The 72,089-nt window shown below is 32.2% G+C and overlaps 3 protein-coding genes across 4 annotated transcripts; 2 read left to right on the top strand and 1 right to left on the bottom strand.

Annotated features, from left to right (window-relative positions):
• The first annotated feature begins 31,748 nt into the window (after positions 1–31,748).
• Positions 31,749–44,346, top strand: LOC148619456 (dnaJ homolog subfamily B member 12-like). 2 transcript variants are annotated; one of them, XM_088579343.1, is made up of 10 exons: positions 31,749–31,909; positions 32,818–32,995; positions 33,452–33,597; positions 36,085–36,198; positions 36,781–36,837; positions 37,471–37,491; positions 39,025–39,110; positions 39,433–39,542; positions 40,781–40,944; positions 41,398–44,346. In XM_088579343.1, exons 1-10 carry the CDS (start codon positions 31,777–31,779, stop codon positions 41,505–41,507), a joined length of 1,119 nt encoding a protein of 372 aa, XP_088435469.1. In that variant the 5' UTR covers positions 31,749–31,776; the 3' UTR covers positions 41,508–44,346. The 2 variants fall into 2 exon arrangements, with proteins under 2 accessions (XP_088435469.1, XP_088435470.1); XM_088579344.1 differs by lacking the exon at positions 37,471–37,491.
• A 922-nt stretch (positions 44,347–45,268) lies between these two features.
• LOC148619455 (WD repeat domain phosphoinositide-interacting protein 4-like) lies at positions 45,269–61,071 on the bottom strand. The gene is made up of 11 exons (XM_088579345.1): positions 60,987–61,071; positions 55,845–55,940; positions 55,215–55,289; positions 53,925–54,029; positions 52,593–52,692; positions 52,230–52,324; positions 51,605–51,678; positions 50,498–50,620; positions 49,632–49,717; positions 47,569–47,670; positions 45,269–46,927 (listed from the first exon to the last, which is right to left on the bottom strand). Exons 2-11 carry the CDS (start codon positions 55,888–55,890, stop codon positions 46,702–46,704), a joined length of 1,032 nt encoding a protein of 343 aa, XP_088435471.1. The 5' UTR covers positions 55,891–55,940; positions 60,987–61,071; the 3' UTR covers positions 45,269–46,701.
• An 81-nt stretch (positions 61,072–61,152) lies between these two features.
• Positions 61,153–71,762, top strand: LOC148619454 (pre-mRNA-splicing factor RBM22-like). Its single transcript, XM_088579342.1, has 9 exons — positions 61,153–61,275; positions 64,460–64,513; positions 65,334–65,496; positions 65,967–66,067; positions 67,060–67,229; positions 68,313–68,513; positions 69,490–69,740; positions 70,296–70,466; positions 71,478–71,762. Exons 1-9 carry the CDS (start codon positions 61,222–61,224, stop codon positions 71,618–71,620), a joined length of 1,308 nt encoding a protein of 435 aa, XP_088435468.1. The 5' UTR covers positions 61,153–61,221; the 3' UTR covers positions 71,621–71,762.
• The last annotated feature ends 327 nt before the right edge of the window (positions 71,763–72,089 follow it).

The following is a 72,089-nucleotide window of genomic DNA, read 5'->3' as shown; positions in this document are numbered from 1 at the left end:
AACAAAAGGCGTATCTTTAACGTTTACATCGAAGTGGAAATCGGCTTTACCTCTGCTTTGCGTTTCTTTGCGGTTGTCGTAAACAGTATTTGACTGGGTGAAGTCCAGATAGGATGACATTTCCCCAAAAGTTTTCTGAAGATAAATCAATATGTCTGGCAACAGTGACTGGGTTTCTAGCAAGCCACATTTGTTGTCCATTTGCTCATCTTTGTATTTCAAATCCTAATTTTCACCATACTGTTTGGTAACGATCTGAAAAAGCTCCGGCTAGTGAAAATCTTCAGCTTAATATGAAATGAAAAATGTATAGAGCCCATAGTTTCTAATTTTAGTAAGCATGTACTGTTGCATTTCCTATCAATATTGTAGAGTGCCACGTATGTGTTTGAATGTATCTTGTCATCCCTGAATATTCGTACCAAATTGGCAGGGTTTTGAAGTGCAAAAACCGATAGATCATCTTGCCTGGCCTTCTTCAAAGCAAATGTTATTCCATCACTTACAGAAACTGACTGAACCAAACGAAGACATTGAAATGTGTACTCTGCACTTTGTGCAGATCTGAAGTCCTTAGAGAGGAACCTTGCATTAACATATTTCTTTGGGGTAATTGTTGTTCCTCTCTTTTCATGGAAGATATTTAAGCCACCAGCAAAAAGTAATGGAAAGGCAAGTGTTTCCTAATTACAAGTATCCTGATGAAAAACTTATGTAGGTCTTTGCTCTTCAGTTGGGGCAAGGTTGAGAATCTTATTAGATATAATTAACGGACCTTTTTCATGGTACAAGCATATAGTATTGTTTATTGAGATCTTTTTTATCTGATCTTTTCAGCAACCGCCACAGAAATGTCTTTTTCTACTTGATCTTCAGGGTCTGTGATCTCGGGACTACCCATCGTGTACTTAACTATTATCAGTGCAATTTTTAATAATGATTTGTTCATCTCGTGTATCTCTTGGCAATGGATTTGCTGTGCTCTGAACATTTGATTCTATAGACAATCTTGCAGCTTTGTCTTTGTATTCATCAGTTTAACGTTTGACGGAGTTCCTGTAGAGTATTCTATACAAATACAGCTTGTATATGTAGGTCCACATTGAATAAACCTGAGAAAGTTTCGCACTACATGATCCACAGTTTCATGAGTTGAAAATAAATCTTGCTGATAAGATGCGTATAAATTACTTGGTTGTGTTTTATTCATTTGGCGCTTGTTTTGTTTATAAGCAGTGTTTTTGCTTCAAACTTCTCTTCCATCGTCATTTGAATGTTTTGTCCTGATGTTGCTTTTTATTACGTTCCCTTTTGTCATCCTTTTCATCCTCCGTCATTTGACCTCTTTTATCTTGATGATGTTTGTTTTTATTTTCCATTTTGTCGTTTTTTATTACGTTCCCGTTCGTCATTTTTTTTCTGCCGTCATTTGACTTCTTTTAACTTGAGGTTGTTTTTATTGCGTTCCCTTATATCATTCTGTTCTTCCTAAAATATTTTACGTCTTGCATCTTGATGCTTATCGTTATCCTTAATGTCTTAATTCCTTATTTTCCTCTGTCATTTTACTTCTTGACTTGTTGTTGCAGTTTATTTTGCTCATTGTTGCAACTTTTTTAATGTTTCTTTACGTTTCTGTACTTTTCTCTCTTGGTATTTTATTCTTCGGTGTTGAAATTCAATTTTTGCCTGATTTCTCCTTTTCTGACATCTCGATGCTTGCAGATTTATTTCTTTTTCCAACTGTTTAGACATTAACACTTCTTGATTATCTTCATCAATTACTTCAGTAATGTCCTGAAAAAATATAAATAAAGAAACATTTATTTTCACATGACCAACATGATGTACGGTAATTTTACAAATCTATAAATAATAAAATAAAATTCTCTGTTTACAATAGCTACCATAGGTCTGGTGGCACTGTCCTTAAGTCAACTTGTGGTAATATTTTGATATATTGTTGCATGCCATGTCATGCATTTTCAAATAAGATGTTTAATTTATGTTATGATGAACACGTGTACAAAGTTTCTTACGATATGATGTATTAAACTGTCCGACAAATCCAGTGAGGGGCTAATATTAATCTTAGTATGATGAACAACAGAAGGGCTAAAAAAAATACATACATACAATTTTGAAGAAATATAGCAAAACATTATACTAAATCAAATCTAGGTTATATTCTATATCAGTAACAATTTAAATGTTTCAATACATAATAAATTGTTGGCAAATGGAGATGTCTTACCTATTGCACATGGTTGTTAATTTAAAAAAAAACATCTATGGCCATTGAACTTGATTGTGGGTTTATATGCATAAAACGGTTTTAAAATTTAAAATGCACCGACTGTAATGTACTTGAATACCTATTAATACCCGCTAAATCATATGCAGTTGATGTTTTATTCGAAGGACCATGAATACGGGTCATATGCAACTGTTTGGATATATGCAGAGTACTAATGTTAATGCAACCACATACTAAATGTCATTGACTTATCATGCGTGGTTCATGTTTAATTGACTTAATCAAAAAAACTAACGTTAAATTTTAACATTAAATTTACACACTCAATGGACCATGACTCTCAAGGATATATTCATAATGTGGCTTCGAATTGTGATGTGGTGATGCTAAAGCAGTTGCACACCAAATATCATTAATATAGTATAAGGGGTTCATGTTTAAATGAATTTATCTAAAAAAAATAATAATAAATAAAATAAAATAAAATAACCATACCTTTTCCTTAGAGTGATTTCTTTTTTTGTTGTTATGTTGAAGTGGAAGTACTTGGCTTATCAATTTTAGAACCATCATCATCAGGCACTTCAAAGCTACAATTTTCTGCTGGAAGTTCATCTGATAAGGTTTCCTACAAACAACAAATCAAAACATTTATACAGGTCACTCCATACCAACTACTGTATGTACTAACAGAAGGCATTTTTAATCATATGAAAAGATATTTATTAAAAATACTGTAAACGTACCAATTTTCGCGGTGTTCAAACATTTGCTATTTTCACAATGGACAGAACACCACAAAAATAGTACCCATGAGATAGATTTTTAACACTTTTTAACACTAAGCATTTTTGAAACCGCGTAAAAAAATACCTGCGAATATGTTCAGTTTAAATAAACCACGGAAATTAGCAACCGCGAAAATTAATACGTTTACAGTATGAAAGGAAAATATTAATTCTGTAGATTGTTAAGCTGTAGTTAGAAAAGCTGTGGCATTTTAAACGTGGGTCAAGGCATGCTTTCACATCCCAAACGGCTAATATTTGCTTCACATTATGAATCCAACCTTTTCAATATGAACCATATCTATGGTGTAGAAAAAAATTAATTTCATATTTTACTATTATATAATGAAATATCATTCTCAGATTTATACTATTATCAAAATGAAATGTAAAAATACAAATGTAATTTTCACATGAAGTAAAAAATACAATAAATGCTCCCTGGCACATATCCCTCGGCTTGTGAAATAGTGTCTCCACCATTCAACAATAGGAGTAGACATAATAAACATGACACATAAGTACACATTAATGTATTTACATAATATATTAAAATCATATATTACACAGCACTATTCAAATCACTTCTATGTAAATGGCACAATACACCAGAGAAAGCTTGATATCAGTTACTTTAAACTCAGCACAGCATCACTTATATTAAACATTACTATTACACTACATCTAGCATCTAAATACACATGTCACATTAAAATGATTAAAAACAGAATAATATTAATCTACCTTCATTCACAATTTTCACTATATCAGCTCTGCCAATATCGTGTAGTTTAAAGCATTCCAAACATTGCTAATTCTTTTAAGTATTCGGGTTAACTCTACAATTAGATTGTTGGCCAATGCCGAATTCACCTGGTCTCGTCCCTCAGGGCTGTTTAACATGCCTTCTACATACAGACACTGTTAGTGGTGCTCCGATTTTCTTAATACTATCTTCACTTGCCACCTCGGGTTCAGTCTCATGTTTAACCTCAACTGCAGCATCAGCTTCGACAACATACTCAGGAAAAACATTTCTTACCGACACTTTCATTCTTGAAAAATACTGAATTGAGCTTTCTGGGAAGGTTTATACTTTCTTGGCCAAATGTTTTGCTTTTTTGTAAGTATACTTAAAATAAATGTATATATAGAAAACTACAGAACAATATATAAAATATCAAATATGATTAAAACAAATTATATACACTTATTATTTACAGAATCTACTTTTTCACAATTTATGGAAATCATCTTATGAATGGGAGAAACGTCAGATTAAGATTGAAAAAATAAAAAAAGATTGAGTCTAATATGGACAAAGATGTCCCCACATAATAATAATTGTAGATTCAAGGCCATTCTAGACAAAAGGTTAATGTCTGTCACTTCATCCATATGGAGTGACTATATGTGTACCTGACTAATTTTACTACACACAATGGCCATAAATAATTAACTAGAATCTGGTAGAGCTTTCTCCTTTACATGGATTCAAAAGTTTTTATCACAAAATAAATCTATAATAAAACATTAAGACAATGGGATTTCTATTATACACTGTTCAGTAAATTACAGCGGTACTGCCGTGATCGGTCCAAGTCGCTTGGATCCCTAGAAAATCATGAAAATTGAAAGTTAGTCATAAACAAAATGTTACACGGAATGGTCAAAATATGTATCATCAATACTGATATTTAATTTTTTTTCTTTTTACACAATAACTTGTAATTATATCCTGAAAATAGTAAAAAACAATGTATAAAATGTATCATTAGGTAAGACATATTATTCACATTCAATTTTTTATTAAAATGTTTTACCGAACATTTTCAAAAATGCATGTTAGTTTTTGATCTGAAAAGGAAAACTATTTTATAAAACTTTGTTTATTGTTCACAAATATCTCTGTTCAAAGTTGACGAATAATTTGTTAATTTGTAGAGGTAAAATAGGGTAAAGGGAATCAAGATTCTAGTGGAAATCAAACGAATGTAATCCAGCGACAAAGACCAGACATGGATAACAGACACACTCAACATCGAACATAAACTCGGATTCCACTAAAAACTAGGGGCACGGACTAGGTGCACCGGTAAGGTGAACGTCCTCTGCTTTCCTAGAAACACCCGCCGAGTTGCTCATAAAAAGTTATGTCCAGTGTAGACGAAAGAGGAAAGGAAAACTATGAGACATTGAACAAACTAGTTTTCATGGTTCAAATGGATACAATGTAACGATCTACGAGTTGATGACGACCATAAAAAGTATGTAGTGATAACTTCGATCTTGTAGCTATACAAAAAATCTGCGTAGTTACGGTAAGCTCTGGCATAACGTATGAGTTGCGATATGAAAACTCCATACGCAGTTGCTGAAGGGATGTTGCCACAGATGGAAGGAAAGTCGACAATACGGAATGAAAAGTTATTGCGTTTGTCGTATAGATTGTTCAATAGTTTTCATTTACAATCGATCTCTAAGTGTAGGTTATGCATACATTTATTACCTAATACATTACTTTACGAAATAAGTTACAGTTCAGGTTTGAAGTTTGCTCAGGTCCATCAATTTTTATGAGTTATATTACTTGGACTTAGAACGTTTTTTTCGTTAACAAATTATACATAATGTTTACATTGTATTATCTTCATCATGTGTCTTTACTGCAATGCAATACTATCTGTGGGCTAGTTTGAAAATCATAATTCCAAGTTTTAATCAAATTAAAAAGAATATTGTGACCAAAGTTTTTTCCAAGGAATCCACTGAAGAATATGTCTCAGCCACTTAAGTGGGGCGTCATATTGTTTTGCTCTGTCCGTCTGTATGCCAGGCCGTTACTCTTTCGTTAGCGCAACTCTTAAAAAAATCTACTATTTGAAATTTTGTCCTCCCACTTCCCCACTTGGGTGTTTACACATATGTTTTACTCTGTCTGTCCATCACACTTCTATAAGCGCAACCAAATTTACGATCCACTGAGTTTGAAATATGCCCCTTTGAACTTTGGACCGGGGAGAAACGTGCGTTTTGTAGATAAAAACTAACATCAATTTTGCTATAATTAATAAATGAATTTCGTTTTCTTGTGACCGAAAGCATTTCTAACAGGGATGAGAATCCTAGCAGTCCGAAAGAAAAATGTAAAGACTGTATATTAATTTGACTTTGATTTCAATGGTACCCCCTCCACCTGGTTGTAAAATTTCTAGCATGGTACAAAAAGTCGGCGTAGTTTGGCAAGCTCTGGCGTAGCATATGACTTTTAAAATGAAAACTCCATACACAAATGGTGAAAGAGTTGACGATAGGGAATCATCAAGGAGTGATCACGTATGTCGTTTACTAGTAGATTGTTCATAAGTTTTTTCTTTTCCATCGATTTCTGATATTACGTTAAGATATTAGGTTAATTTCATAGTGTATGTAGTGTCCTTTATCTCAAGTTCTTTGAGGTAGATACGATGTATATTTTGGAAATGTTTAAAGACAACAATTTATCTTTATAGTGGAAACTGATATCAAAGGATCTGGCTAAAGTAAGTTATTTTTGAACCCAATAGCTATAAAGTCAGTGTCATGGGAGTGTAGAAAAAGATCAGCGAGTTGTGAAGCACAATTCTTCCCGTTGGTATGTCATCCTTCTGTTGAAGACATGACAAATGTGGTGTCGAACAAACATTTCACCAATTTGAAAACTTTTTCTTCGGTATATTCAGGAGATTATTTGAAATATTTTTTTTTCTATAGCATGGACAATATTTACAAACGTAATTAACTTTTATGTTAAAGGTTTTCCATTTTTGTTAAATTTTAAATGAGTATTTGGAATAGATATATAAAGATTTTTTTTTTTAAATCATAAGTCTTGATGCTAATATATTCCGATAATAATCTAGCATTAAGTTGTCAGTATGATAGTTAATAGTCGAAAGAGGCCTGATAGTACATTTTGCAGATCAAGCTATGAAGCATTATTTGTATGGTGGAAGGATTTGATCTGCGTATTTTTCGTTGTGTTTAGGGGTAGATGGCTAACTTGAAGAAATTACATCTTTGTAGTTTGGCTTCTACTCGTTTCTTAAATATAACGTTACAATATTGACAACGTCACAGATACAATGTAGTAATGTCGATGGTACAAATGTCGACGTTATAAGTTCCCGCCATTCTCAACATTCTGGGGGCCACAGAAAAATGGAAAATGAAAAATAAAATTACAAATTCAATCCAAAATACTTGATATTCTTAAAGTCTTTGTGTCAGTGATTAAAATACTTAAATTTGACCTTAAAAATACAGTCTCTGACGTGGCCCACGCAATTATAGTTACTTGGTCATGGTTTGACTGTCACTCTCTGACACCGGAAGAGTAATCAAGGGAACCAAGGTTATAGTGGTAATCAAAAGAATGTAATCCAGGGACAGACATGACATGGAAAACAGACATACACAACAAAGAACATAAAGAAACTAAAATGATACATACAAAGTACCAAAAGCCAATGAGCAACTCGGACTCCACTAAAAACTGGGAGCATGGACCAGGTGCATCAGTAGGGTAAGCGTCCTCTGCTTTTCTAGAAACACCCGCCGACTCGCCCTCGTTCATTGGATCGTTCAGTTCCAACGGATACAACTTCACTATTGGGCGATTTGTGATTCCAGTGTCTGTTTTGATTGCACTAAGAGTTAATCCGTCATTACAGCGATTCATTTATTTTGCAAGTGCTAGTTTCCATGTTAATCGCTTCAAGAGTCATATTATACAATATTTCCTACACGAATTAACAGAATATTGTTTCCTGAAACTCTGTGATATTCCCTACAAGATGTAAGATACTCTTTACTCCAACTTGTACGAAAGTGGTCAATTAGTTGTTCTTCTTATATATTGAGTGAGTCAAGTTCTTTTGGTCTTTCCGGATAAATTGAGTTGGACTTGCTTGCTCTTTCAAACAACTTATCACCATTTGAGTTTCATGATCTCAAATGGAATCTTGCGATGGAAAGTGATTTGCGTGATTCAACATAAAAGTTCAAGAGTTCCGAGTCATCTTGAAAACTGGTTAAGGTTTTATCTACATACAAGTTTCTCTGTTAATTTCCAGATTTTTTCTCCAGATCATAGTTTGTTTGGTCAAATGAAATCAAAACGTTCATCACTGAAGCGGATTTCTTTTTGCTAGGTACTGGTATGGATCCTGGTAGTAGGTATCCCAACTTTGAACTTTTCAAAGAATAACGTGATCTTCGCGAAGTATGTTCCAATAAAAATCGGCTCCTATAAGTAGAGATTTCTCGAATTATTCTCTATCTGTATCTTTATCAAATAATGCACAGTTTGGACCAGTTTCGAACACTGATTTCAGAGCGGTGATTCGATGTTTGGTACAATTACGACATTGATAGGAAATCGAATCTCTAAGTTTTGCTATCGTCCATTTGTCGCTAGCATTTTCTTTAGTTATATATGTAATAAACTCTGGAGGTAATTTACCAAACATGACGGGGATCGACATTCTCCCGGAGTAGGAACCATAGGGCTCCGCCACAGGAGGCTAAATTGCCCGACCCTACCCACCTCTCCCTATTTCCAATGGCAATCAAAATTCCTCGACCGCATTATCCTTGTGTCCCATCCCATTTTTCATTTCATCATCATTTCATGTTCACTTTATCATCCACTTCATGTTCATCGCCTGAATATAGCCAAAATATTGCTGATCGGGCGTTAAACCCCAATAAACAAACAAACAAACAAAGAACCAAAAATTTCCAGACATTATTCTTGTTATTTTGTAAGTCCTTTGAATATTTTCTATACGCTCGTCGGGAGACCATATCTAATAGAGCTCTCATGTATGCATTTGTTATTTTGAAATTTCTACAGCTTTATTGTAATTGTAATTTGTCATGGTAAGTCCTGAAATTACACTAGCTGCCTCTCATTTTCATAATAATTTTGGATTAAAAAAAATTCCCAGAAATATTGCCTTTTTAATATATCTCCGTGAAACTCGGATAACGATAGCTATGGTAGTCTATGATTTCGTCTTTACTTTGAGCTTGATTGCAATATTTCTTGACTTGAATTTGAAAATGAATTTGAATTTGGTACTCGGATTCGGCGCTTCGTAATACTGATGAGATTGTTACAGTACTGATTTCAGATTTGAAAAATTTTGCGAATTTTGCAATCTATCTCATAATAATACTCATCTGTTTCGAATAAACCATCTGTCATTCCGTCTGTATCCACTTCCCTGAGTATCTGTTTATCTATTTCGGCAAGCATTGACGACTTCTTCTCCGCGGATTGAAGCGAGGAAATCAGAAACAGAAATCCTAATGCAATAAACTTGAATTTGCTTTCTTCACCCTTATCAACAGACAGCAATTTAAAAAAAAAATTATAAATTTTAAAAGTGTCAGCTTTAACAAATGAAAATATTATTTTGATTATCTCGTTTTTATTTTGTGCATACTAAGTGCCTTTCTCCCTCTATGATAGTACAGAAGAAATTTACAGTTTAAATAAAAGTAACAATAAAAAAGGTTAAAAGGGGGAAATGCACGATGAGAAAATGAACACAGCTAAGCGCAATATTCTGCGCAGGCCTAACAACCGTTTTTTGCTTTACTACCATATGTAAGCATGCAATAATAATTCCTTCAAAAGCAAGCAAATTAAATCTTTGTACAGAGGTTTGACATTTAAACAATCTCTAGTGTTAGTTAGTTGGTTTGTTGGGGTTGAACGTCCGAGCAGCAATATTTCAGCTATATTCAGACGATGAACATGAAATTGATGATAAAATGAACATGAAATGATGATGAAATGAAAAAGGGATGGGACACAAGGACAACGGGGTCGACAAATTTTAATTGCCACTGGAAATAGGGAGAGGTGGGTAGGGTCGGGGAATATAGCCTCCTGTGGCGGAGCCCTATGGTTCCTACTCCGGGAGAATACCACAGTAGGGTTCTTTAACGTGCGAGGAACGTGGCATCTTTCCCAACACGGTGCACCACTATGGTTTGCGGTCAGGTTTTCCGTATTATAGCCTGACAACCCCAGCATGTAACACGCCAGGGGTACCCCATTCCACCACCTGGGGCACACATCCCAGTTGCTCTGTGGGCAGAGCGCCCTAGCCCCCGGCTAGGGTTTTGAGCACTATTTAGTCGCCTTTTACGACAAGCCTAGCGCTGCTGCAGGCCTATTCGTTTGACACCCGGACCTGCACAGGGCATATGACAAAAACTATAATAACTGTAATTTTGTTTGTTTTAGCAATAAAGGGAGAATTTATTTAGATTTTGTTTTTCATTTTTTAATTTTGAAATGTAATTTTGACAATAAAATAGTCACATTGCTGATAATAACTTTGCATTATCAACTGAAAGTAATAATATGGCGTTTAGTTTGGTACTTTCATTAAATTTTCCTTAAAAAGAACATATTTTACTTGGAATCCGTTTCAGATACTCGTATATTCCCTTTTTTATTTATTTATTTTTTCAAATTTGTGTAGCGGGTATGGGGGTAGCGGAATTCATGTTGTGTTTATTTTTCCTGATATGGCTGCTTACCAAATTGTATTTCCAAGTCAAAGAGTTTCTTATCCGGTGTCCATTTTCTAGTTGTTTGAAAATTATTGTTCAAATATATCAGGGAAGTGAAAGTTCGCCAGTTCTTGGTTTCATCGAGATCAAATTTAAAAGTGTTGATAAGCTATTTATTATTTAACATGACATCTGCTCTCTTTCTTAAATATTTTATTAATTGTTGTGTTTTAGTTCTATAGAAGTTCTTTCATATCTAAAATTCTTCCAATGGCTAAAAAATATAAATATGTCGTTTTATTAAATGCTTTGAAAAAAGAAACAAAAAGTAATAAATCTCTTAATTCGGACCAGAATTACATTATAACATTATATAGACAGCATTAATTTCGTGTTAGTGATTGAAATAAATAGATTTACGTCTAGCATGAACTAAATATACATACATGTATACAGAAACCTGAAAAATGAATTAACATGTGTCTTGAATTAAGATGTTTATTTCAAAAGCCAGTAAACACTTTTTGGAATACATAAAAAAAACATCTGGTTTCATTTATTTATACTTGAAGTTCCCTTTGTACGGATTATTCCACATCCACAAAACTAGTATAGACACTCAAGTACATTGTTGTGTAGTTATATCTTCTAGAAGAACCACGATTGTTTGTTCCTGACTATAGTCAGGGTCATTTGTATCGGGGGTTTGATTTACACTGCGCATTCAAGTGTTTGTGGTTTATATCTGACCCGTTTCTGCCAGAAGCAATGCTATACCAGTTTTGCGTTTGAAGTCATCAGAATTTCAGTTATTGAAATAAAAAAAAAACTTAGTGAAAGTGTAAGTGATTACGAGGAGTGCTACTGTTTTCAACTATTTTGTAAAGTGCTATTTAAATAATGTTGGTCAAACGTAATCTTTTTTGTTTTCAGACATAGTTTCGTTAAGATATAATATATATAAAAATTGTTAACCATTGTTAACTGAAGAGAGTAGTTGATATAATTTAAATTCTAGTTAAGTTAATTTAAGTGAGAATATTTCAATGGTAATTTTAAAAGAATTCATTAAATAGAAGGGACCAACTTTGATGTATTCGGTTGAATTTAATTTCTTTTTAATACATTTTAAGCCAAGAATGCTCTAACGAGGTCAGTTGCCTATATATTTAAAGCGAATTAAAGCGTAATAAGAAAATGACAAATTCACACCGACGTTAAAGAAAAAATACTGCTAAATGTATTAATATTTATATTAAAAAGTATATTAGTCAATTTGTTATCTAAATTTAATCATAGAGTCATATGTGGCAGCATTTTGCATCTTCATCATCACAATTTTTTGAAAATTATAACTAGTGTTGAGGAACATACTTTATATTTCTTAGCCTTTCCTATGGTATTTTAGTTCACATAAGACATATGAACCTTCTCAAGTTCTCCTGGTATGCTTTACTCATCTCTTTAGAAAAAATGACTTTGCATTCAAAAGTAATTCAAGTCATCGTTATCTGAAGAATCACTTGGGGATTGTTGGGATAAATTGATGGCACTGATGAATGATATAACGACTCGGTCCACACCTGATACTTTTAACAGTTGCTAATAAGACACTTTTATCTCCAATATATGTTGCCCTTTTTATACTACATATTAGATGGCACTTAATACCTTTGCAATGATATAAAGAAAAGGCAACGAATAAATGATAGATTTAAAACTAGTCCAAAGGTTGTCAGAGACTTCATAGCTTAAAAATATATATTTAGTAAGATTATGATTAGAATTAACTATAGTTCACGATCAACCAGGACAGCCAGTCAGTGTAGAAAGACAAAATGACGATATTAATGTCATGACTTTTGTGGAGAGTCGATGAGAGTACAAAATAGTCAATGCGACCATAAATTGTACAATTTCTATAAAAGTCATTGGTAAAACACTTTAAGAAGCTTTATTTGGGAAATCAGCCAGCACACAGTTGATTCTTCAATATGATCTGAGAAGTTATATATAGCTATATAGCTGTAAGTTTGTACTTTATTACTAATAGTCTTTATGTTTTTCAAGGATAAGTATTATTTGTGGGTTACTACATGTCTTTTTAGTTGTTTTCGTGGTTCGATCAAGCACAAAAATTTAATTTTCTGCTGAAAACGTAGAAGCTATGTAAACACAAATCCACTAATTGAAAACTCAACCGCAAAAATTGATGTCAGCGAGTGTCAGTACCTTCATATTTTTAGTGTAAAAAAGGTGCGCAATTTTACGATTAATGCAAGAATCCGGGTTTTTTTTTAAGGCTGAAATTAATTGTTTAATTTTTTTGTCATTATGTCAATAAAGCTAACACTGATTAATAACGCTCCGTGCAGGTCCGGGTGTTAAAAGAATAGGCCTGCAGCAGCGCTAAGCTTGTCGTAAAAGGCGACTAAATAGTGCTCAGAAACCTAGCCGGGGGCTAGGCGCTCTGCCCACAGAGCAACTGGGATGTGTGCCCCAGGTGGTGGAATGGGGTACCCCTGGCATGTTACATGCTGGGGTTGTCAGGCTATAATACGGAAAAACTGACCACAAACCATAGTGGTGCACCGTGTTGGGAAAGATGCCACGTTCCTCGCACGTTAAAGAACCCTGCTGTGGTATTCGATAGGAGTAGGAACCTTTGCGCTCCGCAACAGGAGGCTAAATTGCCCTACCTTACCCATCCCCCTTGTTCTAGTGGCAATCAAAATTTGTCGACCCTATTATCCTTGTGACCCATCCTTTTTTTTGTCTTCATTTCATGTTCATTTTATCATCCATTTCATGTTCATTGTCTGAATATAGCTGAAATATTGCTGCTCGGACGTTAAACCCCAACAAACAAACAAACTGATTAATAACTGACTATTATATGCAGGGAAATATAGTTTCTTACATTGTACCGAATGGCTTATCAGTTTTCGCCGATCTCGATAGTCAAATAACGATATTAACAACAAGATATTGATTTGATGATTTCTCTAATCGAGGTAGTCAGTTGACAGTATTTTCATTACGAACTGTGACGAGTGCCTGAAATACCGTCATTTTAGTATCGACATTTGAGATTCTAATAATCCACGGGGTTATTATGTCAGACTCTCTTTCTCAGATTTTTAAACAAAGGAGTTTACAATTAAAGATTTAAATTCTCTTAACCGGTATGCGTAAGGTCGTCAGCAAAAACGGCTGGTAATGATGACGTTACATTGAAGTCAAACCATTGTGCTGAGAAAAAAAACATGTGAGTTTATCAGTATGTACATATGTCGTGTCGTTGGATAGTAGATAATTAATAGTAATGTCACTTCTTGTTATATTAAGTGCAAATGTTGGTAAGAATCAGGCAAAATGGTAAAAATCATCTCGTCAAAAAACCCAGTGATCAGACAATATAATTTCGTCACTTAAGGGTGCTTTCTCTATTTGAAAAAGATCATATTTAATGATTGAATAATTGGATTTGCTCATAAATTTTAATAGGATGTTAAAAAAGGAGTTATCTGCCCTTTTCAGTGTATTTAAATGAAATAATGACTCGATTTACGAAATCCACTTTTTTCTTGATTCTGATTGTGCAAATATTTATATTGAGCTTTCAAAATGGTGCTTTTTCATACTATGTTATACTATTCCTGGTTATTACAGAGATTAGCTTAACTGCAATGCATGATTTAAGCACTTGGGAATCAATTTAATACTATCTAAAATACGAAAATACAAATCAAATATATTTCAAATTTTGATATGCTGAACACATGTTTCAAGGACTAACCTCTCGTCAGCAGAATTAGAATCAAATATATAAAAAAGATCTTAATCCAGAAATTAATTGTATACAAGAAGTACTCAAAACCAAAACTATCGAACTAACAAGCCATATCAATCTCCGAGAGGTTCAAGCATGTTTAATACAAGCAATGAAGCCTCAGTGTTTTAGGTATTTTGAAATTTTAAACTAAACTGCAAATTTGGATAGATATAATAGATAAAATCTAATTTAATTCGGGGCAAGACAAGTCTGACTACTTGGCTGGTAAATAACATCGGGAACCATTGGTCCACCCGCAGTGGCATCGACTCAGTGGTTATCAACAACAAAAATACCAATCATACATATTGAAAATTTGGTATGCTTTACACGTGTTTCAAGGAGTAACCTCTTGTCAGCAGCAATAAAATCAAATTTATGGGGAGATCTAAATCCAAAAATTAATTGTATACAAGAAGTACTTAAAACCAAAACTATCAAAATAGGATGTCAAATCCATCACTGAGAGGTTCAAACATCTGCAATACAAGGAAGGAATGTAAGTATTTTAAAATTTGTTATACTGCAAGATTAAGGGACGTAACAAGTTTTGATTGGAAAGAAAGTTACAAGTTGGGATTTTTTTTCATTTTCTCACGATTTTTTTTCTGTTTTTCTGTAGATTTAATTTTAATCAGATTCTTCATGTTACTTACTCAGATTTATGAGTTATGACCAGGGGCTTTTTATATCAGAGTATTAGGAGGAAAATTTATTTTTCTAGTCGCGTTTCTGTACTCCTACAAAAGTTTTTTTTATTTTAATTTAAATCGAATTGATATATTGTACGCACTTTAGCATTTGTATGTTTACAAAGAGAATACAACTTCAAACTGAGTTGAACAAAAACCCTCAAGTTTGATTTTCTCCCTTTGATGTCCTCCAAAAGTACATGTCTACAACTGATGGCCAACCTTTCTCTAAATTCTCTTCAGCAGTTTAGTTACAAGATATTTAGACAGACAGGGTTATTCCTTTACACCCCCCAAATTTGTTTGGAGGGGTATAATGAATTTATTAGTGCTAGTATTAATATTTTCAGTAGAGTATTTTAGTAGGCTCTTGCCCATTTTAATTGACAGCGGTAGCTTTAATTACGACTCTAAATAACAAGGCTAGTTAAGTACTCCTTTCTCTCAAACTTTTCTGCAGTATGAATTCTTTGTTGAACTTAGATATAGAAAGTTAAAAGTCAAAATGTTTGCAAATATAACTGTTATAATACAGTTAAAGTTTGTTTAAGAACAAAGATACTCACGTGTAAAGAATTTGGTTGAAAAGGCAGGGTAAAATATGTGATCAAAGAGTGCATATATGTACATGTGCTATGCAGATAAAGTACAGAAAACGTAAATATAAGTATGTGCATATCGATGTATATGTGATATCGAGGAGTGAATCACATGATATGCAAATCAAATCAAAGTGAGAATTGTTTTCCTTCATTTTTTATACAAGTACCGTACCTCCTTTGAATTTCAAAATCAAGAACTTTTCACTTCAGTAATTTGAAAGTTATAATTAGTGGTAACTGGCTCAAGAATTATGCTTACAAACTACGATTCAAAGTGAAATTATTTTAAAGTTCACGGTTCTCTTCGTATGATAATGCATTCAAAATTCATAAAATGTGTGCACTTATGGATCTCTATTCGAAGTAGGGAATTTATCTGCAGTGTAACTTAAACTTTTGCCATTTTCATCAAGTGAAAAAGGCAGATAAGTAAAATAAGACACCGGATTTTATAGAATCTTTTAAAATCATGTTTAATCTTTTAAAAACATTAAATTTAAAGTCTGAGGGAAAACCATCATCATTTCCAAAAATTGTCGAACGTTCTGTTTTTATCCAGGATAATGGAGATGGACACAATGTTAAATCATACATTTATAGTGGAAGGATTGAGGTTAGATCAATCAACCCACTCCTTAGTGATCAATACAATGTTAAGTCGTACCTTTTAAGTAGCTCGACTGAGGTTTAATCCATTTCCCACTTTCTTGTAATGATAAAGAGGTGAAATAAGTTCAATTTGTCGTGTGCATCACTAGATATCCTATATAATGACAACGAAAAGAAAAGTAAGTTACATTAAGAAAGTATGTCAGGAATATACCTGTAAAGTCACTAGTTTTAAAATTCTTAAACATATAAATTGTGATAAAAACTATGATTTGATTTGCATAAAAATAAAAGTGATTTTAAACCTACTGTAATCAGCAGAGTACCGAACAATTAGAATTTTTCTTCTAGAATCAAGAACCCTGATAAACAACCATGCTTTGGAGGAGAGAAAGACAAGGTATACTCATCAGGATAATTGTTTAAAAACAATTCCTACAAAAATATCATTCATATGTATATATATGAAATTGTTAGGCTTCAAAATGAACCATATGTAAAACTAGCCCTGCTACTTACTGTACCATTTCAATGAAGTTCTCAGTGAGCCAGTTGCAGTTATATTCTCACTATTCTCACGAAAGTCCAGAATCAGTCAAAAAGATTCAATGAAGCAGGTAAGACTTTAATATGATAATTGAAATAGCTGTTTAATATTCATTTCTTTCTTTAGCTACTTTCTTACTGTAAAATAAAATGTATTATTATTTGACAGCCATAAATCCTATAATTAATGGTTTACAATGAAATATAAAAGCTACTCTGTCTACCGTTTTCAAAAATATGTTAAGGAAATGATAGGGTGCTTTTATTGCTGTTTTTAGTAATAACGGTCTTTTCAAATAAAGAAGGCATCCTTGAGTGATATTGTCCGATCGGTGAGGATTTGACATTCATGTTTCTGATTGTTTCTCAGTTTGCCTGATTCTTACAAAACTTACACTTAATCATTTATCTGCATGATGAAAACATATTCCCTGTGATTATTTTAACATATCTGAAACATAGGAAATTTCAATTGATAAATGATTCATTTGCAATATGCATATGATTTTTATGCATTTATGTTATTAAGTTATTAATATCTTGCGTACTGTGTTGCATTATTTTTGACAAATATTATGTCAGCATCTAGTTGTAGCCGTATTAGTATATAAATATATACTAATGGATCCATGAAATTGTAAAAAGGGTAAAAAACAAAGTCAAGGTTTGAAAAGTAATTTTGTATAGTCTAATTGCTTATGTTTTTGCATTTCTAAGAAAGAATCTGACTAATTATCTTATCATTATTCTTTTTTATGCAAAGGATTCTGTGTTGGTATCTTGTATAGTGAATAAATGACCGTTTTCCAGTTCATCTTGATTGCTGTTTAGTCTCAAATGCATGTACTGATGTCGTCTTAAAATTACTAATTAATAAGTTCCTTTTAAACTGCAGCATTGGAGTACTAACTGGAATTAAAATACAGTTTTTAAAATCTTCATCATCATTCCATTTTATGTGGCTAACTTCAAACCGTAATATTCTTTTGCGATTAGACATCTTTCTCGAGAATAACGCTGTCGCGAATTCTTTCTTTAAAGTTACTTTCATATGACGAACGATCGTGAATTTTAGACTGTTCAATAGAGTCTGTGCTGTTTATACTGATGACAAACAGTTTCAAAGTAAATCGTACATTTTCAAGTTACTGAAATCGAAAATCTCAAATATGTTCTAAACATATAAATATCATAGGCTTCTGTACATTTAACAATAAAAAAGACAAGAAGGAACGTTGGTTAGTTACCATACTAAAACATATTCTCTAAGAAAAAATATTCCGTCGAAGTGTATCGACCAGGAATCATGCCTCTATCAGCGTACTATTTTTATAAATAGGTTATCGTTTGGTTGTTGTTAGGACTAAATTGTGCGAATGCAACTTCGTCCTCTTTAGAATTGAATGTACTTTTATATGTCATTGATCCTAAGCGATATATATTTATGATGTTTTGTATGTATTTTCCTTTAACTCTTGTGTTACATTAGAGTGATGTAGCTACATATACTTTCCTGAAAGGTATACATTTGGTAAATCCATGTCTGATTTCTAACGATAAAATTAATCTCGACTGAGTAAAATGATTCAATTTAGTGATGTAAATGTTCCCATATAACTTGGTTGCACTGTAATGTCTTAAGCATCCCCTTTCGTTACAAGTATTGTTCTGATATTAACCAGAAATCATTGAGGAAAACTAAAATACTCTTTAAAGATTACTGCTTTCATTTTAAATCAAATTTAGAATTCCCAGGAGTCTGGATTGCTTAATAAATGTTTCCTTATGGCTTAAGGTTGATTTACTGTGTCGTTTTACTTGAGACAGCTATTGACATAAAACTTACTAGATTTATAAGCTGTGGAAGGTTTAGTAGGTTTTATTCAGAGAAAACTTCAATATAGTTTCGACTTTTAACATGATTGTCAGGCCTCTTTACGTAAGCGGTTATTCAATTCTGTCTACAATAATCATAAATGAGACATTTGATAAAATTCACATCGCAGTTGAGAATTTTGTAATTGCCTTACTCCTTTCAATCATGCATTTGTGCCTTTGTGGTATTTGAAATTGATATGTTCTAACTATTAAATATCTAAAGGAGAAGTGACAATCCCGAATGTACAAACGAGTGAAAAGTTTGTAAAAAAAGTGTCAGGGACATCATAAGGACAAAATAATGAAGAACATATGACAGAGAAAGATAATATTTATGTTATTGCTATGGTTTTTGTTTTGGGTAGTTTAAAAGCTCTTCTGTAGCTTACACATTCATTGTATCCTCGGCGACTCTTATACTAGATATTTATGGTTTAATATGTTGATATATAAGCTTGTTTAGAATTAACTTCTGTTCTAAGTCAATGCATTTAATTTAGACTATATATATACATACGTCTTGGAATGAGACAACTGTATTCGCTACGTTGCTCAATCGGATCACGTTTGATACATGGAAGAAAACGTAAACATATAAGGGTCATAAAAACTTCCCAGCAATGTTAGGACTGTCAAATGTTGCATAATTTAAGTGAATAACATACATGTAGAAATGTGGTGTGAATATTACGTGACGATCAAACGAATTTTCAAAACACTCTATTTACGTGAATTTCATGAGAAGTTCGTTTGGCGTTGTTTGTATATGCACTGCAAATGAACATTTAGAGGCAGATAACTATGTTAAAAAAATCTAATATTATAACGAATTATTTCTAAACAGTGATACAGAGATCAAATAAAGGTCTTTTTATAAATAGAATTTAGTGGGTGAAATTTTATTGCCAGATCGGTGGAGTCTTTACTTTCATCTTTCACTTTTTTTACATTTTGCCCGATTCGTATATAGAATTGTAATTAAAATATTATTACGTAGAATCACACTTTAATTTTATTTTATTTAACAAAAAGGTAGTTTTAAATCTGAAATCTCATTAGACAATAATTTGTTTTCCGATTAAGATACTAGTAGATAGATTCAATTTAGAAGACTTGTGTAATTATACGGCGAACCCATTAGACTATATCATCCTTTAACAAAGACTTTACAATAGATTGAAAATTTATCATGTTTTTTTTTCTCTCTCCCAGCAACATTGACTAGTAATTAAATTAAAAAGGAAAAATACCGTTTGTAATAAAAAAAAAAATCACCATTGAGAGCTTCTTATTTCAGCTGTTGCTTGTAACAACCCCCACTTAAGATTTAAAACGGCCGGTCGAGACTTTTTTGCTTAACCATTTTACTTGTAACGTATAAAAATTTACGTATTAACTTTGAAGACCTTTTGAAGCATGGACTAACATTTGCATTTGCAATTTAAACGCACTTGAAAAGAAAATGAACACACCGTATGTGTTTCACATGTTATTTCTCTTGCTATCAAGAACTTATAAATACCGTGTCAAGAAAAAGAGAAGTTGTCCACAATATGGCACTATATAACATTATAACATATCAGTACCATATATTAATCACGTGTCGTCTATTTGCATTGAAAATAAACAATACATTGTTTTGCAAAGATATTAAGTTTTATAATGATTTCGAACTCTCCAAATTGACATGAAGCCTCTAAAGAAGTTTGCATTGAATTAAAATTGTACATTGAAACTAAATGTCTCATCAAGAATATTAAAATGTCCTCCAACGACAGACCTTGTTCTTTCCCATAGTTCATAGACTAATTTCGTAAATATGTTTGTGAAATCCCATGCTTTAATTTCATTTTATTTAGATTTGTATAGATAATGTTGAAATCTTAAATATCTCCCGGCTGCAATTCGTTTTCTTATTAAGATACCAATTGATGATTTAATTATCGCCAATTACATTAGACTTCATTATCATTTATAGAGAGTTTACTGCAGTTAGAAAATTCAATTTCAGTTTCTATGTATTTGCGTCTCTCAAAATTATATTTCTAATAGGCATTGATGAAAAGTGTTACGAACAAACTGCTCTTGGTTTATTTTCCCCGAATAGTTTGTGCAGTAATTATGTAGTGTTACATAGTAACTATTGAAAATTGTGCATCATACAGAGTAATTATTGAAAATTGTATAGTAGACCTGCCTAAAGCGATTTTATTATCACCGAATGGGTGCTAACTTCTTCAAAAATTTTCATTGGAATAAAATGAAACATTACAAAAGTTTGGGTTTATTTTTGGAAAGGGTGAGGAATATTGTCAAATGCTGATGAAAATTAAGTTCGGCTTTGCATTTTTTGCTTCTAAGGTCAGCGATTAAATTTGTATTTGTGACTGTTTTGAGGAGTTTGCCCTCTCTTATCATAACATAAAGGCATTTGTTACACAATTGCAGTCATCGGAACTTGTGCTATACAATGACTGTTACATTATTCCTCAGGATAACTATCCAATTGTTCAAGGCAAGTTATCATTCATAGTATTTGTATTCTGTACTCTCATCTTGTTTAATTAAAAAAAAAAATCAAATTACCACTCGGAGCATCATATATTCCCCTACAATTCACGAATAAGGCATACAAAAGTTTGTCCTTAATTTGTTTAAGGGTGTGCACCAAGATAGATAACTCTAGTTCATACAAAAATGAAGTGTTATAACGTTTGTTTAAACAAAAAAAGCAATCCTAGCAATATCAAATAGACAATATACAAAGTTTTTTTTTAAGTATCTTTGTGTGTGCGACCACAATACAAAGAGACAAAAATGTACACAGTGAAAAACTTACAGCAGGATCCCGCTAGAAAGTCAGGTTGAACTTGTGCTTTGTACGTATGAGCAGTTCTTGTTTCCTTACAGTCGATCACAGTACTGAAAGTAAAATCGACTAATAGACGAAGAATATCTAAGACGAAAGAAGGTTTTTCGTCTTATTAAATGGGCACTCCATATCAGAGCATGGTGATTACCGTTAACGTTGAACTTTTTGAGTGATACCTGAATTCATAGGCATGTCGAAGATTTCTATTTGTCATGACAACGTAATCTGTATAACTGATGGCGTTTATGGCAAAGAAAAAGTGTTAAAACACAAAAATATGTTTAAAAAGCAACTGAAATGTTAACTAAGATAAAGACAGCTAATAATGGGGAATTTAAAGATGTCGTGTTTTTCTCAAAGTTTAGTTGAAAGCTTTTTAATTTTGGTGTGAAGGTCTTGCCAGGTTATGCAATACTTTTGTTAGAGTAAGCTCATTTTCATTTGTTTTTTCTTCTTTTTTTGTGTGTCTCTAGACAAATTTCAAATAACGTGAAAATGAATAATTGATTATTGCCACTGCTTTTGACCCTCGTTTCAATCTTCAATGGTGTGAGGAAGACCGGGGTAGCTATGAAAATCTGCTAACGGACAAAGTTACGAGTTTGTAAGGCAACGATATAGACATATTTGATGAAACAAACTCTCCTCCAAGAATGAAAACAAAGACATAACTGTTTCCTGTCATGAAAAACACCATGATTTTGCAATTGGTTGTCAAGTAGCAGATGGGTCACTGAAAGATATAGATTGTGATCCGTTACAATTTTAGAAATCTAAACAGAGTATTTATCCTCAACGATCCAATCTAGCCTTGGAATATGTTCCATTTAGGCATCATCTGCTGCAGTAGAAAGACTTTTCAGCATAGGTGGGAAAATATTCCGACCAGACCGATGCAGACTCAAATTTAAAACATTTTGAAGATTGATGATAATCAAGTGCAATGGTTCTTAAAAAATCAAGTGAAAGTTACAAATTGTTATATTGAACTTGTATATATTTTATAGATATATGTGGTTTAATAAATTGGTGAAGGTTGACATTTTACTATAATTTAAAAATAATAATACCTGTTAAATTTTAAGAATTTAAGGCTTTATGAAAAATACAAATAATATAAACAAAATGTTCCTAACCTGTCAATTAATTCATAGTTATTTTAAAATTAATTGTAATCAGATGTAATCATGACTACTTGCCAATGTAATGATTAATTTAATCAATTACTTTCCGAAATACTGTTATCATTAATTTAATTTAATCAAACATTTGAGAAAGTCATTGTAATTGAATCAATTGCTTTGAAAGTAATCGGACCCATCTCTGGTCTCAGTGGTTTATTTTTACCACATATTTCGATAAAAATATTTAAATGTGTAAAACATGCAAATTAGTAGGATTGCACAAATTGTTGCCTGTCGCGCGTGTTAAGATACTTATTCATCTAACTGGAAATATATTTTCTTTCAAAACGATCGAGAACACCCGCCGAGTTGCTAATAAAAAGTCAAGTCCGGGGTAGACAAACGAGGAAAGGAAAACTATGACCCGTTGAAGTATGCCATTGCTAGTGCGAACATCTTCTTGGTTGATATAAGGGAATCTAATTTTGCTACTTTTCTCTTCTGTCTGCTATGTGCAAGTAAAGAAATCTTCTTCGTTTTGTATGAGAACGTTGCATTGTTTGATTACCATGTCAGCAAATCTCTTTATGTCCTTTTCAATTACATCATTACTTGGCTCTTCTCCGTGGCCGGATTCTAGATAGTTCCGGTGTCTAAGTATTCCTAAGTTATAAATATTGCCATCCAAAATTTTGGATATAGTTTTGTTTCTATATTCGCAAATCTGTTGAGTAATTATGGCTCCATTGTCTAATTTGCCTCTTTCAGTTTAGGTATAAGTTTAATAAAAATAATGTACACAGCTGATGTATATTGAGAAAGAACATCCGAGCCTGCAGCAAAACTTCGGAGTCGATGATCATAGCGTTTTGGGAAGTAGACAAATATGGTATGTATATACAAACAAGGCATATTATGATTTTCGATTGAAATTTGAGACTAACAGTCATTCGGAAATCTGGAAAAATAAACAGTAAAGAATTTTGAACAATACTTAAGTGTCTGGAAACAAGTATTAGCTTTCCAAAAAAAACTTACCTTACAGCATTTAATAAATATATTAGTTCACATATATAATGTGTAGGTCAAGATAATTAGAAGTTTGCTAATTTGGTAGAATTTAAAATTTAGTTTGATACTTGAACTTTTACATTCCACTTGTATTTTTATAGGCAACTAGACATCGATGAGATGGCAACCATCTCTCTGGGCGTCGCAACTGGACACCAATATCTACTCACTATTTGTATTTGCCACATGCACAACATGGGGGATAGACACTACATATTTGTCACATGCATACCATCGTAGATAGTGAATAAGTGGGAGAGAAATTGTTTTGACAATAAAAAAGAAATGGAAAATAAAATAATTTGACCTTGAGGTCACAGTTCAAAGCAAAGGGTAATCAGCTATAGTATGCGACACTTCATCTGGAGGTGTTCTATCCACATGCAAAATATCAGAAACCTATCACATAAGACAAAAAAGTTCCAGCCAGGACAAGAAATTACCATGTGAAAATCAATAATTCAACCTCAAGGTCAAAAGACATCATCAATGGAAGGAGACACTATGGTTTTTAGGTGATCTATCAACATGCCAAATATTAAAAGACAATCTCATGAGACAAAAAAGTTACAGACTGGACAAGAAATTACCATGTAATAATCAATTATTTAACCTAAAGGTTAAAGTTCAAGACCGAACGTCATCATCTATGGTGCACGACACTTCGTCGTATAAGGTGACCTATCCACATACAAAATATCAAAATCCTATCTCATAAGACAAAAAAGTTACAGCCCGGACGAGGAATTACCATGTTAAATTCGATTATTTAACCTCAGAATCAAAGGTCATCATCAATGGTACGCAACACTTCGTCTAGAATAATCTATCCAGATGCAAAATATCAAAAGCTTATTTCATAAGACAAAAAAGTTACAGGCCGGACAAGATATTACCATTTAAAATCAGTAATTTATCCTCAAGGTCGAAGGTAATTTTCGATGGTTCGCGGCACTTTGTCTTGATTTGATCTACCACATGCCAAATATCAAAAGCATATCTCTAAAGAGTTCCAGTCGGGACAAGATTTTGTAACAGACGGACGGGAGAACAGAGCAATTACTATAGGGCAATTGCCTCTTTTTGTGACGGGGCCCTAATAATTCTGTGAATAATTGGTTGGTGCTCTTATCTGGTCTACAAGTATGTTTGATACTATTTTGAGAGGGAAAAAATCAAAGTAAGATTGATTTGGTAGTTAATAACTTCTCCATGTAAACAATTTGCCTAGTCCTAAACTTGACTGTGAATGAAGTGTTATTTGGAGGTCATTTGACCTATTTTAGGTGGGATGTTGACAGACTCATCAATTCAAATATGGTGGTAGCATACCTAATACCTGAAAAACCAGGTAAGACATAAAAAGTGACCTAACATTGATATGATTGCAAAAACTAACAGTCAATCAAGCATGAAAAATGGGTTATATGGTCCCAATTTTCAGCATAACAGTACTTGCTTAGGTGTATGTGGATATTAAAAAACATATTGTAGGATTTTTGTTTGTAAGAACTGACATGCTTAATACTATAATGAATTAAAGTCTATTTTTGAAATACAAACTAGAAGTTTGCGGCACCGCAGAGTGATGACAATAACTTACCAAGTTTCGTAAAATTCTGCCCAGTTGTTTTCAGAAGAGTTGCGCTGACAAACTTTGTGACGGACACGCAGACAGGCGAAAAACAATATGACTCCTCACCAAAGTGGAAGGAGATTTAATAAAGCTACATGATGGTATCAGTTCTAGTACCTGAAGAAGCCAGCCAGACATTATTAACTTTTGTAACGGAGGTTTCACATCTTGCTATCAGATGTGGTTTCACATGTTGAAGACCTAGTGGAAACCATCAATTGAATTTTCGTTGTATCATCTGCGATTTTGGCCGCTTTTGTTACATTTCTCCATAATATTCTTCTTCTTATTAGCTCACCTGGCCGAAGACCATGTGAGCTATTGTCGTCACTTGGCGTGCGTCGTCGTCGTAGTCGTTAACAATTTTCAAAACTCTTCTACTCTGACACTACTTGTCCAATTGGAACCAAACTTGATATCAATGTTTCATAGGGTATTCTGCATACAGCTAACGTGGGAATTTTTGATCCGTCAAAAAACATGGCCTCCGTTACAAAAAATATAACATAAGGGTCAGACAGTAGTTTTTCGGATATATCTCCAAAACCGTTAGATTTAGCCAAATTCTGATATAGGGTAAGAATGTTAAGCACGATGAGATTTACTGTGGTCAAATTTTCAGCCCCGTGCTAGTCCGGATGTCAAAACAATAGACCCGCGGTAGCGCTAAACTTGTCGTAAAAGGCGACTAAATAGGGATCAGAACTCTGGCCGGGGGTTAGGGCGCTCTTCATACAGAGCAAACGGGTTGTGTGCCCCACTTGGTGGAATGAGGTACCCCTGGCATGTTACATGCCAAAGTCGTCAGGCCATAATACGGAAAACCTGGCCACAAACCATAGTGGTGCATTGTGTTGGAATAAATGCCACATTTCTCGCACATGAAAGAACCCTGCTGTGGTATTCTATCGGAGTAGGAACATTGGGCTCCGCCAGAGCACGCTAAATTGCCCGACCCTATTTCGACGTCTGCGCAGCTTACTTCACGCATGAATGCAATAGTCACACTTAATTTTTACAGGTTATATATCTCCAAAACCGTCAGGTTTAGCCAAACTCTTTCACTTGTTGAAATGATCCTTATTATAAGGCCTTCAAAAATCTTCAGGAATCAAAGTTGTCACGTGACTAAATTGTAAGAGTTATTGCCCTTGAAAGATGAAAAATTACGGTTTTTTTAACAGTTTTCAGCCAATATCTTGAAAAATATAATAGATAGGAAGAGACTTTCCATTGCTGAAATGATCATTATGGTAAGTCCTACAAAAAGCTTCTCGAGTCAAAATTGTTGGACAACTACTTGTTAAATTTATTGCCCTTGAAAGACAAACTTTAACCAGGTGAGCGATTCATGCTCCTGTATTTTTGTTGAATATATTGCATTATAATTAATTATTCTTTTTGTTTGAGGTATATTAAAATACAAAATTAAGTATTTAAGCATTTATTATCTGTAGAAAACCAATATGAACATAACTAGATGGAGTCTTCCAGGGAAGACGTGTTGCCTGCTTTCAAAATATTCAGGAAACAAAATGTAGATGTGCCACAGTCATGAAAACGGTATACACACTATAGTATTATATGATAAAACATCCTGTAAAATTTCCATATGTCACCTAAGTGTAAAATACACAAGTATATTCCGTAAACAGGACGTTAATGAGTGATGGCCATGAAAATAGTATACACGCTATAGAACTATATGATGAAACATTCTGTAAAATATCTAAGCTTTACTTCATGTGGTTGCTGAGAAAACTGCAGTGAAAATTTAGTATATGTCCACAATGCGTAAATAGTACATTCGGGTGGCATTGACGTATTTACACATGTGGACGCCATTTGCAAAAATAATAATTATGTATTCCCGTTGTTTTTGTACTCAATTCTCCTTAAACGTGAAAATTAATGACGTCACAATTTAAAATTGCATTGTTGCATTGACGTCAAAGGGTTAGTCGGAGACAAATCTTGGGTCATTGGAGCAAACTGACAAGTGTGAATTCATGTATACGATACTAGAACAGTGAAGTAGGCGCGAGAATTGTAAACTGTGTAATGCCAGCAATGAAACCAAGGCCACAAAAGTACATTGAATTTGTAATATTAGAAAATTAATTTGTAATATTAGAAAATTAATTTGTAATATTGAAAATCACTTTGCAATATTGCAAAATCACTCCAATTTTTTGTTCAGTATTACAAAATGATTTTCTAATATTAACAAATCGTAATTGAATACGACAAATCTATTTTCTAATATTAGAAAATCAATTTCTAATATTAGGAAATGATTTTTTTTAATATTAGAAATTCAATTGATTTTTTAATATTACAAAATGATTTTTTAATATTTAAAAAAGTGTTTTGTGATATTATAAATCTAATTTGTAATATTAGAAAATGAATTTGTAATATTTAAAAAAAATAATATTAGAAAACACTTATTTAATATTAAAAAATGATTTTTTAATATTTAAAAAAATGTTTTGTGATATTATAAATCTAATTTGTAATATTAGAAAATGAATTTGTAATATTGAAAAAAATAATATTAGAAAACACTTATTTTGTAATATTAGAAAACATGCTTTTTAATAATACCAAATCATTTTTTTAATATCAGAAAATATTTCATTATATTATGAATTCATTTTGTAATATTAAAAATTCATTTTCTGATACTACAAATTCCTGATTTAGTAATATTTAAAATATCACATATTTTGTAACATTACAAATTGAATTTGTAATATTAGAAAATGAATTTGTAACGCTAGAAAATGAATTTGTAATATTAGAAAATGAATTTGTAATATTAGAAAATGAATTTGTAATATTAGAATATCACTCACGTTTTTTAATATTTTAATTGTGCATGTCATACCTGCCTGGTTCGATTCCGGAATCATTTTCCTGTAGGTTACAGACCACCAATTCAACCAATGAGCATTTGGAACGTACGCAAAAATAGTCCTACGCAGAAATTACCCCTGTTCCTCATAGTGCTGTGAAAAAAGTTCTCATCTTATTTAAAAAATTTAAACAGTTTCTGAAAGGAAAAACATTTCTGTACATTTTATAGGTGCATTTTGCTTCTTGTGATGTGAAGCCTAATCTCCATAATGATTTTTAAATATACCCCTATCTTGTGAAAACACTGGGATTTCCCATGCTATTTATAGACCCTTCACTTCCGGTGGCCAGTACTGCACTGCAAGTCTGCTAATCCCACATGCCATTCTGAGGATTGTGAGCTGACATATGTAGAATCATGCTGATATATAGTCCTCTGCAGGTTAAAGTTAAGGTAAAGTCCAGAGAAGCCATTGAATATTGTGAAATTAGCATAGAAGCCTATGGGAAGTGGAATTAGTGGTTTTTAGCCTGTATGCTGATACCAAATTTGCTACAAAAATTACATTTATTATTGAAGTTTCGATAGTTTTCCACGAGAGACCCTGTTTTGTTGACATTTTGAACCATAATAGAGAGCAGGCGGTTACTTCTGGAACGGAAGGGAAGCGGGTACGTAATTTTTCAGCGGAATTTTGAACTATTCTGTTAGATTCCGGTTTTAAAAATCGTTTCTGCTCCGTTCCGTTCCAAGGTAACAAGCTCCGCCTACTCTCTATTACCGTCAACAAAACAGGGTCTCTCGTGGAAAATTATCGAAACTTAAATAATAAATGTAATGTTTGTAGCAAATTTGGTATAAGCATACAGGAAAATGATTCCTGATCGAACCAGGAAGGTGTGACATGCACAATTTCAACTTGAAAGTCGTTACAAGCGGTTGGATGGCGATACTCCGCGGTACCGCTAAATCTCCAACTTTTTGTATGGCACATCGTTCTGACCTCAACCCGACATATCAATATCCAAATAAAAAAGAGGAGGGTTGCAGGATTAGAGGAAATAGGGACTAGACGCCATGACGTCAGACAACAAATAAAACAAACCTAACGATATTGATTTTAAGGTGTTTACTGAATATTTTAAGAAGTTAAATCAAAATGTACATGATGAAGAGTTTGTTGATGTTGATATTAATGTGAATGATATAACTCCAGAAATTGATGAGATACAACTTTCCGATTACTGATGTCGATATAATCATATTCTAAGACTTCGGCGTTCATGTTAATGTACGTGTCTCTGGAACTAGGTGCCCAGAAAGTTCAGCGAGAGGTGTCTGGCAAGTTATTTTCTGACTTGGTGCCATCCTAACCTCTAGCATCTGACATGTTGAAAGCCACCGCTAATGTGAATTAGCTAAACTTGTTTTAAAATATTTTAAGTCTTTTATTTTATTTACATAAAAGAAGTTTAACCTACCGAAAATCGAGCGATAAAAATTCTAAATATTTGTTAAATACCTAGACAATATTTGTAATGAGGACAGTTGTCAAAAGGACAAACCATTTTGAATTAGGTCACTAAATTTACGGAATACAATTTATTTTTACAAAACGAACTTAAAGTTGGTAAAGGCAATTCGTTGGATAATTTGATATGTTCGTTTCGCAAATTATAAAATCTGTAATTTTATCAACCGGAATTACACACTCAAAAAGCTAAAAACCAAATATAAAGTTCATTTAAACTGCTTTTACAAAGGATTTTCTGGATTGCTGGATTTTCTCATCAGGTACGTCATTTGATTTTCTTCAGTTTGGTCACCTTCTCCCGTCTTATGGTGAGGAACTATGTAAAACGTTTTAAATGGCAAATAGTTAACAATAATTCTTCTGATTTCAAAGAACGGCGGAACGAGCGTTATGCAATCTGGCTGTCAGAAGTAAGAGGTTGGGGTACTGATGGAGGAAAGTAATTCCAACCTCTTACGTTGTAGGAGTAGGAGAAATGAAGATTAGTCAGTGCAAGCCAACTTTCATCTTTCTCTGTATGTACATGTTCTTTAACCGAGGATAAATGTATTACGAGTATTTACATGCGGTTCTTAAGCATAAAAGCATAGCATGAAAGATTTATTTAAAGTCGGTTTTACATATAACAATACAACATAAGCTCTGTAGAGCTTTTATCCGACATACATATATGACAAGCACGACACATAAAACACATAAAACAGTAAGCACATCATGCAAAGAATAAATAAAGTACAGCAGTTTGTAAGCAAAGTTAAAACATATAAAGCAAACATAAAATGCAGATAAACTAACATTCATGCAATTGCTATTATATAAAGCACTAAAAGTAATTAAAGCATTTAAAACACAAATAAAAAGTCTTGCATCAAAATATAAAAGCCAGAGTATACAAGATAAATAAATAAATGATCTATAACTCACTGAGATCTGCAGGAGGAACACTGATATAAACTGTCCTCCCAATTACTAACCAAACTTTTAAAGTGACCCAAAGGCATTTCTTCCCTCCTCTTATTCGGCAGTTCGTTCCAGAGTTTGGCTCCTGCATATCTGAAAGAGTGTACGTAGGCCATGGGTAGTTGTCCTTACCCAGGCAACATCTGCTATATTGTTATTTCTAATAGAGTAATTACATTTTTAATTTCAATAAGTTCATGTAAATATAATGGACACTGTTTATTAATAATTTTATACACCTCTATTGCTATCTGACATTCTAATTCTTCTGATTTTTAAACTTGGTAATTTTGATTTAATGAACAGTCGTTGATAAGCACTACAATAGTCTTCATATATAAATCTTAGGGCACGCTCCTGTATTTTCTCTATTTTTCTGGTATTATAATCATCACAGAAGTGCCATATTACAGGACAATAATTAAAATTTGACATGATAAATGAATAATAGTAATATAGTAAGTCTACCTAATTTTCTTAAATGTTTACCAATACGTTTAAGTACATGCAATTGTCTTGATGTCATGTCCTATACAAACAGTTCCGTCATCCAAAAGCAAACCAGTCTACCATATTAAAATATATATTTTTTTCAACACCTACCAGCGTTAGCGTGCTATCGAAGATTGAACCCGTGATTGTGTTGCAATCTTTTATGCAAACGTCATCACTTAGCATATAAAAGAGAAAATTTGATTGGTTACTTAAATTTAGTCTGCTAAAAGCCAGATTTATTACGGAAAATATATTATCCTATCTTTTTTAATAATATTGAAAAAAAAACTAGAATGTTCACTATTTTGCTGATCCAAAAATTAAATCTAGAATTTTGCATGAATGCGCCATCCTTTCGATAAATCATTGATGAAATGAAATGTCAATATTTTACGTAAGCCAATGAAATCGCTCGTTTCTCACACTCTTGCATTGACTGAACAAAATGGATGGAAATAAAGATGAAGGCGAGCGGTGTATAGCGCTTGCAATTAAATATTCTAACCTTGGAGATAATGAAAAAGCCCTGAAATTCTTAAACAAAGCTGAAAAATTGTACCCTACACAAAAAGCAAAAGGTACCAAAATTTTATAAGTTTTTCAAAGGTAAAAAGCTGTCATTATCCCGGTGAATTTGTCCTGTCAAAATAAAAGTTCGTGAAAACACGACAGGCACAATGCTTATATTACCGTTCAAAACAGCCTATGGGCAACATTTTACGAAAATACTTATTCGATGTTCGCATCTAGCTTCTATGTTTAGCCAAAAGATTACATTTTATTTCTGTCAAGTGACATGCATACATGACCATGTTAATCAGATGTCAGCATGAGGTATTTGTCATTACTACATTAGGCTTAAGCCTAAGTCAGTAAGGTAAAGAAGGTTCTCCTGTACTTGGCGATCACAGAACTGGTGTAAAAGTCTGTTCCAGTATTGTACTCAGTATTGTACCAGTATAATGATTAAAAAAAAAAATAACTTGTATATCTATACTATATAGTATTGTAGTAAGTATTGTCAGGAGTATTGTTAAAATTTTAACTCAAGTACTGTTTTATCATTACCCATTTCTACACAGGAATAACTTTTATTGATGTAGCAATGTTGATTTCGTTATGAAAGACTGCAAAAACTGTTATATGATATTTATTTTTTACATGTTTGAAGAAAATTGAGCACTATGTGCTTCACTTCTTTTGCTTTTCAACAGTTGATGGCATGAGCTAATCCAATCCAATACACTATAAAACCCATTTGATATCATATTTTCAGTATTAAATTACAATACTAATATTTTAAAAAAAATCACAATACTGGAACATATTTTTATACCAGTAAGAAAAGAAGGTAATGAAAAGAACATAGGCTGTTATTATTGCATTATGATTTCGTTGTTTTCTGTAGAGGCTTCACTAAAGTTGTCTTGTAACTTTCACCTCACTCTTCCGGTGTATTCAAATCTTTTTCTTAAAAATTTGACAGATTTGATAGAAAAAATAAGTAAAATGAATGGAACCACAGCTAATGAAAGTCCACCTGATGAAGCCAACACAGATCATGTCAGACAGCGAAAATCCAGTCAAGGCAGGATGAAAGAGGAATCAGAGTCAGAGAAAAAGGAAAAGGATTACACGGATGACCAACTAAAGGCTGTTAGAAGGTAACAACCATAACTGCTTTTTTTCCTTTATTGAGTAACGCAAGTCACAATACTGTGTATAGTTAAGACAAAATATTGTTTTTTTAAAGAATGATTTACAATTTAAAAAAAAAGATTTAGATGAAAGGCATCTTGAATGCAGAACTTCAGAAATTTGATATGTTGCATTATTTATCTAGTGGTAGAGCATTTACGTAGAAAGCAGAAGGTCATGCCTATGAATATGCCCAATCTGAAGTCTTTAATGCTGTTCTCCTCCATTAAAAACATTTTGTTTAGTTTGTGTAAAGCAGCAATTACTTCATTTAAACTCTGTGATATGACTAGATTTAACATGTATATAATGTGATAGCCTATTATGTGTTTGCCTGAAAAAAGTATTAAATTCAACTAAGTTTTTTTTTCATTCACCAGTACTTTATAATGCAAGGTATATAAATGGTTTACTTGTTTCAGAATCAAGAAATGTAAATGCTATTATGAAATACTTGGTGTACAAAAGGATGCTGCAGAAAATGATCTAAAGAAAGCCTATAGAAAATTAGCCTTACAGATGCATCCAGACAAAAACAAAGCACCTGGTGCTACAGAAGCGTTCAAAGGTAAACAGTTTAAAGTGCACTTTTATGATTCTCATGTTTGATGGTAAGAGAAATTTGTACATATTTTAAGTTGAAAAATTGATACCCAAATTTAGTGATTATTTAATATCTCAAATCCTTGAATAATATTCTTGGTCTAACTTTTTTAGTATGGAAAATACATGTATGTTTTCCCTACTCATTTAAGGGATTGATTTCTTATATTTTGGTTTTGTTTCATTGTATTAAAACCAACATGTACACATACGTGTATATACCACTTACCAATCAATCATTTTGAGAGTCTACTAGACATATATGCTATTAACAAGTAAAACTGATGGTCTATTAAAATAAATGACCTGTAAACATCCATAATTTTTCTCTTGAATGAAGTGTTTTCCTGACCTGTAGAGAATTGTTTTTTTTTTGTTAAGTTTGATTGTTGAAAGGTACAAGTGTAAGACTTGGTAAAAATATATACAAATCTAAAAACCTGTACCAATCTATTCAATAGTACAGTCTAACTTCAATGTTCGAACTTGGATGGGTCGATCACCAGGGATTTCTCGGAGCACAATTCAAAGTACAAAAGTTTTCTCAAATATAATCAGTATTAATAACCTTGTATTTCTTGAACTTTGATTTCTCAAACAATGAACTGACTAGTGGGTCCGTTTGGTAATAAATTTTAGAGAATAACCCTCACTAATTTGAACTTATCAGCCATTTTGTCAGCTTGTGTAATAAAAGGTGTGAAAAACTGAAACCCTATCATTAATCAAAGTGTCATTTTCGTTGATGACAGGTAATATTTAAGTCATCACTGATTAGCAGTGTTCTAGGATTCCCATTACCCGTTACCAGTGGTTAGTGAGTTTTCAGGTCAGGAAAGTCCTTTGGAAGCGTTTGGTTACCTGTGTAGAAGTCATTTTTAAAGTTTGGGTATGTTGAAAATGAGTCCTTACTTTCGCGACCTGTTCCAATTATTTCTGAATTTATTTCAGCAGAATTTAAGTTTTATTCTTTGGAAAACATGATTCTTTTGTTTTGCTTTTTTATTTATCAGGATCCTATCATTGCTTGTAATTTGATCTCTTTTCTTCCATTGAAGTCAAACACAATCATGATTTGAAGACAATAATTTTCGATCCGAAAACGGTAAAATAAGAAAAGACGGATTTAAAAATTCATAATTTTGAACAGATGGATAGTTTCTTTCATCATTATGTATTTGTTTGCAAATAAATATGAAATGTATTGAAGGGAGAGGGGGCACCTGAGTCTGAGAAAGTTGACTAAAGGGTAAAAAGCCATAAAAATGTAAAAGTTCCCATACAAGTTTTTATCATAGTTATGCCCAGCAATTTTCTTTTTTAAATACAATACTAAATGTTTGAATGGTGGGAAATTCAAAATGAAAATGGATCTCCATAGTTTTGGGTTCACATCCTCAAAAGAAGTAGAGCCCACTCTTATGAAGAATCAAAATTGTTATTGCCTTGTTATCTAAGTGTATTCATGTATAAGAATCAGACAGTAAAAATACATTTATTAATTTAAGAATCAGACAGTAAAAATACATCGCATTCTCTTCTTCTTAGAAATGATTGCACTTGTTACCAAATCATATGACACATATTTTGTCTTCGAAATGTTACTTTCAATGTGGGTAAGTCATTTTTTTAGGCCACTTAAGCGTGGTTAGTCATGTTGACCAAAAAATCCTGACACTGATTAGGTTGTTTCAATTTAACATACAGTCAAACCTCGGTAGCTCGAACTCCAAGGGACCATGGAAATGTGTTCGAGTTATTGGGAGTTCGAGAAATTGAAGTTTGTATATTTCCGGATTTTTTTCGTTGTCCGTCCGATTTTTTACTTTATTGTTTAGTAAATGCTTACTTCCTTCGAAGTTTTGTTAGTTTGTGGGTTATTCTCTGAGATTTATTACCGAACAGACTGACAAGTCAGTTCGTGTGTTCGAGAATTGAAGTTTGAGATATCCAAGGTTATTTATATTGATTAAATAGGAGAAAATTTTGGTACTTTGAATTGTGTTTGAGAAATCCCAGGTGTTCAAGCCAGCCGAGTTCGAGCAAGTGAAGGTCGACTGTAGTATTGATTGAAGTTCAAGAATGTTTCAATCGGCATAATGAAAGCATCAAAGAAAATTAAAACATATTATTGACCGAGGAACTTGAACTCTTAAAGTTTTTAAAGGGAAACACAGCATTTTTTATGTCCACAAATCAACATAACCATCCAAAAGCGAATGAAAAATATCCAAGAACCAACAAAATTTTGTAGGAAGTAAGTAATTGTCAAAGATAAGTCGAATTTGGGCAGGCAACGGAAAAAAATCCAGAAACATACAAAATTCAATTTCTTGATCTTACGATAATTCAAACACATTTCAAAGATTCCTTGGAGTTTGGGCTTCCAAGGTTTGACTGTACTTTTATATTAGCTGTAGAATGATGAAAAATAATTTGGATATGTTTTCAGCTATTGGTAAAGCTTTTGCCATATTGAGTGATTCAGATAAAAGAAAGAAGTATGATCTGTATGGACCAGAAGAAGAACAGTCTAGTCAGCAGTCACATCAACAATATTATGAAAGTAGGTTGTTTTTGGTAGTACACAACTACATGTGGAACTACACTATGAAACTTGTTTCTGTCAGTGTCTGATTATATTGTATTTTTACAGTACATTCAAACACCGTTCTTGTCATGAAAAGAAATGTACAATTTGTACGCAAAAAAAAATGTCCCATATCATCAATTATTTAGTTCCCTGCTTTGATTATTTGAAAAGCTCTAAATTGTTCTGTTGAAGGAATTTCATGAAACTAGGTATTAATCTTTGTGCTGTCAATTATGACATTTGTTTTGGGAATCTTATTATGTTATTTGCAAGGATCATGTTTTGTTAGTATTTGATTATTTATTAGAAAATGTTAATGTTTTCATCAATTTAGGTCCATGTAGCTTGAGTTATGTTATTAAATTGTACAGATTTACTCAAAATTTACACAAGTACCGATGCCAACACAAGAATTATATTCAATATTTAAGACCAAGCATTTTGATAAGGTAATTTGTATAATTTTTTTTTTTTTTTTTGTGAACTTGCTTTTTATTGATTTGTTGTACTGATTTATTTATTATTTTACAATCGACATGTAAACATTAATTTCAGCGGATATTTCTCCAGAAGAGTTGTTTAACATGTTTTTTGGTGGTGGTTTTCCTTCAAGTAAGTAGACTTACTGTACTTAGAGACATTCATTTTTTACCCCAGGTATTGTTACTTTTCTAATCTTCTATTGGGTGTTATGTGATATTTCTAGTAAAAGTATGTAAATTTGGCTATTTACAATTGTAGGATGTACTGAATCTGACTGGTTAATGCAGATCATGATTGCCCTCAGAAACGAGTTATTCTGTCGAAAAAACCTATAGATTCTTAAATTATTTGTACTGCCTAGATTTCAAATTGCTTAATACATGTTATTGTGTAGTGTGTAATAATTATATTACTTACACACTTATAAACATAATTGTGTAATTGTTACATTCTTCACACACTTATACATGTAATTGTATACTGTTCATGTAAAAGTGTTGTTGGTGTACCAGTTGTGACTATCTTTACAATGGATTTAAATGCATGCAAAGGATACTCAGAGGAATCATTTTGTAACTCAATGAAATGTCTTACCATCACCTCAAAAATAAATTTTCCGGTATTTGTTCATGGGTTAGAATTTCCATGCATAGATGAAATGTACTTGAAAGTGATTTATAGTTCATAGATTCTAGAATCAAAAGCAGTTACAAAGATGAATGAACTCTGGTCTGGTCATTGTAAAATTGTTTTACTTTTCAGATAATTTATACAGACAGCGAGGTTAGCATTAGCCTTAGAAAACTAAAAGTTTCTCATTTACATATTGATACATATAATGCACATGATTAACATACATATTTGTGTAAACTGCAACACTGAATGGCTTACTAGAATCATCTAATGGATGGATAATGAGAAGCTTCTCTCCATTATTCTTCATGTTAAGGCTCTAAAAGAATTGGGTTTTATTTACTTATTTATGAACTTAAAAATATTAATTGAAAACTTGGTTTTTAACCATCTTAAATTTCCTCCCTATTCATTTCATTCTTCCCATTTGTCAATTTGAGTACATCAGATTTTAACATCATTAAGCTTTTTAAAACAAAATTTCTTCAGAACTAACACAGGTGTTCAGGCAAAATCATACTTTTGTAACCTACCAGTGAACTGTTTTGCAGCCTCTGCGCTTAATCAAGATAAAATCTAATATTACGGAAGCTTAAATGTAGTTGGTGTTGTATTGATGCAGATCAAATGGTGTGTGTGGTGGTGTGAATTTGCCCTTGTGCTGTAACTTCCTGCTTCATCCCCCCTCCCCTCCCTAAAAAAGCACACTTACATTAAATTAATCAAATAGCATTGCATGATGTAAATAATAAGTTGTAGGTTGTAGTGTAAAATCATAAAATCTTGGGTATTGTTTAAAGAATCACCATATCATAGATCAGGTTTTCACTATGAAGTGTTAGCAAAACAGTTGCAGTGGGTTTTTATTTTTTGTTAGTTCTTGTAATTAGATATTTGATACATTAGTTCCCATATAAACTTATAGATACAAGAACTCCTGACATTGTGAAGATGTGTTGTGACTAGTTACTTTAAGCTATTATATACCTATCTGTATCGATATACATGTATTTGAAGCATTCAGATTACCCTGTTGTAAGGTATTACTTTAAGAATTAATCATATTTCACAATCCTTACAGAGGTATATCCCAAGTTGAGTTAACTCAGTGCTCTAATTTTGCTCCAGTCATACTACATTTTATACCTCCACTCAACCATATAAGAATCAAGTTTTCTGTCTGAATTTCATCGTAATTATCTCGGCTTCCAATGGATGGATTTATTTCAAATTTGGTGTGTGACTTCATATAGATGGGGCATGTATTATAGTGATTTTGGTGGCTCTCTGAAACCAACTTTCTATTTAGTGGGACTTTGCCATTTTCACTGTATGAAATGATAGAAAAAAATTCATCATAAAAATATCAGCTCCCAATTTATAATTACAAATCAGATGTGTGGCTTAGTATAGGTGGGCATATGTTGTAAGTGATTTTGGTTGCTCTCTGATATCAATTTCCTGTTTTGTGGGACTTTGTCATTTTTCACTACCTAAAGAAATTTTCATAATAAAAATGTCACCTCCCAAATATTGATTGATATCAAATTTGGTGTGTGGCTTCACATGGATGAGGCATAGATTGTATGTGATTTTGGTTGCTCTTTGATTTCAACTTCCTGTTGGAGGAGGGGTATGCCTAGCATGACAATAAGTGCAATTTCATGTCTGTATTTTTTTCAGATAATGTATACAGATCACATCATCACCATCATCCCCACAGTCGACACTCTTATCACTTTCAACGGCAGGAAAATGTCAGCAATGACGTAAGTATATTAATAATATTGTCATGTTAATGCCTAAATCAGACCAGTACCATAATGATATACAGATGTTTTTTTCCTATATGCTATAATCACCATTTTTATTTTGGTGGAGTTGATGTCCCATAAAAACTTATAGATACAAGAGCCCCTGATATTGTGAGGATGTGTTGAGACTAGTTACTGTAAGCTATTTCAGCTGAAATTTTAGAAAGCACTATGATCTTGAATTAACTGCAAGGAAGTGCAATAATAGTGCCAAAAAGATTAATTTTGGCCTTATTGTAACCAAGTTAAGAGCTTAACTTGTCTGTTTGTTTTTCAGGCCAGTTACACATTGTTGTTACAGTTGGCACCTATATTATTATTAGTCTTTCTGTCATTGCTCAGTAGTTTCCTGGTTGGAGAACCTATGTACAGTTTACAACAGTCAGAGTAAGTCAGAAGAAAAGAAAATTGGACTTTTGTACCTCCATTAACCTTAAGATATAACTCAGAGATGTGAGATAATCCGAAGATTGTCAGTGTTATTATTCAAGGAATCATTATCAAGCTCAGTGTTCATTCCAGAAAATTGCAAAAGGGGGCCATTGGCCCCATTGACAGCAAAACCGGGGGTCATTTTCAGAATAAAGGGGGCCAATATGGCAGTATTATAAGGGGTCATTTTTAGATAACAGGAGAGATTCAACCAAAAAATAAGTTAACCTCAGGTTTGTATACACTTTATAGTTTCATTTTTATGTGAGAGGTCAAAGAGGTACACACGCTCCAAATGAATAAAAAAGAAATACTAGTAAATGTTGTTTTTTTATCATGGCATTGTGTTGGTTCAAATTGTAATTTAATTTGATGTTGCAGCTCCACTTAGAATCTTAGTGTTCTTATCGGGAATGTATCCAACCCGGCCCAGGCCCACAGACTTTTAACAGTTTCATCTGCAATCGAAATTCTCTAGGTTCACCCACAGGGACTTGCTCCCACTATCAAATAAGTTGACCACTTGTATATAGTGATATATTCTATTTTATTTGAAAAAAAATTTAGTTGAAAAGAGACATCCCTAAAACTTGGATCACCCTTTGTTAAGTTATATACAAGTGGGGCTACATATTTGATAGTGGGAGCAAGCCCCTGTGGTTCACTGGCCATGTCCATTTGTTTTTAGTCAGTCCGCTCTTGTGAATTTTACTGGGTCCTGTCAATAGAATCAGGGGAAGTGATTGTATCCCCTGCACACCGCCTGCAGTTTTCTTAAATTGTTTAAGGTCAAGGCCACTGATGCTTTTAAATGAGGGGTACACTTCCAGACACAGAACCGAAAAAAAAATCCGGAGATTCAGAGATAAGGAATACTGTGTGTCCGCTGGGCCCACATGCTGTACTTTTTGTTCGCCATGTATAAAATATCTGTGCCAGTGGCGCAAGGGCACCGTTTGGAATGAACACTGATCAAGCTAATTAGTGCTATCCTTAGGTTTAAGTTTGTTCATGTTAAAAACATTACACTCATGATTTGATTGCTTGTTAAGTAACACCAAATTTTTTGGGATTATTTCTTGCTTTGCTATTAAAGGATAGTCAAGTACATGGCTACTAAGATTTTTATTAAGAGTGAATCCTAGACATCGGTGAAATTTGACCTTTTAATCACCATTTCAATTTACTTTCAGCAAATATCCTATAAGCAGAAAAACACAAAATTTAAATATTCCATATTTCCTGAGAAAAGATTATCAGATGGATAGTCGAGCAGAATTACGGAGAATAGAGCGAAATGTAGAGGAAGAATTTATTTCAAATTTACGTAATAATTGCTGGCGAGAAAGAAGTTATAGTAAGTTTTTAACAGTATGTGATGGCATAATTGTCTAAATACGATTTAATTCATCGATGCTTAAATTAATGAATTGCTGCAAACAATGCATTTATGTGAAGTTGCCTTTTCAGAATTGTTCAACAAAGAAAATTGTTCCATTTTGTCACCCTGAATATTTTATAGCAATGTTATGAACAATTTCATGAAAAGATATTAATGTTTTTTCAGTTTCTGTGACCATTTTATATTTACTACTTGAGCTATGACAAATAAATCTGTCTAAACTGAACCTGAATGAACAAGTAATCTGTTTAAACTGAACATTGGCGAAAGTTTCTATCTGAGTCATTACATTTTATGAATGTAAACTTAAGACCTATTTCTCAGAGGGGTTTGGTTTAGACAGGCTTCACCTTAACTTAAAAAATAATTGACATTGCTATAAAATGTGTCTTTACCTCTCTTTTTCAGAAGAAAATATGTTATGGAGAGCCCGAAATTATGCAGATGCCAGACAATATGAGAAAGCATCAAAAATAGAGACACCATCATGTGACCGATTACAAGAGATATATGCATGATAAGGAGTCTATTCCTAGTTTTATACATCATTTTGTGATACCATTTTTTTAAATTGATAAAAAGAAAGAAATTTATCATGTAAATTATTGTCTTTTTTCTGTTGTTCTATAGAATTACTTTTATTGTCTGTGTTTGTGATGAGATGTGATTTTTTTTTTATGTTTTCATGTGTAATTACCAAAAGAAAGAAGTCTCACTAATCTGGCATATACATGTAGTTTATGTAATTGATAAACGGTAAACTTTGTTGACTCTACCTGTATATGTAACTTGTTAGGTATCAGTAATGGTAAAAAAATTAGTAAGTAAGATTAAATATCAACTGTATCAATGTGGTGATTAATAACAGAATAGGTGGTAAAGATGTGCCTATTATATATAGGTCTTTTTTCTCCAGTTAGCAGTTTCTTACATATATGTATGTGATAACAAGAATATGTAATGTATTATCATCATTTTGCAACAAAAAGTGTATATTTTGGCCATGCCATCAATGTACATGTCGCAATAGAGATATAACTATCGTTGGTGATTTAACAACAAATATGTGTATCCAAGTTATTTTATAGAAAAACTGAAAAAGTAAATATACAAAACACTATTTATTGCAATCTGTTGATATAAAATTATTTTTAATTTGTTCCCAATTTAGCGTATGTTAGGTATACAAACAATCTGTATGCCAGATACTTATGAAATGTTGTAATAGTGCCAATCAATAAATGTTTGTTTTGTTATGTTGATATTATTAAGTTGAACAGCTAGACCCGGGTTGCACAAAGCACAATTATTAGATTAAGTTCTAGTAATTAATGAAATCTTTTAAATCAATCTATTTTAATTTGTGTAGGCTTCAGCCAGGTTGACAGTCTATTATAAGTTAATAGTAAACCATTTTTTTTTATTTTTAAAAGATTAATATTGGCACAGGTTGTATAGATGAAAGATATAGCTGTGTTGTATTATTCTTGAAATTCACAAAATAAAGCATTCAATTGTTGTTGCTTTAGAAAATTTATCATCACATGTATTTAGCGAACCTACTGTTGAAAGATATACATTTAGATCATTATTGAAACAAACAACTGATTAAGACTTGAATATTTCAATGTTTTTATCTTAAATGTGACCTATCATTAGAAAGTTTATTCCTTTGTAATTATTATGAGGAGTGTTGTTTTTATCCACTGTATATACCATTTAGTAAGGTTCAAAAATAATTGTGTATTTGGTTATCCGTGCCGTGCATGGGGGAAGTGTGAAAAGAGATTCAGATGTGTTCAAATGGAGCAAGTGATTTCATGTCAGAAAGTACAGATTTATTTGTTGTTTTGTTATTATGATATAACGTGTATTTACAATTATTTATTTAGAAATGTACAAGTAATTATCAACAATGTTTTAAATAACCTGATGTGTAAATGTGTACAAATTTTCATTAACTGGAAAAAGAAACATTGGTTTCTATTTATAGTACATTGGTGTTTTGTTCAGTTGTGCTGCACTTGTTTCATAGAAATGCAAAAAATCTCCTTTACTTACATGTAAAAAGTTAATTGTTAAATTAATTACTGAAACCACTTCATTTCTTCTATTCATATTATGAAATTGTTCAGACAAATATCATGAAAACCAATTCAAGTAATTGGCTTAGAACTAATACCTTTAACTTTTTTGGAGAAATTATCTACTGCACAATAAATTATTAGATATATTTATGAAAGCTTATTGTGCACTTAAAAATGGGCTTAAAAAGAGGAAGCAGCTGATGGATGTACTACATGTGCAATGAACAAGTGTTGGATTAGAATCAGAAAATCAGTTTTTAAATATGAATAGAAGAGTAAGTTTCCTAAAACAAAAAATGAATTGTGCATGTAATCATTCAGGAATATCATGTCAATATAAAGGTCACAAAGATATTAAGAAATATTTAAGAAATAATTCATGGGGGGTAGTGTGTTTACACATGGGCTGGGTCTTTATATTTGATTATTTTACTCTGAGCATTAGCAAGGTATAATATACAAATGGCTAACCTGTGTGTAAATGTGTACAAAATCATTCCTAACATGAATAATTTCTACTCAGATATTTCTGAATTGCCCAAGGGAGGGTACTATGGTTTTACATTTTAGGACATCATATTAGAATATATTTTGTACATGTAAAAAGGGGATAAAATACTTTCATGGTTTATTTACATTTTGCTTGTTTAAAAACTTTAAATAAAATGTTACTTTGGTGGTTCTGCATTGGTACTAAAGACAGCCAAAAGTAGATTACTTCTTGATATTATGCTGTAATTTCTGGTTAGGGTGTCAAAAATAGAAGTAAAGGTGAGGCTAAGCCTGTTAGGGATATTTTTATAGGTGAAATTTGTGAAAAATCAAGATTTCATACTAACATAATGTTTCCCAGTTCAAGAGATGCACACCTGACATGTCTTCCCATGAATCCATGCCTTTGTGTAGGCTCCATGGGATAGGCCTTTAGAATTTTCATTTAATGAGATTTAGATTTGTGATGAGACGAAGCTTTTTTTCTATGAATTAATGGAACACAGTACACATGTACATCATGATCTGAGGATATCTAATAGTAAATGTCTTTTGTGACTAAGAAAATTATGATGGGGAATCATTATTACACATTTTGTAGTTTACTGATTCTGAAACAGTCTTTGATATAACCAGTTCTTTTGTCTGTAGAACATATTTGTGATATTTGATCATTTTGAATATCACCATGACCTTAGTCATTGTGTTCAACCAGTTGTGGAACATTTTAAATCTTCTCTCTGAACAAAACAAAATAAATATACCAAACACCTATAAATTAGTTATATATTTTGCCTATTTTTTTTCCATGAAATGTTTTATGGTTTCCTCTGACTTGTGGGAACCAGTCTTGATGTTACAGTCATTATCCTTTACTTCCTACGGGAACCAGTCTTGACATGACAGTCATTGTCCCTGACTTCCTATGGGAACCAGTCTTGACATGACAGTGATTGTCCTGGACTTCCTATGGGAACCAGTTTTGACATTACAGTCATTGTCCCTGACTTCCTATAGGAACCAGTCTTGACAAGTCAATCATTGTCCCAGACTTCCAGTGGGAAACAGTCTTGACATTACAGTCATTGTCTCTGACTTCGTACAGGAACCAGTCTTGATGTTAGTCATTGTCCCGGACTTCCTATGGGAACCAGTCTTGACATTACAGTCATTGTCCTTGACTTCCTATGAACAGGTTGGTATTAATTTCATGTATATATAATAATATTGTTCTTTATCCTTTTATTTACCAGTTTCATTTTCATTTTTATACCCTTACTCATTAATTTGGGAGCTGTACTGCAATCACTGTTAGTCCATCTGTTCATCACAGTTTTTGTTAGAGATTTTTTGGCTTCTATTAACAGAATACTTGGATATTTGGTATACTGCTATTGCTTGATGACTTGCAATATGTCAGTCCTTTTCAGTTTCCCTGCTCATCCACTTCCTGTTTACTGATAAACTTAGTGATATAATGGAAATTTTCTTAACAAGATTTCTCAGCTTCTATTACAGGGAATGCTTAGATATTTGATATATTGCTTTTGCATGATGACTCCTTTTCCCAGCTTTGACTGAAATAGTTGAGTGAGGGTATTCTTTGCACGGTGTAGTGTGCAAAATATTGTTATTATTCAAATCAAGCTACAGATGTAATTTCAGGGTGAAAAAAATAAGAATTATTGGACACAAGCACATTAAAAAGATCCTTGCATAATTTTATTGAAATCTTGTGAAAGTAGGTACATGAAAGTGAAGTGTGACATGCATCAGCGTGAATATCAAAGGAGTGGCATACAATAACACACATTAAGGAGATAGAGTGACAACTGGTTGGTTTTGAGTAAGAATAATGTGTCCAAATGAAGTGACATCTCTACCTGTGAGATGTTTTCCCTTCTGTGAATTAGCACATTAAAAGTTTAACAAGTAGAAAGTAGGGTCTGCTTGATCATTAAAATATTCTTGTCCAGAAATGCATGAAATATTTGTCATATGATGTAAAAACTTCAATCAAACAATAATTAATAAAGAGACATGAACTACCAACTTTGAAAGCTGTTAAACTTTGAAATTAGCTCAGCAAGGGCAAATTTTGCGATATCAAAATAATTTTCCAAACAAATGAAAATTATGAAGTTGGGCTTTAGGCAAAGTATAGAAATCTTTGTTAATACTTATTAAAATCAATTCTGGCAATAACATTCCTATAGAAAACATGAAAACCTGAGATTTTATTTGTTTTTAATCTGATTGAAAAAACTACTCTATGACTTGTGCATGATTGCATAAAATTATATCCTCCATCCATTCTTTCTCCAGTTATTACACAGGAACAACACAACATGATATGATCAGGTAAAAAAGACATGAATTAACTTCTTCATATATATAACATTTAGCAGGCATTCTGTAAGAAACAATGACCAAAAAAAACAATAATTGCAAATTTGAACTGGCAAGTAAAAATATGTACTCCAAACTTTAATATTTGTTCAGACACAAAATACAACCAGCCTTAAATTTATACATAAAACCTTTTTCATTATTTGCCCTGACAAATATTTGAAAAAATGTGAAAAACTTACCAAAAATGTTTTTCAAACAGTTGCCAATAAAGCAATAGAAGTCATGCCTTTACATAATTGACACTTTCCTAAATATAAACCAAACAGAAAAGCATCTTAGAAGACAAAACTTCCAATTTACCAAAAATAAATACATGGACCTGCAAAGTCAAAAATAAATATCATGGAAGAAAAAAAATGCCTAACTAGACAGTCATCTAAGAGTGAAGAAATACAATCTAAAAAGAAAATTCTGAATATTCTGAAATAATAATTTCAAATCTTGTTTTCCTTGATTACTTCCTGACCTGAGACAATAAATTTAAACCAAGCATTAACACTTGTAATTCCACAAATGTAGTTTTGTACAAATATCTTATAAATGACATATCCAGTTCCAATTAATTCTGACATGTTTCACATAAATAAATGCAAAAATAATTTCTAATTTGCGATTTCTACCAATAAAATATCACATTAACTGAGCAGTTAAAAATCTGTACATATATCAAAGGCCTTTTTACATGTCATAAGTTTCTCATGTCACCACAGTCTTTAAAATTCTATTCCAGATCATCACCCATTTCTATAAAATTATCATAAGCCTCTCTATTGCAGTTTCCACTTGTAGTGAACACATATTTATGGAAAGTTCCATCAACACAGACAGCTATCACAGAATGACCTGGCCCAAAGGCACATATACATGCACATTCAGCAGCCACAGTAAAGTTAGCTAATCCCCATTGTGACTCTACATATGTACCTAAAAATCCCATCGTCTTAAACCTGAAAACATACATGTATGAATATGAAAATTGTATTTTGAACATGAATTTATTACTATTGAATAAAAATATATCCTATTATACATATTTTCATATATATATATATATATATATATATATATATATATATATATATATATATATGAAAATATGTATAATAGGATATATATATATTTTGTGTGCATTTTTAGTTAAAAACATAGTTAGTAGTAATTTATTTTCACAGTTACCCTAACAGCAGGTTGAACTTATTCATTATACCATATAAAAATGACTACTGCATTCTAATTTTCTGCACTGCACAAAAATGCTAAGAAAAAACTCTGAAAGTTCCTTGAAGTTACTGAAGGTCATTAATAAAATTATCAAATTAACTGAGTTCCAACTGAAACAAGAGCTTAATGACTGTACCAAATACAAATCAGCATGCCTTCTTATCAGTGATAGTGAAGGTAGGAGATGTGTACAATTTGAACTGAAAATTATACTTTTTAAGAATTTTACAAAATGCCTTAAATCATGGTTTCTTTGAGAAATCTGAAAATTATCCATTCAAAGCTCCAAAGTCCTCCTTTCTTTATAATCCCATGTGCAATGAAATTTGAAAAAAAAATCCTTAACATGGCAAAAATTTGTACTTACGTTGATCTTCTATTTAATTCCATGTCTTGTACAGCAAATATATGTACAGTTCCTTTATCACTAGAGGCACACAGAAACTCTGAATCATGACTGAAGTTAATACTGTAAATGAAATAAAAAAAAAAATTATTTGACATTATCAATATAAATTTGCAATACACGTTGTATTTTAAAGGCACAACCTTCTTCATCAGTTGCAAATAAAAAAATGCAAATGGATCCAAAAAGAAAACAATATGACATTATAACCATGAAGAGAATTTGTATTTGAATGATTTATCAATGATGGTCCCTGTGAGGTATATTTCAATATGATGATTAGGTACTTGATTAAATACTGGCACATTCCTTTACCATCTCATTTCTTGTTTAATTAAATGAGAAATAATTCTGTTTTTCAACAACTGAAGAACAATGAACTGTTTATCACAGACTTAACCGAATAGTAAATACATAATAATGTACATATTAAATAAAGACAACCAGTATTCTATTGTCCCTTCCTTTTCAAAGTGTTTGGATCCGCCCCTGAAGTTTGAACAGATCTTAAAAAATGTTTACTTATTATCATAAGGAAATCAAAGTTAGAGGTAGAACTGGCAGATGGCTGAACAGATGAATGACCACATTGAATGATTTACATAACATGATGGCAGTTTTGAAGTTGAGATAGAAAATATCATAGTGAGCTTAAGTGTTCCATTGAGACATTTGAAACCGACATTATTCTGTTGCTTGGCAACCTCAAAGGCATTGTAACATAACTTTGTCATTGGAAATTGCCAAAATTTTCTAGTATCAAAGCATTAGCATGAGATAAGAAATTATCACACAATAGAATTATGGAAAATTCATAAAGTTGCCAATTACTAGAATTATCTTCACTAATTTGTAACATCAAAATCTTATTTTATGTCAACCTAAATATTTGTGTTTTTTTTTAATTCATTCAATTGTAAAAACAAAACATGTGTAACATATAACAATTACTTGCTGTGTATTTTCTGAGGAAAGATGAAATTAACTGAATAAGGTTTTCCAAATATACATGCAAGCCATATGTAATACATGTACATGTAATATCTTATTTTTAAACCTTGTTTTGGTTTTGAGCATGCATATAATGATTATCATTTTAGAATAGGTAAATCAGTAATTTGCAGGAAAATAACTGTGTTATAGACATGAGTTCCTAATATTACTCAAAAATTACACATAATTATCCCTCAATTTCACTACATGTACAAACAAAAACAAACAACAGTGTTTGTTCAGCAGTTCAACATTCTCTAAATGAACATGCAAGGTTAAGCTTTTAAGTGAATTTAAAAATTTGAGTATAAACGTTTTCCTACCCTATACTCATGTCACATTACTCACAAATTTATAACACATTTTTTTTTAAAAAAGACTGGACACAATTTCTTTGTAGATACAAGGAAAAAACAAACAACAAAAATATGGCTATTTTTAGTAACAACTACCCTGTTTTTCGACTGATAAAAAATTGAATTAGTCATTTTGTGCAGGATACCCTAAGGAACAACCACGCTAAGTTTCATCCAAATCCATTTCGTAGGTGCAGAGAAGATATTTGGAAAATTGATAACAAAGAAAAAGATGACAATAGCAATAGCTCACATGGCCTACGGTCAGGTGAGCTAAAAATATAATAAAGAACTAAATTAGTCTGGACCTTATACCCATAAAAAACTAAGAATTCAAAAGAACAAAATATAAAAAAATTGATATCAATTTAAAAAGGAGATTTGAGGTACATATATCTTGAAGACAAGAGAAAACTGTTGCCATAGTAACTAGTTACATTGCTAAACGGTACTTGAGCTTGTATTTGGCTTATAAAATTTGAAGATGGCCTATTCAAACACATTGGACATTAGCCATAACAATTGTCTTTGACTTTATTTCTATAACAGTGTGGCTGATGTAAATTTTTCTACAACCTCTAAGACAGAAGAGCAAAACTTACAGTGTCAAACCATTGTGAATAATGGCAGTGCAACAGAAAACCCTTTAATGTATACACACGCAAAAATACAAACCAGTAAACAACTGCTGGATCTGCACCTCTCCTAAATTCTGCTATCTTCTTCTTTGTGCTTACTTCAAACACTCTTATCAAGGTGCCCTGAGTAAATTTGAAATATTGTTATTTATCATCACATAAACAAAGTGTTTGTATTCTTGCAATGAAGTAATCTAGAAAAAATGCCAATGTAACAATTATGACAACGAGTAAATATTGGAACCAAAAGATATTTCAGATATGGGAATAGGTGCCTCACATTAATTTTATTGCCATTTGTGTTTGATTTTGTATTTTATGGTCCATATAACAATATTTTTAATAGATATATAAGTAGCTGGTCTTCTCTTGAATAAATCACAATTACCATGCAGAACTTCCTTAGGCAATAAAATAGATAATTCAGAAATATATCTTAACTTTCAATCAAACAGATTCAATACCTATAGAATTAAACAATAAGTATATTGTATGAAAGAAACTTAAAATTAACTAGCTAAAGGAATGTCACTCGGTCAAGGGATGACAAACTCTATCCCCTGAATATCCTCATTGCGTGTGATGTAAAACAACTTGACTGATTTGGTGCAGTCTGTGTTTCTCTAAAAAAAAAAATGGGTCAAAGACATAAATGGCCGTATTTTGTTACAGAGGAAGTACATGTCCAATATGGGACCTTTACCTGATGCTGGATACCAAATATCAAGAGGCTGTGATATGTAGTTGCCGAAAAAAGTGTTACGAAAATAATGACCCTGCTTGCCTGCTGGACCACCATTCACCATACTAAAACCCCAATTTCACAAAAAAAAAGTCTTCCAAAAACTTAGTTTTTACATTGATTAAGTCATGTGATAAGTAATGTTCTAACTATTAGGATACCTTCTTAGAAGCTGTGGCTATTAATGTTCCCTTCTGATTTATAGCAATACAAGCAAGCTCTGTCTGATGGGCACTAATAATTATTGGGGCAGTTGATTGCCCAGGTTGAGTCGTATCAAGATTCTGTAAAAAAAACAACTCTAAAAATAAAAATAATACCACCAATTGACATTCCATCTTCTACATCCTGCATGCTTTATCAGAAGAAGAGGAGGGATTTCAAATTTTAATAAAAGTTTTCATACAACTCTTCTTGGAACAAACCCAAAACCCAAAGCTGCCAGTCAAGGAAGAACTATTACAGGATAAAAAAGGTGGCCGTAAATATAGGAATAATGAATAAGTGAACAATAGCCACGGTTAAACGGTAAAAAGAAATTACATACAACTAAAATATAAATAAAATGAAAACAATTTAAAGAATATGAGCCAAAATATTCAGCCTTTGGGCCATTGTCAGGGGCAAAAAGTATCGAGAAGAAAACTGACAACAGGAATAAATAGAGTTACCAGTAAAAATCAAATTTATCAATTTCAATTCATTCACAGAATAAAAAGACTTAAAACCAAATCTTTTTACAATATTATTGTGATGTAAAATTTTAAAAATTACACCCATTTTATACTCGACCCACAGCTTATTTCCTATTACTATGAACGTACTTTAACATTCCTAACAATCTTAGTGGTTTGTCAAAATGTTGTTCTTTTGTGGAATTTTTAATTCATGGACTTGAATAGAGCACCATGGTTTACATTTACCTGGGAATTTGAATGGATTTGACCATCCAAGAAAGCCCTGAAAAATAGTACCCAATAAAATATATCTCTTTTAAAGAATTGATCATATGCTAAAAGATCAATTTAATGACAAACTGGGTTGATAAAGAACTAGTCTACTGTCATGACTGTAAATTCAGAAATTATTTTAGCGGTTATTCTTTAGATTTTCTTAGTTTTATCAATATGAGTAATGCAACACTTGGGAAAGTACTATTGAAGTTATGCTAGAAATTGTGATTACAACCTTGTTACATTTTTGACAATAAGAAAAACATCTGAATAGTTTCAAAATTTACAACACTATTTCATATACTCTATACAAACCACAATCTGAACACTTCCACACTTTGGTCCTGGAAAAGCCACAGTCTGTCCCAAAGGACTTACTGCACAATGACCTTCAAATGCAATTAAAACATATCACTGGAATTGTTTCTTGTAATTCGAACAATTAATATGAAATACACATATATGTATATATATGTCAAAATTTATTTTTAGTCTTCCATACCATTTTTCAATTACCTAAATGTGCTGTACATGCACTAATGCTTTACCAGTGTCATTTAAAGTTATAGTAATAAACACTTTCATCGATGAACAAACAAATAATTTGGTTATGCTATTTTATTCAAAGGAAGGAAAATATTCAAGGCTGTGTCGAGCACATCACTGGTTCTGTAGTTCAAGCATATTTGTCAGTATCAAATTTCGTCAATTAATGCATAATTATTGTCATTATAATTGATCAGAGAAACTATAAAAGTCAAGCTTGAAAATAATGATTTTGATCCAAGAAAATCATAATCAGTTGGTAACAGTGTATCACTTGTGTATATATCAATGCATATTGAATGCTAAAATAGAATGGTTAAGTGTAAAAATCTATTTGTATGCTAATATTATTACGTAATTATGTATAATTTAATACTGTCAGAATATAACCAACCTTTAGGATTATCTCGTGTATCAAAGGAATCCAGTTTTTGTGGTTTGTTTGGGAATGTGAACACATGGACCTGATTCCTTAAGACTACTATCAATCTACAAACAGAGGAAATTACAGGTGTACAATAATAAATTACATAAAAAAAATCTTCAATTTAATCAATAAGAACAAGCATTCAATACTCATTTATTGCAATATACACCAACGTAAAAAATAAGGAGTTTACTTTTATTTGAATTTTTTCATGATGACATTTTCTATAAATAACATACCTGAGCATATTTTACGAAAGATAGTAAAACCTCTCAGTCATTTTAGCTACATGATGCATGCTTTTGTTATATACATTTTTTTTACTCTTACCTATCTCTTTTGATTCTAACATTAACAACCGGTTGTGAGAAGGTAATGTCCATCACGGCTTTCTTTTGAACTTCTTTTTGAGACTCATCCCAAATCAATACTGAAAAATAGGAACATTAAATATTACTTGCCAACTGAAGCATTTAAACAGACCAGGAAGAACCAAATTTCTTTATTCTTTCTACAAACGTAATTGTTGCTATTTAAGTATTATTGATTTGTAATATACATATGTAACATGTCAAATGAGTCACATGAAGAGCAACAAAGCAATTTAAACCATAATATGTATATTATAACGAGAATAGGTATGGTGTATATGACAGAGACAACAATCCCACAGGGAAGAAAATGTCAGCACAAAGCCACTCATTTGTCTTCAGTGGATAATGACGAAACCCTCACACCACAGGGCAGGCTGCAGCTGGCCACATAACATCATTATGCACAGGTGCAGTGAAGGAGTTGTCCCTATATACTCAAGTAACACAACAATATACTAAATGTGTAAATGAAACAAGACATACAGAGGCAAGAAATTCCTGACTTGGACAGGGCCCAAAAATGCAGCATATTTTAAGTACTTTGGCATGATCACAACCCTCCCCCTTTAAAATCTGGTCACTGTGGAAAAAATATTACACAATTAAACACACCTAAAAATCAGTTCAAAAAGGTCTGGTTCCCTTGTTACAACTAAAAAATAAAGAAACTGAATATCAATAACACAAATGTACAAACTAAGGATTACTGACATGCCAGCTCCAAATCAGTTTAATTAAATGTTCCCATCGTTTGTAAAGTCAATCCCAATTCCCAGTTAGTATATTTAGCATACATTTGTATTTTCTTCCTTAAAACAAACCTAACTTATAAACAGAATACAATCATTTTTGAAAACCTTGACAGACCTAGGACCTGATCTAGACATTGATGACAAAGAGAAGTTTTAGTAAATTCTGTTTTAAAAATAATAACATTGATATTTTGTCTATGCCCTCCATTACAAAAAAACTTCACCCTGTCAAAGACAAATGGGAGAAGTGAGCACAAACAAAGAAAAAATGTTTTTACTCATTTCTCCCTCTTGACTAGGCCCTGGGTCACAGTATCACCAGGATATCATTTCAGCCTATCAGACTTGGTGTGATACTAGTACAACATTCTCTTTTAACTGTAAAACTGTTATTATTCTGTAAGTGTGTATAAGTGACTGTACTAAGAAGAATGATACCCAATTATTAATGAGTACTTGTCAATCTTTTTACTGAATGTCTATATGAAGTAACAACTCCAATCAGATCAATTTACAAGATTAATTCCAGTACATACCAGCCTTCTCATCAAACCTAGGTATACTTCCTCCACCAATAAGAGCAAGTAAATTAGTTCTGTATAACATTTCCACACGAGACAGACTTCCAACTTGTTCATGGCCTGAAAAGGTTACACAATTTACATATATGTCATGGTATGTCCAGCTCCATTACTAGTGCAGACCTATTTTTCTCATTATATTAACTCTTGGAGATCTATTACAGAAGAAGAGGGTGGTTACTCTACTAATGCACCTTGTCACCTCAAGATATTTGGAAGAGTTGCTGGTTTAATTGGTAGCAGGTCGATCCGTCCCCAGTCCATCCATCCCCTCTAATAATTATATTGTATAAATTTATGTGCATAAAATTCGGTGTCATATATCGAAACTTGTTTATACAGCCAATTTTATTTATGACTACCGTCATCACACTTTCAAGGTAGGTATCTAAATTAAAGAATCTATAAGGTTTTGTATATTTATACAGAGATAAAGACATGGTTTGGAGGCTGTTTTATTTACACATGCATATGTTCACAGAAATCTTGATTAAAAACAAGTCAATGGAAAACAATAATCCTTAAATGATAAAAAATAACTTAAATTGTCCAATTGCTTTTCATTTTGTAATGTAAAAATCATATGTAATTACTGTAAACTGTACTCAATAAGGTCTAATAATATAATACTGTTTAATGAACTATTATCTATTCATTTTTAAAATTGTAAAATTTAAGAAAATACATATAGAAAAGGATAAAATAATTTATTTCAATATTTATGTTTAATATTTAAATTGTATTCCAATGCATTGTATTATAATACATCGAGTTTATGATTGGGAATGAATCGACTTTTAAAAGGGGGATGGATCTACTAGGGACAGATCCACTGGAGAAGGATCAACATTTTTTTGCGTGTTTGCTTTTAGTTGCTATGTGATTTTTTTTTGTGTTTCTTTCTGCATTTTATTTTTTACTTAAGTCTTTGTTTTTTACTTAAGTCTTTGTGCCTCTTTTGATGACATTTACCCAAGATAACTCAGGAATTGTGATGGCAACATACATGTACATCATTATCAACCTTGGCCTGTTTTAGAGTTTTGTAAATAAAACATTAAGTTGAGCAATTATTAAAGCCCCATCTGGAAATCAAAAGTGTGATAAATGAATGAATAAATAGATGAGCTTGATATCCCTACTAGTCAAGCAAATCTTTCAATTTTTTCTCTGTAAGTTAAAGTATTGATTTAAGTTGAAATATGATTTTGCATATTTTGCCTCCAATAAATAGTGTATCTTTACCAAGAAATAGTTTCTGTGTAAGTGGCTCTACATTGTAAATTCTTAATCCTGACTCTGTGGCAACAGTAAAACAACCTGCAAGAGACGAGAAATACATGAATAAAATTTTAAATAATGACAATGGTAGAGAAGAAACATTTCGATTTCTCATAAAAAATGACTAAGTTACTCTATATAAAACTCTGCAAACCTTTATGTTGGTACCTACATTTGTGTAAGTAATGGTTCCATTTTAAGAAAGATCCTTCCAATAATGAATAACCTAGTTTTTTTTGTACCTAAACAACACAATTTTAATGTGATTTTAAAAATGTAACATACATATTACAAGAAAAGATACACACCTTTATCCCTTCATCTACCTAAAAAGTATGGAAGTATGGAGAAATAATTCTAGAATCATTTCCTCACAATTTTGCTTTCAACTGAACCTGTCCTGTATTTTCACATCTGCTTCCAACAAAAAATGTAATTATGTCATATGTACACTATTGTATTTTTAACATTTTTATTTGTTTACATTGTACTTAAACATATCTGCCACTCCTTGTAACAATATATGGACTGCTATGTAATTATATGGACCACTATTTGCAAATCAGTTCTATGTCAATGACCTGTTTTACATACCATGGTCCTGGTTAAACTGTAATGATATGATTCCATTATTAGCCATCACTACTTGTATGTTCTCTTCTTCATTACTGTGAAATCACATATTGAGATCTGTGAATGAAAGTATAAGTTTATACATGTATCTAATGTACTTGTAAAACAACAACATAATCATATAAAAACACCAACAAAGCCTACATGTAGGTTAAATAAATGGACAACAAATAATTTTTTTGTCCTTTTAAGTACATGTACATTATGGGAGGAAGTGTAAATGGTATAAAAATCAATGCAACTTCTACAAACACACTCATTTTTATTTCTTAATCATTGCTTTAATCACTAACAATGTACCAGTACTGGCTATTGCTAACAAGCTTTTAAATTTTCTGAATTTTCCTTAAAGTTAATTGTTTTGATTTATATATCGCAGAATGTTGTTCAGTGTCCTAGCTAGGGCAAAATAGAGGGGTGCCGCGCCCTGCCGATAGCACGCCCGTGCCCCTCTTGAGTACCCCCTTAGTGCCCATTTAAAATTCTCTGAATGTCCCTTTAAGATTACCACTCTTGTTAATAAATTACCCCAAGCCAATTAAGAAGTGCCATCTTCATTAACTACATCCTGTCGTAATTAACCCTCAGGTTTACCTCAGATAATTATCGATGATCAATCAGCTGACCAGAGTTATCGGATAATGATTGACAAGTAGAAAATGAATCCCAATTGGATCTATAACAATTTTACGGACAGCCAATCATTGGTTAATAATTAATTTCACTTGCACAATTAATTTTACAAATATTTTCAAGTTAACAGGTCTAAATTATTTAGAACTACTGGTGTAAACAATTGCATGTTGCACATGTTTGTTTATTCAAATTATTAGTTACCTCCCTTATAATTTCAGTATTTTAAAAATTTTCTATATCTTTAACAGTAAAGGACATTTTCCATAAGTTGTAATTGTAATAGTTATAGGAAATAACATTCCTTCTACTTACTTAGTATTTTGAAATTTAATTGGAGAGATATTGAATATTAAATTCATGAGCAAGTCATTTAAGACAATTTAAACGACAGTAGGTGTCAATAAAGTCGTAGAAAATATTTTTATTCAAATTTTAACAGTATGTTATTTATGTGACGCCGAGTATAGAACATTAACAAGTTATGACCACACATCACCCTGATCATAATAAAACCGAAAGTAATTCATTTGAGATAATTACTGTCAACTGATTGGTTAACATTATTTTTTTATATCTCAATGGATAAAAAAATTTTGACATGCCCCTATTCTATTAAATTCAGGGCTACTTTTCTCATATTTAAAGATAAAAATATGTTTTAAAATTGATTTATAAGAATAGGCAATAATAAAAATTTTGTTTATTGCACTTCACCCAATAAACAATATGCACATGGGAAATCTGTTATTTTTCAATAGACAAAATTTTATTATTGCCAATTCTTAATTCTTTACTCTTTCATAGGGGTACTTAAGGCCTCAGTAATGCATTTTCAACTTATTCACCTCTATAAATATGTGTTATATAAGATGTGTCTGTTTTCTAAAAGCACTTAGCCATCTTAGAGAGGTCTTTCAATACAGTAAGGGTGCCATGCATATACACTCAGGTACCAAAAGTTTGTCAACTTTCACATGTACGCTAGTCCGGCCACGCCCCCTTTTAATTTTTCCGATACCGATAGTGACAATGTCAATGCATGTCAACTTTGTAATTATTGGTTTAAAAATAGTAAAATAAGTAACTTTTACGGTGACTGGGTCAAAAATGACGTCATTTTCTTTGTTACGTCATTATTCCCGTGTTTGTAAACATGGGGAAGAGAGGTAAAGATCTTGATGTTCAAACCAAAGAAACCATTCTATCTATGGTTAGGAGTGGACTTAAGTCGTCTAAAGTGGCAGAAATCTTGGAGATACATAAGTCTACAGTTTCCAAAGTTTTGAAGAGGTATAGAGAACGTGGAAACAACAAAAACGCACCAAGGAAAGGACATCCCAAACTTTTGACAGTTCGCGGAGAAAACGCATTGACAAGGATTGTAAAGAAAGGCCGCCAGAAAACTTTGAACGACATAACAGCGGAACTTAATAGTGATACACCTGTGAAACTGTCTCGTAGAACAGTTCAACGTGAATTGAAGAGGCTTGGGTATAATAGGAGGACAGTAGCGAAAAAACTTGGAGTACGCGAGGTTAACAGGAAGAAACGCCTACAATTCTTTCGTGGAAAACTACATTGGACAGCTAACCGTAACTGGAAGAGAGTTATTTTCAGTGATGAGATGACTATTGTTATAAAACCGGATGGTAAAGTGAAGGTATGGAGAAAACAAAACGAAAAATGGCGTGGTTATTGTCTTGGATATCTGAATCAGGGCCCGACTCGTAGTCTGAAGCTTATGGTTTGGGGTACTATTACTTACTTTGGACGAGGACTGCTTGCATTCGCTGACGGAAATATGAATTCGGAGAAATATATCAAGACTTTAGATGACTTTTTATGGCCTGTTATCATTAAACACTTTCCGAAACATGACTTTCAGTTTATGGATGATAACTGTCCCGTGCACAGGTCCCGAGAAACCGAAGCTTGGAAGCAGCAAAATGGAATTCAACCGTTTTTCTGGCCACCACAGAGCCCGGACTTAAATCCGATTGAGAATGTTTGGCTGGTCTTGAAAAATCACATAAAAAGAAACATTTTTCAAATTAAAGACACGGAGGACCTAAAACGCGAACTTCAGAAGGCCTGGAATAAGATCAGTGTAACATTCCTGCAGAGCCTATACGGAACATTGCCGAAACGTTGCCGACAAGTGTTAATGTCTAAAGGCTAAAAACCACTAATTCCACTTCCCATAGGCTTCTATGCTAATTTCACAATATTCAATGGCTTCTCTGGACTTTACCTTAACTTTAACCTGCAGATGACTATATATCAGCATGATTCTACATATGTCAGCTCACAATCCTCAGAATGGCATGTGGGGTTAGCAGACTTGCAGTGCAGTACTGGTCACCGGAAGTGAAGGGTCTATAAATAGCATGGGAAATCCCAGTGTTTTCACAAGATAGGGGTATATTTAAAAATCATTATGGAGATTAGGCTTCACATCACAAGAAGCAAAATGCACCTATAAAATGTACAGAAATGTTTTTCCTTTCAGAAACTGTTTAAATTTTTAAAATAAGATGAGAACTTTTTTCACAGCACTATGAGGAACAGGGGTAATTTCTGCGTAGGACTATTTTTGCGTACATTCCAAATGCTCATTGGTTGAATTGGTGGTCTGTAACCTAAAGAGTCACTTTTTGTCTTAGAAAAAATAAATAACTATACAGGTATCTTCCTACACACATACTGAATGCATTTGCAAAGTTTCAGTGAAATGTGACAAGCACTTTTTTAAATATTTGATTTTTAAATATAGGGTAACCAAGTTGTGCGAGCAAAAAAGTGAAAATATTCTACCATACTGAAATACATTAAATATTTGCAAAGAACTTTTTCTGACTTTTCAAATAAAAAATATCAATCACAACTTGTTTTTTAACAATATTAATGAAGAAATAGTTTTAAAAGTAATCATTTTCTGAGAAATTGGTCTATTTTTAAAAATTTATTTCTGACATGCCTCCCCTTTTTTCTTGATCACATGTCAAAAATCCTAAATCTTTAAATTTTCACAAAACGTGATATATTTGGCTTTAAATTTGTAAATACAGTGTTTTCACATTAAAACATGACCAGTAAAGGGCACCTAAAGCAAAAACAGTGCTCAATAATGGATTTTCCATGTTGCCATAGGGGAATGCTTATATGGCCTTAACCGCAGTAATGAAAGCGAGTTTTTCCTCATTTCTAACCTAATTTTTGCTCAAATCTACACAAAACTTGATTTCAAGTGCTTATTACTACCATATTTAGGTAAACATAGCCCTCAAAGTTTAATATTTGATATTTTTACTAAATTTTCTACACTTTTTACAAGATAGGACATAAAAATCAGCCAAAAAGACCAATTTTCCATAATTTGGACCTATAACTTAAAAAAATGCATATTTTGAAGGATTTTTGTAGTGTATTCCTCTCATGGCAAAGTTAACAAGATCTTCAAGTAGTTTAAAGCTATTTGAAGAAACTTTTCATTTTGCCATGGCTTCAGCTTAAGGCTAAAAACCACTAATTCCACTTCCCATAGGCTTCTATGCTAATTTCACAATATTCAATGGCTTCTCTGGACTTTACCTTAACTTTAACCTGCAGATGACTATATATCAGCATGATTCTACATATGTCAGCTCACAATCCTCAGAATGGCATGTGGGGTTAGCAGACTTGCAGTGCAGTACTGGTCACCGGAAGTGAAGGGTCTATAAATAGCATGGGAAATCCCAGTGTTTTCACAAGATAGGGGTATATTTAAAAATCATTATGGAGATTAGGCTTCATATCACAAGAAGCAAAATGCACCTATAAAATGTACAGAAATGTTTTTCCTTTCAGAAACTGTTTAAATTTTTAAAATAAGATGAGAACTTTTTTCACAGCACTATGAGGAACAGGGGTAATTTCTGCGTAGGACTATTTTTGCGTATGTTCCAAATGCTCATTGGTTGAATTGGTGGTCTGTAACCTAAAGGATTTATTACAAAATATTGAAGTTTTATGTCATAAATAAAGGTATGATTTTTAATTTTTATTGTGACGTTTGTTGTTTACAATAACGCCATCTTGAAGAAAAGTTGACAAACTTTTGGCACCTGAGTGTATTAATCATACAGTCAAATTTAATCAGTTTGCAAATTATGATGCGAACTTCATGCAGGTAAGCAATAAGAAATACAAATTACTGACTTAACACAAACAGACAAAATCAATGTCACTTTTTTTGTTAAAAAAATGCTATGGGTTAAAATGCCCACTTCCCTGCGCCCCTCTATTCTCAAATCCTAGCTAGAACACTGTTGTAGTATTTTTCAAAACTTGGTCAGTTGGTGTGTGTATGCTTTCAGGAAATAAATTAACATCTATTCCTAAATAAAATATGGGAATTTGTCAAATGATAATGAACGTTAGATTCGGACTTTTGTGTATATGTGAATGATAATAGTCTACACAAACTTTATGTAAAGTTCATGAAATAAATTAACATCGCAAAAATTCAGGGCTATCAGCAGGAAATAAACAAAGTATAATCAATGTGTAATATTTTACATACAGCTTTAGATACGTTACTATAAACGCAACCTTGATTCCAACCAATTTTACTGGTAACACAATTTGATATTTCTACGAATACTTGACTCATCTGATAATTTTCGCCAAAAAGAGAAACCAGTCGGTCTTAGAAAACAAAATGGCGACCTCAAAAGGTGCTAACACGTACAATCGACAAAATTGGGAAGATTCTGTAAGATTTTATTATCATAATATCATTTCTTCTTGTTTTTACACACAAAAACATACGAAATTTTAAAATAATTACTCATATTATTCCATTGGGAGTAAAATAAGCGAACTTAAAGGACTAATTTCCCTTTTCAAAAATTTGACTTCGTCTGTTCGTGCCATATACAATTTTTGCCGAGTTTGATAAGGATACATTTTCTGTGTTTCCATTAGTTAGAGCCGGTCATGTGCATGCCAGATATTTGTTACATTATCAGTCAAACAGAAGCAGGGTTTACCATGAACTCTTCAGCCAAAAGATTCATGTTCATTTTATCATGGCAGTGGCTGCTCATCCACGCATTCGAGGACGAGAAGCCTCTAGCGGCTAATCGTCCACACATCCAGTTTGCACCAATAATGTACGGAATTGTGACGGAAATGCCTCATTTACGGAATAATGTTGAAATTGCGAGAAATTCATTTCTTTATTGTAAAAATATACAAATACAATAAAAGTTATAAAATCATATCTATATATAACATATAAATATATATATTGATTAAAAATCATTAAGAATTAAAGTAGAATTAAATAAGAAATGGTAAATCTGAAATAAAAGGTAAATATAGAGGAGTATTTTAAAAATTGTATTGGGTTTTTAACTAAACTAATAATAAATGAAATACATGAAAGACTATTTTGAACAAAGTTTCATATTGTACCATTTTCCTGTTAGCCTTTAATTTAAGCATATTTCTCACTTCCTTTTTTTTTGTGTCATCATCAAGCTTCCTTTGTCTTGGAAGATGGTTATAGGAGGTTTTATTCACATCGTGATTGTGTTCAATGTCAATTTCACGAACTATTAAATGCTTTCCATCTTTTGTTACTCCAATCTTAATGCTGACCATTTTGAAAGTACTGAAAACAGTTAAGAAAAAAAATTGTATGTGTATCCATTAGGATAAGAGAGCTTATTATGATTTGGTTTTAAAAAGGTTAAGTTTATTTTTTTTTTGCAAAGAATAATTGAACAAGTACCTTGTTTTTGGTCTATTTCCACTGGACTGCAAAGAAAAATTTCGGCCGCCATGAATACATGAATATGTAAGTCTTGCATATTTAAAGTGTTTGTCAATATTTTTCTCTGCTGTATGTTTGATAGCACTTTTAATAGTTTGAGAGTTTCTTTTGCATAGTTGTATGTAGTTCTTTCCTTCGTTGTCTTACACAAAGTTTTCCAAATTATCAAAAGTATTAAATATCTGACCAACATAAAATCTGTCCATTTCTAGTAAGCACAACAGAAACAATGTGTAAAATGTAAAAAAATTAATTCATTAGAAAACTGTTCAGTAAACATTGTTCACGAAGTCATAAATAAATATTTCTGTAGCCGTCACGATTCCGTATATTATTGACGCACCAGGATGTGTGGACAGTTAGCCTCTAGAGGCTCCTCGTTCTCGAATGTGTGGACAAGCAGCCACTGCCTTTTATCATCCCTTTCATGTTCATCGCCTGAATTAGGCTGAAATATAGCTGCTCGGGCGTTAGACCACAACAATAAATCGATCAACCAGAAGAAGCTTTTTAAAAATCTGATCAAATAAACGTCTTTTAAACTTTTTTTTGTACACATGTATAGGCATAATTTTTCACAATTTCCAAAATATCAGTTGATTGTGATGTAGTGTTTTGACTTGATGAAAGTTTCTCAAGGGTCAGTATAATCAATTTGTAGACAAATTTCTATACATTTAAAAGTGAGCTTTGCTTACTTATGAGGAAGATTATGGCCTTAAGTGAGAGCAAAATCCAAAGCATGCATAAGTACACTCCCTTTTCAATGAAGTACAATGTAGACTCCATGCTATTTATCATATTTTCTGTGTTAGGATATTTTGGTTAGTGGGAGATGGCAAATGTGTAAGTTCCTGGTTAGGTGTAATGCAGGGTTTAATCATGATTCCTCCAAGTGGAAATAGCTTTTGTAAATGTCAGAGAAGTTCTGTTCAAATAACATAGACATCTTTGAAACATTTTGTTTAGGCAGCTTTTTTTACTGTTTGTAAAGCTTCAATAAATCATGATGTAGTGTTTTGCTTTGACAAAAATTTCTTTAGTGTCACAATGATGAATTTTTAAACAAATATATTTGTAAGAGCGAGCTTTGCTAGTGGGGCCAGCTGATAATATTCAGTAGCGTAAAAATGAACAGAACTTGGGGTACTGGTCAAGTACATTGCACCACTGGCACTGCCACCATGGACTCTACATTTTGCCCAGCTATACATACTGGATGCATATTCAGGATGTTGAATTGCAGATTCTTGTAATGCTGTACTTCTTGTGCATTTCTAGATGTCAAATATTTTGCTCACCAGGATTTGTCACATTCTTTCAACAAAATCATAAGAGCAAATGACATTTATCATAACATACACACTATCTTCTGTATAAAATTGTTTCCATCATAGTGTACATTGTACACATTTTTGTTGCGTTGCACTTCAACTTGATATTTCATTATCCAAATTGAAAAGAGGAGGCCAGATATAGGGTTAAAGAACTTTTGACCACCTTCATGGCCTTTCAATTTTAACCAATATCAGTAGTCCATTTAGCCCAATTTAGAATGACGCTGGCCCTTCTGCCCTTTTATTTGACCCAAAACATCCTTGTGCCATCAATGCTTCAATATTATTTTGTTAATAAGAAGAGCATGAATCTGATAAAAGGTGTTAATTGCTGTATAAACTAATAAATTAAAGTTTTTATGACCGGTAAATAATTATCGACAAGCAATCAGCTGATAAGGCTTATCCAATGATGATTGACAAGTAAAAAATGCATCCTTATTGGATCTATCAGAAGTTTATGGACAGCCAATCATTTTTTCAAGAATGAATGATTTCTACTGCACAATTAATTAGTCAAATACTGTTCCTACAGCTACTATGTAACATCACATTAGCGTGATGTACCAACAATAGAGTTTGTGAAAGGGATCTATCTATACATGTATGTTTCCAGGAAAAAATTGATGTCTTTGATTTACTGCCCAATTAAGATGTATCAAATACAGTAAAAGTATAAATGAACAGTCAATTGAGTCCTAGTAATTTTGTTATTTTCAAATGACCACTACATAGTGGTAAGTTGTATAATGCATTAATACATACATGTACATTTTTTTCAGGAGTTTCCCATCCTGTGTCAGACATGCCTTGGTGATAATCCTTATATCAGGATGGTAAGTACTTATAATACATTAGCAATATTTCAGCTACCAATTAGATTAAGTACATGTATATTAGTTACTGTTAATGTGAAAATAACATGTGGGTGAAATTTTCGCTACATTCATCTCCATGAATTATCCAGGAAAATAACTCCCATGTAAAAATGCTGTTGTTTAGTTTGTTTATGCCTACAGTCTGTACTTTAGGGTGTAAAGACATCTGACTATGACTTTTTTTTATCTACATAAAATGTTCAATCCAGCTAATTACATAAATCTGATCCAACAAAAATTTTCACATTTACAATAATGACTGCATGAAAGGGAAAGTACAGATGGAAATGGGACATGTAATAATTTATTGGTCAAGTGGTGTTGAAGGAGACCCACTTCACAATGTTTATTTTTTTTAATAAAAAATGTTTACATGTACATGTATATACAATTTTGTATTGAAAAGATTGACTTGTCATACATTTTCACAGGTTCAGTAATTGTTGAGGTGAATGGGAGAAAGAAAACTTAGGGCTCTCATGGGCAGTGCCCATTTTTTAAAATTTGTATTCTATGTTTGATATTTGATATGGATTACTGTAACTATATTAATTTTTGTGGTTTGCTAATTAAGCTGATTCTGTCAAGTGAAAATATTTGCTGGTATCAGGGGTTACATGTATATAGTGTTAAAAATTAATTTCACCGGTACTATTTTTTTGCACTTTCCTTTTGCATCGCAAAAATAGCAGAACTTAGTATACTGCACAATTAATATGTTAATAGTACATGTATTATTTTTGGGTCATTTTTCTCACATTTGTTTTTTTATTTGTAGATGAAGGAGAGTTATGGAAAAGAATGTAAGATTTGTGCCAGACCTTTTACAGTTTTTAGATGGTGTCCTGGTGCAAAGATGAGATACAAGAAAACAGAAGTCTGTCAGACCTGCTCAAAGCTTAAGAATATTTGCCAGACTTGTCTGTTGGATTTGGAGTATGGTGAGTAATGACTATTTGTGACTGATAAATGTTGTACTGTTGTAGTATTTAGTTCAGAAATACATCTACTGGTATTATTCAATATTGGTTGTGTAGTACCCTCTTTTTAATGGATTTAGTGGTGTAATAAAATCCCGAAGTTGTTCTAAAAAATTACTTTTGATTTTCAAAAAGTACAATTTAGACATACATTTTGTATTTGTATAGTATTATTTCAGATCATGGAGTTCAAATCATTTTAACATATGAATTTGCCTTATAGTTTATTCCAATCCAAGTGAATCATTTTTCAGAAATTATGATATTTCAAAATGTTAGCAGCCCTGTAGAATTACTTCAACCATATGTTCTATTACTCCTGCTCTGTTAAGTTATGACTCTATACAATTTAATTAACTGATTCTACATTTTTTTTTCAAATTTCTGTACTTTGTTTTTATAATGACAGTATTTGTCATCTTTTCATTAAGGTTTACCTGTTCAAGTCAGAGATGCAGCCCTGAAGATACAAGACAGCATGCCTAAATCTGATGTTAATAAAGAGTTCTACACACAAAATATGGAAGAGAAGGTTAAGATTGTGCTATATTTCATTATGATTAGGAAATCTTTAAAAAAAATCGGTTTGCTGTTTATGGAGTTGTAATTTTAGATGTGAGTAGGTAGGTAGGTGATTTTTTTTCTGAAAAATTCCAAAATAGTGAAGCCAATGCACTAAAAATAGAAAGCAAAAAAAATTGAAAGGGTGAACAAAAAAAATGAGTAGGTAGATTTTGAATGAGTAGGTTGATAAACAGCAAACCAACAATTTTTTAACTTCTGTAATTGATTTTGATTAATTCTTTCAAATGATGTAAAATTTCAGATATTAGTTTCCACAGTTCCTAATTCCTTCTACATAACATTCTACATTTCTATTTTCTTCTGTATGCTATATTTACTTTGTGTATGAGAGGATGTTGTAACAGAGTCAAATGGTGAAATACATCTGCTGTAATCCTATACAAATTATTACTGGAAAGAAAAAAAGTTAAAAATGAGACATAAGATAAAGCACATCTTTTGGGAACCTAATTTCGTTTTGTTTAAAGGTAAACTAGATTTCAGAAATACAAAAATCCCTAAAGAATTTCACCATGAAAGTTATATCCATAAAATATTGAATGTTTATATTCTGATTTTTATAGAGGTCAATTTTTCGTGGCTCTTAGTTCATCAGGACAAAAAGGTCCATACTATCATTATTGTTTTTTTTCTTTTGAAACTACTGATGAATTTAAACATGCATAAGTAAGAAAATTACATGGAAGATGAACATCGTGAAGGTAAAATTGAGTGAATATTCCTATAAAGATAAAGTATATAACCCTTACAAAGTCAAATATCAATAAACATCTCCTTCATAACCTTTTAATAAAGCTCTTTGTTTTACTTAAAAGTCTTCTGTAATAGATGTTTAACATTTATGTCTATATTAAATGTAAATATACATTATAAGAACAATGTCTAAATATCTGTTCTAAATTATAAGATTGACATTTAGATTGATGATTTACTTTACAGCTATCACAGGACCCACTGAACCCAGGAGGAGCTCTTGGCAAGGCTATGGCTCCCAGTGATATGTTACTGAAGTTAGCAAGAACTACCCCATACTATAAGAGAAACAGACCACATATATGTTCATTTTGGGTGAAAGGAGAATGTAAAAGAGGAGAAGAATGTCCATATAGGTAAATTCTTTTACACTAAAAAAAAGCTATAATCTTTTTTTCACTAAAAGCTTGCAATAATCTGGTAGTTACAGTATATCAAGAAAATCTAGTACTATAGAGGGCCTAATCTAGACATTGATGACATGAGAAATTATAGTAAATTCTCTTTGAAAAATAACAATATTGACATTTTTCTCTATATAAAAACTTCTCCCTGTCAGAAGACAACTGGGAGAAGTGAGCCTGAATGGAGAGAAGTTTTTGCTAATTTCTCCCTCTAGATTAGGCTCTGTTAAGTATATGTATAACTCGCACAACTGAAAAAGACACTGCCATACATGTCATTGCAGGTTTTATTTACCTTTGCATTGTGTAAAATTGAAATGATTTTTCTTGTCTGGTTTTGGTCATTTTGACCAACAGAAATTTACATGATATCTGTTTATTTCGAAGGTAACGTTATATGCAGAACTGTGTTAGCAGCATCTGGTATACCAAATTGACATTTCTATTGTCAGCTTTATTGACATACATGTACACTGGTGAAGTAAAAGGGAGTAAATATTATAAACTGAATAGTCAGAAAGTTCTGTATTTTTACCCTAAAAAGATTATGCTTTAAAATGTAGATACATGTATCATGGTCTTTAAAATAACTTATGTTTTTCTTATACCATACTTGTATAGAAGTGTTCTAAGAGTAATTCAATTATTGATTATTTTTCTGAAGTCATGAAAGCACTCGATAGCATAAAATATGTTAAATTTCAATAGTACAAGTAATCTGTCTCCCTCAAGATTAAAAAAAAATTGAAAAAAAAACATGATTTAGACCTAATTTTCTACCTTTAGATCACTAGTAGGCATCAAAATTTAATTACTTGGTTGTAAAGCACTGCTATCTTGTTACCATTTAATAAGAAATGTTTCTCTTCCTCAATTGTTTCTGAAAAATGGTCTGAGAATCAAGAAATTAATATTGAAGGGCCTCATATTTAGTTTGTCAACACAAAGCTGTCTGTCAAGCATAAAATCCTCTGAACTCATGTAAATTGTAAATTCATTACAATACAATATACTTGATTGATTGTCTACTTTCAGGCATGACAAGCCAACAGATCCTGATGACCCACTGGCCGATCAGAACATCAAAGACAGATTTTACGGTGTAAATGACCCGGTGGCTGAGAAATTGATGAGACGGTACAGTGATATGCCAAAGTTAACACCACCAGAGGATAAAACTATCACTACATTATATGTTGGAAACTTAGGTGAAAAGATTGATGAACAAGAGTTGAAGTAAGTTTCAGCAATTAATTTCACACAATAATCATTAGTATAAAACTAGTCATAAGTAATGATGTCATGATAGAAAGAGACATGATTTAACATTAACAACTTTTTTGTGAAATTGACTACAGAACATATAAGTCTTAGTATTGGTTGTTTTGAAATGCATTTTGAAACCTAATTTTATCATTGTTAGTATTTGTTTTTATTTTTTCGTTTTTTCACTTGATAAATGGAGAAAATAGAGTAATTTTTAAACCCAGCAGGTCTTTGCATTTTTGTTTATTTGTACATATAATATAATGTATAAAGATATTTGCAATATTAAATTACCACAAACCTATCTGTAGATTGGGTTAAAATTGCTGGCTGACTAAGACACTTGTTGTTGGTTAAAATTCTGCTTCAAAATTTAACCAGACAGCAGTGCTTGTGTTAGGAGATTTTGTCATCATTTTATTCCATTGTTGTTTCTCTCTGATATGGTATATTTTGAGCAACTGCTGTGAATCTTACAATTGACAATGACAACATAACATTAAATGAACTATGATGTTACCCATAAAACATCATTATAGAATACATTTATCTCAACAGAACATGACAAAGTGCCCTGCCAGACTTGCTGCCACATTTACTGTCTTGGCTTAAAGACTGCCATTACCCAGTCTACAATTTGAACAAAATAGGATGTATTAGTCATGAATTTTCTGATGTGTTTTTACTCAAAATATTCATGATATTAATGTTATAAATATTTTAAACTACAGTATTGGATAATTATAATGTCAGTATTGTGAATTTTCCTCATTTTGCCAATTCTTTTTTAATTTGGGCATGTAAGCTCATGTTTTATTCCAGGGACTTTAGTGTCTCCATATTGCAAATTGAACATAGTAATCAGCACAGTGCATTATTAGTACAATACTAAAACATTTGACACTTATAAATTTAACATATTACATGCATATGTCTTTCCTTGCAGAGATCATTTCTACCAGTATGGTGAGATCAGATCCATTAATGTTGTCACCAAACAACAATGTGCATTTGTACAGTTTACTACACGATCAGGTGCCGAAGCTGCAGCAGAAAAAACATTCAACAAACTGATCTTAGGAGGAAGGAGACTGACTATCAAATGGGGTAGATCTCAGGCTCAGCAGGGAGCTAGTTCAAAGAAGGATGAAGATGAGGATGAACCAGATCTGGAACCAGTCCCTGGACTTCCTGGAGGTATAAGATCTGACAAATCTATTTGTTAATGTAAAAGTGGTTTTGAACTGAATTACATGACACACCAATATTATTATGAATTTAGGCTTTGTGAATGAGGAACAAAGCTGTTTGTACTCTCTGTGGATAATGTCACAACAAATGAGTATATACAAGACGTCCTATAAAGCACACTGTGCTTTTGCTTTTAAAGTTTCAATAATCATACATCATTTCTGAAAAAAAGAAACATTACTTCTGGTAGAGCAAGTTTGAGCCATTTATGTTTATGTATTTATGTAAATACTTACATAGGATGTCACTGACGTTGAATTATTGTACAAGTTTTATTGCTATTTTATTAAGTTTTGACTACCGGTAAAATATTGCAATAGTTCTACAAGTTTATACTGTTACATAATTGTAATAAGTAGTGTCTACTGAGAGTCATTCTCTGTTTTTTATGATAAGTTGATAATAACAATAAATAAACAAAATCGATATTGGTCTAGGCACCTTGTAAACATTTTTGGGCTATAAAGATTAATTCTTATTTTGTATGTTTGACCACTTTAGCCTTACCTCAGCCACCAGAGGAGATTGTAAACAACAATAATTTCTTCAATTTGAATGGACCTCCGCCTCCTATGATGATGCCACCAAGGCATCCTATTCCCCCAGGAGCACCAAGAGGCCCTCCTCCAAACTTTGTACCATTCACATTCTTTAGGGGCCCACCTCCTCCAGGTAAGTGAATATTACCTTTTTCTCACCTTATAGTAGTATGATATTCTTTATTGGTTGATCATATGTTTACTTCTGATTTCGTTAATTTCTGGTTTTCTATTGGTTTTTATATGCTCATCTGTTTAGACGGGATGTATTATGGTATACTGGTGTCTGTCTGTCTGTCTGTCTGTCTGTCTGTCTGTTCATCACACTTTCCACATTAACTTTAATATGCTGCCACAAATTTTTGTAGAACTTTGTTTCTTTCTAATGATATGAGGTCCTTTTTGATTTTTATGAATTTCATCTTTTCTTGTTTTTGAGTTCATGGGACTTAATATATACACAAATTTGGTGATTTTATGTATTTGGACTATTACTCAACAACCTTTCCAGCAATTTCAATGAAGCATTTTTTTAATGTTAACTACTTTTTTTCTCTTAAATATGTGCTTTGGTTTGAGTTTTATTTATTTCATGTCAAATACTTAATTTGATGTTAAATTTCATTAAGCTGTATTAAGCTTAAATTTTTGGTTAATATTTGCACTATCTGTTCAGGTTTCGACCTCTGCAGGCATATCTAGTTGCACTCCATGAAGCATTTTATTGTTTCTTTCAATTCATTTTGTATCTTAATCTGAAATTCCACATTAAAAACACTAAAAGAATGTAATGCATATCCTTCAAAAAATTAACTTTATCTGTTTTTGAAGTAAAAGTTTAATATACTCATCCAGACCATACAGTAAACTTTTAATAAATTTGATGGCAAGGAACCTCTGGATGGGAAACTAGGATGTTGTTTTGTTGGATGGAATTTTATTTTTACAGGTTTAATTTTTGTATTTTTTTTTATAGATGTTAAATAGTTAAAGATAGCAAAAACTAGTACACTATAACAATGACCATATTTGTGGTATTACTTGCTTAATAATTCTACTATACATGCATATTGAATACCAAATATTGTTCATTTCATTTTCAGGTAACTTATTTCAGAATTATATACACATTTCTTAATTTTAGGTGCAAGATTACCACCTCCACCCCCAGGTATGATGCCAATGAGACCCCCTCCTCAGCAGCCTCAGAGGAACCAAACGCCTACAGTACATTACCCCTCACAGGACCCCACTAGGATGGGAGCAGTACCATTGCAGAAAAATTAGACACTTTGGAGCAAATCTGTAAAGCAGCTTTACTGCATCAAATGAGGAGTTTGTAGTAAATTTTTCTGTGAAAAAGAATGGAACATTTTATGCCATTTTACTCATGATTATTAATGTTCATTGGAATAAATTTGTAAAATAGTATACTATTTTGAATATGCAAATGCTCCATGCACGAAAAATATTCTCAGTACAGAAAAAAGAAAAATGGCTTCATGCATCCTTGAGCCCTTTGTAAACACTTTTGTATGTGTTAATGTCTTGGCAAGGTACAATAAAACAATATTTTTATGCATACTGAATTCACATGTGTTCCCCATTTATGGTTGAATTTGGAAGCATAAACACATCTTATTCCCAGTTAAATAGAATTTGTAAAATATGTGGTTAGTTTCACATAAAATTGATTCTTTATCATAATAAATTCAAAATTAATTTGATGTGTTTAGATATAACCACGAAATGAATT

This window comes from Perna viridis, chromosome 4 (assembly GCF_037379345.1).
Source record: "Perna viridis isolate PV_CMFRI_1.1 ecotype Kerala chromosome 4, ASM3737934v1, whole genome shotgun sequence".
Classification (NCBI taxonomy): Eukaryota; Metazoa; Mollusca; class Bivalvia; order Mytilida; family Mytilidae; genus Perna; species Perna viridis.
Note: the sequence above shows the minus strand (reverse complement) of the source record. Positions and strands in the feature narration are given on the sequence as shown.

Bases quoted from the DNA above. Each gene is read 5' to 3' on its own strand.
- LOC148619456 (XM_088579343.1), top strand. From the start codon at position 31,777: ATGGATGGAAATAAAGATGAAGGCGAGCGGTGTATAGCGCTTGCAATT. The intron at 31,910-32,817 runs GTACCAAAATTT...AAAATTTGACAG, and splicing joins CCCTACACAAAAAGCAAAAG to ATTTGATAGAAAAAATAAGT. The intron at 40,945-41,397 runs GTAAGTTTTTAA...TCTCTTTTTCAG, and splicing joins CTGGCGAGAAAGAAGTTATA to AAGAAAATATGTTATGGAGA.
- LOC148619455 (XM_088579345.1), bottom strand. From the start codon at position 55,890: ATGGCTAATAATGGAATCATATCATTACAGTTTAACCAGGACCATG. The intron at 52,693-53,924 runs GTATGTACTGGA...CCTATTTTTCAG, and splicing joins TAGGTTTGATGAGAAGGCTG to TATTGATTTGGGATGAGTCT. The intron at 47,671-49,631 runs GTTTGTATTTTT...TTTCATTTACAG, and splicing joins GATCCAGCAGTTGTTTACTG to TATTAACTTCAGTCATGATT.
- LOC148619454 (XM_088579342.1), top strand. From the start codon at position 61,222: ATGGCGACCTCAAAAGGTGCTAACACGTACAATCGACAAAATTGGGAA. The intron at 66,068-67,059 runs GTTAAGATTGTG...TTTACTTTACAG, and splicing joins CACAAAATATGGAAGAGAAG to CTATCACAGGACCCACTGAA. The intron at 70,467-71,477 runs GTAAGTGAATAT...TCTTAATTTTAG, and splicing joins TAGGGGCCCACCTCCTCCAG to GTGCAAGATTACCACCTCCA.